Raw genomic sequence first — 71909 nt, forward strand, 5'->3', positions numbered from 1 at the left:
CTACCGAAACTATTGTTCACTGTTTTTATTTTCTTTGATGGTAGCCTTCCTGATGGGTGTGAATGTGGTGGTTCTTGCTTGGGGTCTCTCAGGGAGCTGCAGTCAGATGGGGACCAGGGCCAGGGGTCATCGGCAGCTCCCTCACGTGTCTGCTACAAGGTTGAGGTAGGGGCCACAGCTGGGGCAGTGAGCAGAGTTCCCTGCAAGCAGCTCCTCCGCATGGCTGGTTTGGGCTCTCTCATAGCATGATGGCCTCTGGCTTCCCCAGAAAGTGTCCCAGAAACAGGAAGTGGAAGCTGCCAGTGTCTGAACTCTGGGCCTGGATTCTGACATGTGGTCCCCTCCTCCGTGTTCTTTAGTCAAGCACTTAGCAGTCGGGCCGGTTTCAAAGGGCGGTAACATGGATTACCATGTATCATGGAGCCTCCCTCCAAGGTGGAGGAATGTCCAAAGGTGTGAGGCCATTGTCAGCCTGCCAGACCTGGCTGACCACAGGGGAGCGGTGGCCTCTCAGTCAGTCAAAGGCAGTCAAAGCCCTGAGGTGTCCCTGAAAGAGGGGCCCAGAGTCCCCAGAGGAGGTCCCTGTAATGCCTCACGTGTAAACTGCCGTCTCCTTCCAAGTCTCCCCTAAAGCAACAGGGACCGTCTGCTAAGGAGGCTGTGCTCTGGAGAAAGGAAGCTATTCTCCTTTCAGGGCTGGCTAGATGCTGGATTCTGAGTTAACACACACCTGGGGCTTCAAAGTGGCCTTGTATCTGCAGCTAAAGTGTGGGCTTCTGGGGGTCACAGGGCTAAAGGGGTTGTGACCTGAGTTCTCACAGGGGGCCCAGCGGGTCTGCAGACACACCGTGGTCCTGCCCTGTTCCTAAATGTGTGACTGAAAAGACACCCCCAGCAAACTGCTCCACTATGGCTGGGTAAACCCAAAGCCCCTTCCCACCCTGAAGGGAAGAAGGACTTGGAAGATGAGTGGGGATCCTGATCACATGCCCCCACATCCCCTAAACAACTTCGCCTGTTTAACCTGTGAAAGTGACTGGGCCTCAGAGGAATCACTGTGGATTCATGATAACCAGGCTGTGGTTCCAGGTGCAGTGGCCATTGTATTAATTGTGGCATCTTTACTGGGGCAACTGAATGCAGCTCCTGGCACCTGGGATTCAACTACTATCTAGAAAGTGCTTTTTGTCCGTGGCAGTTTGCAAAGAGCCGGCCCACGTCATCTCTTCAGCTCTGTGCACAGCCTTGCAGAGAAACTGGTCTTTTTTTTAATTTCAAATTGAAGTATAATTGATTTACAATGTTGTGTTAACTTCTGCTGTAGGGCAAAATGAGTCAGTTATATATTATACATATATATATACTTTTTCATATTCTTTTCCATGATGGTTTGTCACAGGATACTGAATATAGTTCCCTGTGCTGTACAGTAGGACCTTGTTGTTTATCCATTCTATATGTACTAGAGAAACGGGTCGCCTTGACCTCCCACAGAATGTCACCTGGTCCTTTGCAGAGGTGGCATGGTGCTCAGGGGGCCCGATGAGGGGGAAGGGGAAAGTACTGTAGCTACAGTTGAGTATTCGGGGGACTGTGACGAGACTTTTAAGCTAAAGCATGAGACTTGAGGGACTTCTGCCCCCCACGGGGCAGTCCTCTTGTCTTCACAGCAGTAGCTCCTGCCAGGGACGCACCCTCCCCCGGAGGCCCCTCCTTATTTTCCTCTACACATCAATTCTCCCTGTAGCGGCTATATATTGGGGTTTCCTAAGGCTTAGTCCTAAACCTTCTAGTCAGAGAACTGGTCTTTGTCACATGCAGTTCCAGCAGCGGCAGGACCCGTGACCCCAGCAGCACCGCCGGGCTCGGGAGGGCAGGGGAGAAAGGCCGCCTCCAGGCCCTGGGGAGCTTGTGGGGGTGGTGGTGTCCTCCTGGCCATCTCTGCTGTTTCAGGGTGTGTGGCTCCTTCCTCAGCCCTCTTGAGCTCCTGGTGATACCCCAAATCCTTGAAAAGAATTCCTTTCTGCTTAAATTAGCTAGATTTTCTTTCTGTTGCTTGGCTGTAAGAACTTGACTAATATGATTCCCAGAGGTATATCCACTCCTGGCTTCTTTGAGATTCAGACCTGCAGATGCAACCTATTTAGCACTTGAACTTAGAGGTCTGAATGGTACCCTGGATACCCAAGTCTGTGGCTGACGTCATGCTCTCCCTCAACTCTTCTCCCTTTGAGGGTAACTTGTGTCATCAAAGGCCATCTGTGTTATCACCCTGGACCCCCAGAGCCCCAAAGGGTGCCTGCCACCCGGCCGGAGCCTATCACACCCTGATGGCTGAGCAGATAGAAGTTTGTAAGCATCCTCACTTCTTCACACCCTCATCTCTTGCTGTTTGAATTTTAAAGCTTGCCAACCTGCTGAGTGCCAAAGTGATCTCATTTAACTCCTTTCCCTGATCATGGGTGAGGCCAATAACATGTTCATTGTTACAGGCCACTGTGATTTTTACTCCTCAATAATTCATTCCTTTGCCAGTTTTTCTAACTTGTTGTTGATCTTTTTCTTATCAATTCGATCAAGTTCTTAATATATTCTGGACACTATTTTTTTTAATAAACTTTGCAAATATTTTCTTGCTGTCTGTGATTTGGCTTTTTACATTGTTTGTGGTGTCACTTTTTTTAAATGCAAAGCTTTAAAATTTGATGCTGTCGAAACTCTCAGTTCTGTCCGTTCTGATTTATGCTTTCTGTATCTTAAGAAATATGTCCACACTTGTGAGCTCATAAACCTTCTTTTCTTCTAAAGGTTAAAGACTGTCTTTTCAATTTATATATATATATATATTTTTTTTCTTTCTTTTTTTTTTGCAGTACGCGGGCCTCTCCCATTGTGGAGCACAGGCTGCAGACGCGCAGGCTCAGCGGCCATGGCTCACGGGCCCAGCCACTCCGCGGCATGTGGGATCTTCCCGGACCGGGGAACGAACCCGTGTCCCCTGCATTGGCAGGCGGACTCTCAACCACTGCACCACCAGGTAATCCCTATATCTGGAATTTTTAAAGATGTTTTATGGAATGAGATAATAGAGAGAATGGGATGGGAACTTGACAAATTCTATTTCTGGAAGTTTTCCGTGACTGGTCCAGGAGGCTGTTGGTGAGCACGAGCCCCAGCACCATGTATGGCAAGTTCTTGCTCTAAGGTTTCTCTCCTTTCTTTGACACTCCCTGGCTCACCTTGTCCCTACAGACACTCCCCACAAAGAGAACAAGCATGCAGGTGTAGGAACAAGCATGCACACTCCCCACAAAGAGAACAAGCATTCCGTGCCACAAGGAAGGCACGGAAACAGGATTGTGGTCACGAGGAATAAACGTCCCGGGTGAAGTTGGTAGGCAAGGTCGTGCTGCTAACAGCTCCCATTGACAAGCAGACAGAGATATTTCCTCCAATTCAGCCCTGGCTTTTTGAGAACTTGAAACTCCAGCACAGCAGTCCTATCTCTGACCCCACTACCTTTGCAGTCTGGGTGATACCTAGTGTAGTCTGGCCTCCCTCCCAGGCTGGGGCTGAGCAAGGGGAGACGGTATTAAGGTCACTGAGAGCCAGGTGCACCAAGGTTATGTCCCCATGGTTCAGGTAAAGAGCAAATCTCACCCGACGCAAATTTTCTACAGACCTGGAGTCTGGGCGTAACCCATTAAGAAGAGAGAGAGCTGTTTTCTGCATTTGTTCTTTCCTTCTGGCTCCCGCACTGCAAGGTACAGGCCGGATGTGTAAACTACTTGGGACCCCAAAGCCAGATGGTAGACCACGTATATGTGGAAGAATCATTTCCTCCTTATTTTGTTTAAATAATAGGAAAAAAATAGTCTGATTAGAAATATTATCTTACAAGTAAGAACTGTGAAGTTCAGCTAGTTCTTGGGGGTAGGTTTTGTGGTCACATGAAAATTTGTTTCTGAGATGAGTAAACAGGGGGGCAGAGAGAGTCTGTTTAATACATTTCATGTTTTTCAAATTTTAAATGAGAAAATGTCATATGTATACAAGGATCTATAAAGGTAAATGAGTAGTTTAAAGAGCATAATAAACTGAGCATCTGTATCTAAGGATTCAGATTAAGATCACAAGCATCTCAGAAGTTCCTTACATGCTCCTGTTAAGGGTCTCCCCTTACCCCCCCCCCCCACAAGGGGTAACTGCATCCTGATCCTGTACTAATAATTTGCTTGTTTTTTCATAATGCTTTACCATTCATGTATGAGCCCTCAGTAATAAATGGTTTAGTTTTGAAAAACCAAATTGTGAGCTCAATCCTACCTATGCCAGGAGAGGGTGGCATTACCCCTATTATATGAAGGATCCTAGGAGACGAAAAGCTGAACAAGGTCTCTGAGTCATAATCAGGCTCTTCATTTTCTAGTTTCTTAAAGTGGAAGCTTAGATATGTTAGTTTTCTACCATAGGTGTTTAAATTTCTCTATAAAAATGCTATAGGGAACTCCCTGGCGGTCCAGTGGTTAGGACTTGGTGCTTTCACTGCAGGGGCCTGATTTCGATCCCTGGTCGGAAAACTAAGGTTTCTGCAAGCTGTGTGGCCAAAAACAAAAACAAACAAACAAAAAAAAGCTATAAATTTCTCTCAAAGTGTTGCTTTTTATGCATCCTACAGATTTTGATATGGTGTTTTCATTTTTAGTTCAAAATATTTTCTAATTTTTCATGAGACTTGGACTCATGGATTACTAAGAAGTGAGCTGTTTAATTTTCAAATAATTGGGGTATTTTCTAGATCTTTCTATTATTGACTTCTAATTTAATTCATTATGGTCAGAGAACGAACACACTGAATTGTGATTTCAATTCTTTTAAATTTGGTAGAGTTTATTTTATGGCCCAGAATATGGCCTATCCTGTTGAATATTTTATGTTCACTTGAAAAGAATGTATTCTGCTGGTGTTGAGTGGAATATTCCATAAATGTCAATTAGATCCAGTTGGTTGATGGGTGTCATTCATTTTTTTCTACATCTTTGCTGATTTTCTGTCTACTTGTTCTATCAATTACTGAGAGAAAAGAATTGAAATATCAATTATAATTGATATCAAGTGTATAATCAATATATTGTATAATATCAAGTACAATTGTGGAACTGTCCATGTTTTCCTTTCAGTTTTATTAGTTTTTTCCTCTTTTTCTTTCTATTAGTATTTTGGAATGCTTTAATTAGGTGCATTAATGTATCTTCTTGGTGAGACAATACTTTTATCATTATGTACTGTTCCTTTTTATCCATGGTAATTTTCCTTGTTCTGAAGTCGATTTTGATGTCTATTTAGCTGCTCTGGCTTTCTTTTGATTAGTGGTTTGATGAATGTTTACATGATATACCTTTTTCCACCCTTTTATGTGTCTCTCAGTATAGTTTTCAGTTTGCATTTCTCTTATGATTGGTGAGGTTAAACATCTTTTTGTATATTTAAGGACTATATTTACATCTTCGTGTGCATTGCTGAACTCATGTTGTTTGTCTATTTTTTTCAGGTTTTTCATCTTTTGTTCTTTCCATTTTTAAACAGTGTTTTGCATATGAGGAAGATTCGCTCTTTAGCTGTGATATATATTACAAATATTTTCTCCCAGTTTGCTAGTTGTATTTTAACTTTGTTTATGCTTTGGGGGTTTCATTTCCACGTTAAGATTTTTATTTATTTATTTTATATAGTTACATTTGTCATTCTTGTTTTGTTATTGCATCTGGGTTTTGAATCATAGTTAGAAAGCCTTTTTACATTAGCTTAAGGACATATATTCCAAATATTGTGTTCAAAAGTTACTTGGGTTAATACTCTCCTCTTTTATATATATATATATATATATATATATATATATATATATATATATATATATATATATATCCAGATTAAAAAGGACCATGTTTTCTTCTAGTATTTGTATGGTTTCCTAAATCTATGATTCAGTAGGAATTTATTCTTTTTTTTTTACATCTTTATTGGAGTAAAATTGCTTTACAATGGTGTGTTAGTTTCTGCTTTATAACAAAGTGAATCAGTTATACATATACATATGTTCCCATATCTGTTCCCTTTTGCATCTCTCTCCCTCCCACCGTCCCTATCCCACCCCTCTAGGTGGTCACAAAGCACCGAGTTGATCTCCCTGTGCTATGTGGCTGCTTCCCACTAGCTATCTATTTTACATTTGGTAGTGTATATATGTCCATGCCACTCTCTCACTTTGTCCCAGCTTACCCTCCCCCCTCTCCATATCCTCAAGTCCATTCTCTAGTAGGTCTGTGTCTTTATTCCTGTCTTACCCCTAGGTTCTTCATGACATGTTTTTTTTTTTTTCTTAGATTCCATATATATGTGTTAGCATACAGTATTTGTCTTTCTCTTTCTCTTTCTGACTTACTTCACTCTGTATGACAGACTCTAGGTCCATCCACCTCACTACAAATAACTCAATTTCATTGCTTTTTATGGCTGAGTAATATTCCATTGTATATATGTGCCACATCTTCTTTATCCATTCATCTGATGATGGACACTTAGGTTGTTTCCATCTTCTGGCTATTGTAAATAGAGCTGCAATGAACATTTTGGTACATGACTCTTTTTGAATTATGGTTTTCTCAGGGTATATGCCCAGTAGTGGGATTGCTGGGTCGTATGGTAGTTCTATTTGTAGTTTTTTAAGGAACCTCCATACTGCTCTCCATAGTGGCTGTATCAATTCACATTCCCACCAGCAGTGCAAGAGTGTTCCCTTTTCTCCACACCCTCTCCAGCATTTATTGTTTCTAGATTTTTTGATGATGGCCATTCTGAGCGGTGTGAGATGATATCTCATTGTCGTTTTGATTTGCATTTCTCTAATGATTAATGATGTTGAGAATTCTTTCACGTGTTTGTTGGCACTCTGTATATCTTCTTTGGAGAAATGTCTATTTAGGTCTTCTGCCCATTTTTGGATTGGGTTGTTTGTTTTTTTGTTATTGAGCTGCATGAGCTGCTTGTAAATTTTGGAGATGAATCCTTTGTCAGTTGCTTCATTGGCAAATATTTTCTCCCATTCTGAGGGTTGTCTTTTGGTCTTGTTTATGGATTCCTTTGCTGTGCAAAAGCTTTGAAGTTTCATTAGGTCCCATTTGCTTATTTTTGTTTTTATTTCCATTTCTCTAGGAGGTGGGTCAGAAAGGATCTTGCTGTGATTTATGTCATAGAGTGTTCTGCCTATGTTTTCCTCTAAGAGTTTGATAGTTTCTGGCCTTACATTTAGGTCTTTAATCCATTTTGAGCTTATTTTTGTGTATGGTGCTAGGGAGTGTTCTAATCTCATACTTTAACATGTAGCTGTCCAGTTTTCCCAGCACCACTTATTGAAGAGGCTGTCCTTTCTCCACTGTACATTCCTGCCTCCTTTATCAAAGATAAGGTGACCATATGTGCATGGGTTTATCTCTGGGCTTTCTATCCTGTTCCATTGATGTATATTTCTGTTTTTGTGCCAGTACCATACTGTCTTGATTACTGTAGTTTTGTAGTATGGTCTGAAGTCAGGGAGCCTGATTCCTCCAGCTCTGTTTTTCGTTCTCAAGATTGCTTTGGCTATTCGGGGTCTTTTGTGTTTCCATACAAATTGTGAATTTTTTTGTTCTAGTTCTGTGAAAAATGCCAGTGGTGGTTTGATAGGGATTGCACTGAATCTGTAGATTGCTTTGGGTAGTAGAGTCATTTTCACAATGTTGATTCTTCCTATCCAGGAACATGGTATATCTCTCCATCTATTTGTATCATCTTTAATTTCTTTCATCAGTGTCTTATAATTTTCTGCATACAGGTCTTTTGTCTCCTTAGGTAGGCTTATTCCTATATATTTTATTCTTTTTGTTGCAATGGTAAATGGGAGTGTTTTCTTGATTTCACTTTCAGATATTTCATCATTAGTGTATAGGAATGCCAGAGATTTTTGTGCATTAATTTTGTATCCTGCTACTTTACGAAATTCATTGATTAGCTCTAGTAGTTTTCTGGTAGCATCTTTAGGATTCTCTATGTATACTATCATGTCATCTGCAAACAGTGACAGCTTTATTTCTTCTTTTCCGATTTGGATTCCTTTTATTTCCTTTTCTTCTCTGACTGCTGTGGCTAAAACTTCCAAAACTATGTTGTGTAAGAGTGGTGAGAATGGGAACCTTGTCTTGTTCCTGATCTTAGTGGAAATGGTTTCAGTTTTTCACCATTGAGGACGATGTTGGCTGTGGGTTTGTCATATATGGCCTTTATTATGTTGAGGAAAGTTCCCTCTATGCCTACTTTCTGGAGTGTTTTTATCATAAAAGGGTGTTGAATTTTACTGAAAACTTTCTCTGCATTTACTGAGATGACCATATGTTTTTTCTCCTTCAATTTGTTAATATGGTGTATCACATTGATTGATTTGTGTATATTGAAGAATCCTTGCATTCCTGGAATAAACCCCACCTGATCGTGGTGTATGATCCTCTTAATGTGCTGTTGGATTCTGTTTGCTAGTATTTTGTTGAGGATTTTTGCATCTATGTTCATCAGTGATATTGGCCTGTAGTTTTCTTTCTTTGTGACATCCTTGTCTGGTTTTGGTATCAGAGTGATGGTGGCCTTGTAGAATGAGTACCTCCCTCTGCTATATTTTGGAAGAGTTTGAGAAGGATAGGTGTTAGCTCTTCTCTAAATGTTTGATAGAATTCGCCTGTGAAGCCATCTGGTCCTGAACTTTTGTTTGTTGGAAGATTTTTAATCACAGTTTCAATTTCAGTGCTTGTGATTGGTCTGTTCATATTTTCTATTTCTTCCTGATTCAGTCTTGGCAGGTTGTGCATTTCTAAGAATTTGTCCATTTTTTCCAGGTTGTCCATTTTATTGGCATAGAGTTGCTTGTAGTAATCTCTCATGATCTTTTGTATTTCTGCAGTGTCAGTTGTTACTTCTCCTTTTTCATTTCTAATTCTATTGATTTAAGTCTTCTCCCTTTTTTTCTTGGTGAGTCTGGCTAATGGTTTATCAATTTTGTTTATCTTCTCAAATAATCAGCTTTTAGTTTTATTGATCTTTGCTATCATTTCCTTTATTTCTTTTTCACTTATTTCTGAACTGATCTTTATGATTTCTTTCCTTCTGCTAACTTTGGGGCTTTTTGTTCTTCCTTCTCTAATTGCTTTAGGTGCAAGGTTAGGTTGTTTTTTCGAGATGTTTCCTGTTTCTTAAGGTAGGACTGTATTGCTATAAACTTCCCTTTTAGAACTGCTTTTGCTGCATCACATAGGTTTTGGGTTGTCGTGTCTCCATTGTCATTTATTTCTAGGTATTGTTTTGATTTCCTCTTTGATTTCTTCAGCGATCACTTCGTTATTAAGTAGTGTATTGTTTAGCCTACATGTGTTTGTATTTTTTACAGATCTTTTCCTGTAATTGATATCTAGTCTCATAGCATTGTGGTTGGAAAGATACTTGATACCATTTCAATTTTCTTAAATTTACCAAGCTTGATTTGTGACCCAAGGTATGATCTATCGTGGAGAATGTTCCGTGAGCACTTGAGAAAAATGTGTATTCTGTTGTTTTTGGATGGAATGTCCTATAAATATCAATTAAGTCCATCTTGTTTAATGTATCATTTAAAGCTTGTGTTTCCTTATTTATTTTCATTTTGGATGATCTGTCCATTGGTGAAAGTGGGATGTTAAAGTCCCCTACTATGAATGTGTTACTGTCGATTTCCCCTTTTATGGCTGTTAGTATTTGCCTTATGTATTAGGTGCTCCTATGTTGGGTGCATAAATATTTACAATTGTTATATCTTCTTCTTGGATTGACCCCTTGATCATTATGTAGTGTCATTCTTTTTCTCTTCTAATAGTCTTTATTTTAAAGTTTATTTTGTCTGATATGAGAATTGCTACTCCAGCTTTATTTTGGTTTCCCTTTGCATGGAATATCTTTTTCCATCCCCTCACTTTCAGTCTGTATGTGTCTCTAGGTCTGAAGTGGGTCTCTTGTAGACAGCATATATATGGGTCTTGTTTTTGTATCCATTCAGCCAGTCTGTGTCTTTTGGTGGGAGCATTTAATCCATTTACATTTATGGTAATTATCGATATGTATGTTCCTATTCCCATTTTCTTAATTGTTTTGGGTTTGTTATTGTAGGTCTTTTCCTTCTCTTGTGTTTCTTGCCTAGAGAAGGTCCTTTAGCATTTGTTGTAAAGCTGGTTTGGTGGTGCTGAATTCTCTTAGCTTTTGCTTGTCTGTAAAGGTTTTAATTTCTCCATCAAATCTGAATGAGATCCTTGCTGGGTAGAGTAATCTTGGTTGTAGATTTTTCTCCTTCATCACTTTATATTAGTCCTGCCACTCCCTTCTGGCTTGCAGAGTTTCTGCTGAAAGATCAGCTGTTAACCTTATGGGGATTCCCTTGTGTGTTATTTGTTGTTTTTCCCTTGCTGCTTTTAATATGTTTTCTTTGTATTTAATTTTTGACATTTTGATTAATATGTGTCTTGGCGTGTTTCTCCTTTGATTTACCCTGTATGGGACTCTCTGTGCTTCCTGGACTTGATTAACTATTTCCTTTCCCATATTAGGGAAGTTTTCAACTATAATCTCTTCAAATATTTTCTCAGTCCCTTTCTTTTTCTCTTCTTCTTCTGGAACCCCTATGATTCGATTGTTGGTGCATTTAATGTTGTCCCAGGTGTCTCTGAGACTGTCCTCAGTTCTTTTCATTCTTTTTTCTTTATTCTGCTCTGCAGTAGTTATTTCCACTATTTTATCTTCCAGGTCACTTATCGTTCTTCTGCTTCAGTTATTCTGCTATTCATTCCATCTAGAGTATTTTTAATTTCATTTATTGTATTGTTCATCGTTGTTTGTTTCATCTTTAGTTCTTCTAGGTCCTTGTTAAATGTTTCTTGCATTTTCTCTATTCTATTTCCAAGATTTGGGATCATCCTTACTATCATTATTCTGAATTCTTTTTCAGGTAGACTGCCTATTTGCTCTTCATTTGTTAGGTCTGGTGGGTTTTTATCTTGCTCCTTCATCTGCTGTGTGTTTTTCTTTCTTCTCATTTTGCTTATCTTACTGTGTTCGGGGTCTCCTTTTTGCAGGCTGCAGGTTCGTAGTTCCCGTTGTTTCTGGTGTCTGTCCCCAGTGGCTAAGGTTGGTTCAGTGGGTTGTGTTGGCTTCCTGGTGGAGGGGACTAGTGCCTGTGTTCTGGTGGATGAGGCTGGATCTTGCCTTTCTGGTGGGCAGATCCACGTCTGGTGGTGTGTTTTGGGGTGTCTGTGGACTTATTATGATTTTAGGCAGCCTCTCTGCTAATGGGTGGGGCTGTGTTCCTGTCTTGCTAGTTGTTTGGCATAGGGTGTCCAGCACTGTAGCTTGCTGGTCGTTGAGTGAAGCTGGGTGTTTGTGTTGAGATGGAGATCCCTGGGAGATTTTCACCGTTTGATATTATGTGGAGCTGGGAGGTCTCTTGTGGACCAGTGTCCTGAAGTTGGCTCTCCCACCTCAGAGGCACAGCACTGACTCCTGGCTGCAGCACCAAGAGCCTTTCATTCACACAGCTCAGAATAAAAGGGAGAAAAAGTAGAAAGAAAGAAAGAGGATAAAAGAAAATAAGATAAAGTAAGATAAAATAAAATCAAGTTATTAAAATAAAAAATAATTATTAAGAAAAATTTTTTAAAAAGTAAAAATAATAATAATAACGGACGGATAGAACCCTAGAACAAATGGTGAAAGCAAAGCTATACAGACAAAATCTCACACAGAAGCATACACATACACACTCACAAAAAATAGGAAAAAATCATAAATCTTGCTCTCAAAGTCCACCTCCTCAATTTGGGATGATTCGTTGTCTATTCAGGTATTCCACAGATGCAGGGAACATCAAGTTGATTGTGGAGCTTTAATCCGCTGCTCCTGAGGCTGCTGGGAGAGATATCCCTTTCTCTTCTTTGTTCGCACAGCTCCCGGGGTTCAGCTTTGGATTTGGCCCCACCTCTGCGTGTAGGTCGCCTGAGGGCGTCTGTTCTTCGCTCAGACAGGACGGGGTTAAAGGAGCCGCTGATTCGGGGGCTCTGGCTCACTCAGCCCAGGGGGGAGAGAGGGGCACGATGCGGGGCGGGCCTGCGGCGGCAGAGGCCAGCATGATGTTGCACCAGACTGGGGCACGCCGTGCGTTCTCCCGGGGAAGTTGTCCCTGGATCCCGGGACCCTGGCAGTGGCGGGCTGCACAGGCTCCCCGGAAGTGGGGTGTGGATAGTGACCCGTGCTCGCACACAGGCTTCTTGGTGGCGGCAGCAGCAGCCTTAGAGTCTCATGCCTGTCTCTGGGGTCCGCGCTGTTAGCCGCGGCTCGCGCCCGTCTCTGGAGCTCCTTTAAGCAGCACTCTTAATCCCCTCTCCTCGTGCCCCAGGAAACAAAGAGGGAAGAAAAAGTCTCTTGCCTCTTCGGCAGGTCCAGACTTTTCCCCGGACTCTCTCCCGGCCAGCCATGGCGCACTAACCCCCTGAAGGCTGTGTTCACGCCGCCAACCCCAGTCCTCTCCCTGCGCTCCGACCTAAGCCCAAGCCTCAACTCCCAGCCCCGCCCGCCCCGGCGGGTGAGCAGAGAAGCCTCTCGGGCTGGTGAGTGCCGGTCGGCCCTGATCCTCTGTGCGGGAATCTCTCCGCTTTGCCCCCCGCACCCCTGTTGCTGCGCTCTCTTCCGCGTCTCCGAAGCTGTCCCCCTCCACCACCCGCAGTCTCCGCCCGCGAAGGGGCTTCTAGTGTGTGGAAACCTTTCCTCCTTCACGGCTCCCTCCCACTGGTGCAGGTCCCGTCCCTATCCTTTTGTCTCTGTTTATTCTTTTTTCTTTTGCCCTACCCAGGTACGTGGGGAGTTTCTTGCCTTTTGGGAGGTCTGAGGTCTTCTTCCAGCGTTCAGTAGGTGTTCTGTAGGAGTTGTTCCACGTGTAGATGTATTTCTGATGTATCTGTGGGGAGGAAGGTGATCTCCGCATCTTACTCTTCCACCATCTTCCCCGCCGTCCTGCAAGATCAGGAATTTATTCTTGTGTATGGTATAAGATATGAACCTAATTTTATCTTTTTCCAAATGACTATCAAATCTTAGCACGGGGACTTCCCTGGTGGTGCAGTGGTTGAGAGTCCACCTGCCGATGCAGGGGACATGGGTTCGTGCCCCAGTCCGGGAAGATCCCACATGCCGCGGAGCAGCTGGGCCCATGAGCCATGGCTGCTGAGCCTGCGCATCCGGAGCCTGTGCTCCGCAGCGGGAGAGGCCACAACAGTGAGAGGCCCACGTACCGCCAGAAAAAAAAAAAAACTTGTTAGTATTTTTTTTTCATTGAGGCATAGTTGATTTACTATATTATATCAGTTTCAGGTGTACAACATAGTGATTCACAAATTTAAAGGTTATACTCCATTTATGGTTATTATAAAACATTGCTTATATTCCCGGTGCTGTACAATATATCCTTGTCACTTATTTATTTTATACATAGTAGTTTGTACCTCTAAAACCCCTACCCCATCTTGCCCCTCCCTTCCTCCTCTCCCCACTGGCAACCAATGGTTTGTTCTCTGTATCTGTGAGTCTGTTTCTTTTTTGTTACATTCCCTAGTTTTTCTTTTTTAGATTCCATGTATAAGTGATATCATACAGTATTTGTCTTTCTCCATCTGCCTTATTTCACTAAGCATAATACCCTCTGAGTCCATCCATATTGTACCTTGTTAGTATTTTTATTGGTATTGCCTTACCAAAAAATTGCTTTACAAAAATATTTTCTCTTTATCAATAGAGAGACTTGAGGGAATTCCCTGGTGGTCCAGTGGTGAGGACTCAGCCTTCTCACTGCCTGGGCCCGGGTTCAATCCCTGGTGGGGAAAGTAAGATACAGCAAGCCACACAGCGTGACCAAAGGGGGGAAAATTAAGAGACTTGGGAAGAAGTTTATGAAGTGGAATCATCTTACTGAAGAACAAGTAATGTCTTTTTATTTGTTCAAGTCAACTTTTGTGTTTTTAAGAAGTTTAAAAAGTCTTTCCCATATAGATTTTGTACATTTATTGGATTAATTCATTCCTAGGATATTTTACCTTCGTTGTTGCTATTGTAGATGAGATTTTTCCTTTCATTTCATCAGCTAACTTTTTAGGAAAGCTAATGATTTCTGCATGTTAGTGTTATAACTTGTTACTTTACTGAATTCTTTTGTTTTAGTTTTATCATTGATTATCTTGAGTTTTACAGTTATGTGATCAGATCCTCTGCAAATAGAAATGGTTTTGTTTCTTTTCAGTTCTTACCTGTCCAATCTGTCATTGTTTTCTCTTGCCTAATTGCATTGCTTAATACCTCCAGTACAGTGTGGCAAGTGGTGGTGATAATGGACACACTTGCCTTGTTCCTAATCCTAGCAGAAGTGCTGTTTGTGCACTGGTGCTTTCCCATTAGCAGGATGCTGGCTTTAGGGCTTTAGGACTAAGGTATATATAGTTTTAAGTATCTATCTATGATTAAGAAGGTGTCAATTAATTCCTATTTTAATTTGTTTTTACCAGGAATGAATGTTGCATTTTATAAAAGGTTTTGCAGCATCGATGCAGGCAGTCATATGATTTTTCTCATAGATCTATTACTAGGTTTTATTATATTAATGAATTTCTTAATAGTGACCACATCTTGAATTCCTTTAATAATTCCCACTCTTTTTAAAAGCCCATTTTACTTTTTTCCTGGAATGCTTTTCTGCATCCCACCCACTTCATGTGAATGATTCCTGTGCATCTTTCCTCTCGGGGTTTATATGTCCTGCCTTTCCCTGACTTCCCACACTTTGTCTCTTTGTTATAATATCTCATGATAAGTCTATAAATTCATCAAATCATTCTATACATGTTAGCTTCCTCCTACGTGCCAGGCAGGATTCTAGGTATTGGGGAAGGAGTTGTGAACAAGGAAGCAAAGAACTGCCCTCAGGCAGCTCACAGACACCATTTATTTATTTATTTTCCTAACATTCAACACAATTCATAGTTTAACACTGCCTGTCTGTTACTGTCTGTAAGCGTCATGAGAAAAAGACCGCGTTTGTCTTGTTCACTGTTGATACACCAGGTAGGTACAGTGGTAAGTATATATTAGATGAATCTATAGATCTATGTTTATTTTTATATTTTACATATTTTGTATTCCAGGCTAGGAGAAACTCGTCACAATTACACAGACATACTTCTTTTTTTTTTTTCAGTTCAACTATAAATTTTTCTCACCCGTATGTAGTTGAAACCTCTCATGAAGAAATGTCACTGAGGGACAGTCTGGGCTTCATTTTCTATTCAGCAGACATTCCTCTCACTTTTGCCTTTGAATAAATGAGTTCATTTAAATTTTATTAAGCAAGGACTAGACGCCTGGAACGAGCTGGCCCTCCTGTGGGCCTCCCAGAATGGATGGACTGTGGTCCACGAGGAGGATGTGCTGTTCTGGTGGGTAACAGAGCTGGAAGAAACTGAAGCCAGGAGTCAGCCTTTCAAGCCACCAAAACCAAAGCGTTGTCTTTCACAGGAGGGTTTTAGAAGAACAAAGAGTTTCAGATCTATAAAACCAAAATGATGCCTTTTGGACAGGTCTACATTGAAAGGATACCTGGTCTGTGATGACGCTGTGTGGCTGCCAGAAGCACAGAGCACCATATAGTAGACAGCCAGCAAGGCTCGGGACACAAACAATTCTTGAACAACAGTGTTCCCAGAACTGGAGTGACCTCCCTCCCATGATATGTTTGTATCACTTTAGAGCAGGGATTCTCAGATGTCAGGGAGGATACCCAAGTCACTGTGAACTGCAAACCCCCTTAGAATGTATTTAGTTCTACCGTGGAGGGTGGGTGAGACGGGGAGCAGACAGAGCTATCACCCACCACCCGGGACCATCAGTGTGGAAACCGCTGCTGGGGCGAGTGGCTGCTGCAGAGCTGGGTGGATGCATGCACAATGGCATCTTGGTGCGGAAAAAGTTGAGGACTAGCTTTAGTGAAATGATCTTGTCAGAGATGACACGTGATTGGTTAGTGAGAGTGGTGTTCTTGTCCTTCTCAATACATCCAATTCTGTGTTCTTGGACCAAACCCAGCCCCCTTGAATCTAGCCAGCCATTTAGAAGTTTATTCAGGATCAGAAGAAGATACAAATGAAAGGATCTGGGTGACTCCATTCCCCTCATTAGCACATGTGACTCACAAGATGTGTCATGTCTATATATAGTACAGGACACACATACAGATGGTTTCTTCATTTGGGAAAAGTATGTCTGTTCTTATTCTGTATATAGAACATAGAACATAGACTCTATACTATAGTAAAGATAATTTGAGATTAAGAAGTAGGATTCCAGAAGACCTTTCCTCGGGGGACACTGAAATGAGAAATCATCGGGAGGATCTGGGGAAGGATGACACCTGTATCCCTTCACCCTCCACAAAAACCACTTCTCTACCCATTGGTTCCTAGTGGATGTGCTGAGAGGGAAGAGGTCTTTTAAACAGGAAAGGCAGGAGTTGCTTCTAGACATGAGGGAAAGATGTTAGGATGATGCAAATAAGCTTCAAGGACAGAGAAATCCACTCTCAAGGTTCTGGGTGCTTACGAGGTTTATTAGCTATCTATGACCACCTAGCAGATGAACACAGGACGTAGTGGTCTAAAACAACATTGGTTATCTTCCAGTTTATGTGGGCAGGAATTAGGGAGCAGCTTAGCTGGGTGGTTCTGGCTTATGAAGTTGCGATCAAGGTATTGGCTGGACTGCAGTCTTCTGAGGGCTTGACTTCAAGAAGGCGTGCTTACAGGGCTTTTGTTGGGAGGACTCAGTTCTGTGCCAGGTGGGCTGCTCCAGAGGTCTGCTTGAGTGTTCTCGTGACACAGTGGCTGGCTTTGTAAGAGAGAGAAGTCACACTCGGTCATTTCTGCAATATCCTATGGGTGGGTGATATGCGTCACCCCTACTCAGTATGAGGGTGCAGATGCCTGGAGGTGGGGTCACTGGGGGACAGCCACCACACGAGATCATGCCTGATGCCAGCCTGAAAGGATGCCGAAAACTTGTAATTCATTAAAGGTAAGAACTGCCTCATCAACTGGTTAAAGAAATGGATTGGGACAAGTACTGAGCAAGCAGGGGCCCAGAATCTCAGGGAGCTTTGGGAAAGGAGGGAAAGGAAGAATATGCAAAGTAGTTACAAGGTGGTTTCGAGCTCAGATGTAGACTGCTTGGAAAGACGCTAGAAAACTGTCTTTCTCATCTAGAAACCTGGGGACTAAGGTGTGAACTGAGAAGATTGGGATGGTGATGGAGTGATGTGGACATCTGTACTCAGGACATGACCTGGGGAACTTCCGCTCTGCAGGTGGCCTGGGATGCTGACTGTGGGGGGATTTTGAGAGCCAGGGAAGATCCCACCAGTCCTGCTGGCAGCGCCAAACCAAACAGCCTCAGCTACATGCTTGATGGAGCAAGAGGCAGCATGGCTTTAAAGCAGAAATATAATCTATATTTAGATTATAATAATCTATAATCTATCTATCTATCTATATATTTGGGTGCCCCACTCAGCTTGTGGGATCTTAGTTCCCAGACCAGGAATGGAGCCCACACCCTCTGCAATGAAACCTCAGAGTCTTAACAACTGCAGCGCCCAGGAATTCCCAGAACTATAATATTTAATAGCAGCTACGCCACAACACCTACCTTGAGGGAGTAGCCAGCATACGAGTAGGAGTGAGATTTCCTGTCAGCTTTACCAGCCAAGTCAATATTTGGCTGGAGCTTAGACCAAGTGAGACTCAAAAATATGTCCTCATACGTTCCTGTATCATTTTGCTTTCCCATCCATCCGTCCATCCGTCCGTCCGTCCATCCATCCATCCATCCATCCCATGTTTATTGGTCATTTATTTTGTGCTTTGATTTGCTAGAGAAAAACACAATTGTTGAATTTTCAATTCATAAAATTGTGTTTTCCCCAGATCATGACCACAGTATTGTCTCTGGAGCATGTTACCACACTAATCATATTTGTTGAGGGTGAAAGTCACACAATTAACAAATGGCAAAACTGAAACTAGATTCAGGTTAGCCAGTCTGTCTATACCCTTTTGGATCACATCACCTAAAATGATTTATTTTTTCCTGGCTCAGGATCTCTCTCTCCTGACCCTCATTGGTTGTTGCTTCTTTTGAGAAGACTCCTTTCTCCCAAGCATACCTGATAACTCCAAAGAAAATTACATGACAATATCTCCATACCTTAAAAAATGTTAGACGTAAGTACCCTTTTGTAAACATCTATATTGGTCTCACCTTATAATCATAAGAATTCCTATTAGATTATGGGAAACCAAGCAAAATTTTTTTGTGTACAGAAATAAACATTTAGAAACAGAACTTTGATTAACAGATAATATGTATTATTATGTATACGTAATACTCAATATATAACATAAGCATAATATAATACTCTCTACAAGTAGTATTATCCACATTATTATGGGCTGAATTCTGTCCCCTAAATTCATGTACTGAAGCTCTGACCCTCATACCTCAGAATGGGTGAGAGTATTTGGAGATGGGACCCTTAAAGAAGTTGAAATGAGGTATTAGGGTGCGCCCACATCCAAAAGACTAGTGTCCGTCTAAGAGGAGATTAGGGTACAGACAAGCACAGAGGGAAGGTCGTGGGAGGATCACGTGAAGACACAGGGAGAAGGTGGCCATCGACAAGCCAAGGACAGAGAACTCGGAGGAACCACTCTGCCGACACCTTGACCTTGGACTTCCAGCCTCCAGAACTGTGAGAAATAAATGTTTGTTGTTTAAGCTGCCCACTCTGCTATTTTGTTATAGCAGCCTCAGCAAACTAATACACACATTTTACAGATAAGGGGATTCGAGGGGGTCAAGAAGTGAAATGATGCACAGGTAAGAGGCCCTCTCAGGCGCACACAGGGGCCTACCCCGCCCAGAAGCCATGACCTGGACCCCACCCCCAAGAGAGCACGCTCCAGGGAAGTAATAAATACTAGTCAGCGTTTTCCTCGAATGAAGTCACTTTTACACGGCTCCCTGGGCCCTCTCCCCAGCCCTTTTCACAGTCCTTTTCAGGTTTGCAGAGCAGACCACCGGGGCCTCCGTGTGTGTCTCTTCTGGCTGGACTCCCACCATGAACCTTGAGAATTCAACTGTCACCTTGACTTTCAAAACAGTAACTATAAGAGCTTCTCAAATAATTCAGAGGATCAGAGAGAACATTTTTCTTCCTAAGACGTGCTTGTCATAAACAAGATATTTTACTACTTTAAAGAGGAAATTGACGGCTGGACCTTCCTTATTAGTCACAGCAGAGCCTGAGGACCCCTGTGGCCGGCCTTCAGGCCTGGTGAGCTTGGAACACACTTGGGCTTTATCTGGCAAAACCAGCTTCAGGCAGGTCTGTTTACTGACCTGACAGGCTCAACGTCCAGACCCAGCGGGTGAGCTGCACAAAGAAAACCAGCCTGTTGGGTTCAGGGCTGTGCCGAGGACACACCTCCAGCCTCCCCTGATTTCTTTTGCTGCAACCTCCGTCACCCCCTCCTTCACTGAAATTCAACCCGGCACCAGAAACTAATGAAGCAACCCGTTTGCACACAGGGCGGCCACAGCGCCACGTCGGGTTGATTATTGGCCATCTTGTAAACAGAGGAGCAGAGGACTGTTTCCAGTTCCAAAGGGGCCCGGTGGCTAAGTGTGCAGCCGGGCAGCTGGCGGCTGTGCAGACAAGCTCTCACTCAGGCGCTGCCCTGGGCAGGCACATAGTCACTGCTCCCTTCCCAGCTTCTGATATTTGACCTTACTTAATATTTCTAGCTTTTAAAAAAATTTATTTTATTCAAGTATAGTTGATTTACAAGGTTGTGTTAGTTTCTGCTCTACAGCAAAGTGATTCAGTTATACATACATACATTCTTTTTCATATTCCTTTCCATTATGGTCTATCACAGGATATTGAATATAGTTCCCTGTAATATTTCCAGCTTTTTAATGTCTGTCCTTTTATTTGTCACTGGAGTCCTGGAGTTCAGCCCTTGGACTCTCCTCTTCCTGGGTGAGCTGACGCCCTGTTACCCTTCACCCTTCATGTGCCGAGGAAATGCCACCTCCATCTCCGGCCAGCACCTCTGTCTGAACTCCGGACATACATTCAACCGTCTACTCAATGTTTCCTCTTAGACAGCTCAGAGGCAGCTCAGACTTCACATGTATAGACTGAATTCCTAACCTTTCCCCCAGAACTTCCACTTGCTGGAATTTTCCTCCTCTCAGTCAATGACACCTTTGGTTTGTCAGGCTGTGATCCCTGGACGTTTCCTGCCTTCCGTGGACCCTCAAACCCGGGACCCGATGTGCCAGGTGGCTGGTGCTAGCTCCACCCTCAAGGCATGTCCAAAGCCAGCCTCCACTCATCCCCACCTCTGCCACTCCTGGTCAAGTCCCCACCCTCTCTGGCCCAGAACTTCCTCTTTAACTGGCCTCCAGGACCCCTGACCCCTGACAGGTGCTTTTCCTCTGCAGCCCAAGGGATCCTGGGAGCAGAGTCAGACGATGCTACCTACCACCCAACCCAATCCCAGCAGCTCCCGGCTCACCTAGAATGGATGCCTTCTCCACGGCTGCCTACACTCATGTTCTTTTCTTCATTTCTTCTATGACCTCATGCCCCTCTTGCTAACTTTTCCCAAGCCCCACGAGGCTCCTTGCTGCTTGTCTGACCTTCAGACACAGTCCCTGCCATCAGGGCTTCTGTCTTGCTGTCCGCTTGCCTGGAAGACTCCCTCCTGACACCCACAGCACTCAGGCCCCTCCCGCCTTCAAAGTCTTTGCTCCAGCGTAACCCGCGAGAGGCCCTCCCTGACCACCGATTAAAGCATACCCTGGCCCGTTCCCCTCCCTGCTTTACCTCCTCTGTGGAGCTTGGCATCCTCTGACAAGGTCCACATTCACTTATTCTGGTTACAGTCTGTCTCTGCCCCTGGAACGTTTGCTCCACAAGGAGTGCTTTCCACCCCTTGTGTTCATCGAGAGAGCCCAACCGTCGATGAGCTACAGGGCTCGATGCAGTGGATGCTTAATAAGTATTTGCTGAGTGAGTGAATTAATGGCATTTCTCCTACACAACTGCCTCTGTTTAGATGGAATAGTCCCACTGTCTGAGGAGGAAGGGCAAACGCATGGTGGCTCGAGCCGGTTACCTTTGAATTACTCCAAACCTGGTGGATATTGTTTTTGGAGTTCTCCCCCATGGCAAGGGCTGTTTTAACTTACATTAATTCTGTGTGACGCAGGGTCCTTCCTCTCTCATTATGTCCATCTCACCCTGGTCATTAAGTACCCGCCTTGATGCACAGAGGCGTTCAACAGATAAGGGCTGCAGCGTGTCAGCTCAAACCGGGCAGCTTCAACTCCTTTCCTGGAACAGAGCAGAGTCGCCCATGCTGCTAGGTTGTCCTTGAGTCCTTTCTTGTTGGACAGTCTTTTTTCTCTGCCTTTTCTTTTATTCTATTAAAAAAAAAACTCCGGACTCCTGTTACAGGGATTAAAAGAAAAGAAAACTAATATTGTTAGCATCACAAAACCCTTCTTGCTGCCCGTTTTCACCTTCTACAACGTTGGGTTATTTCAGATTAATGAATTTGAAGGAGTTCCTTTGGCGTATGCGGCAGGACTGCATTCTACACACTCAAGTCCCAAAGGGCAGAGCTCAAAATTTACGGGAACTAGATCCCAATGGCTACTAGGCTCAGTTTATATTGTTGGAGAGGAATAGTCCAGAAGAACTCAGCCCGTAGTTCAGACATCTGGTTCCCTGCCATGTTTGGGAAGTCCAGAGCCCAAGGGTCAGTCCCAGACCTGAGTGGTTGTAGTAACCTGGGGGTCATTGCTAAGAGGTCTGCCTAGAAACTGTGCACCTCTCTTCACCCCAGCAGAGCCCAGGGGAGCTGGGAGGAGGGGCAGTGTCCAAGGGTCTGAGCAGCGCAGGCAGGACTCCTCCCAGGGTGGAGAGCACAGAGGGCAAGTGATGGCAGTACCTTTAGCTGGACCAACAAAGACCCTTGTGATTTAGTTTGGTAAAGGCGATGGAAAGGACTCTCCAGACAGTGATTGCACTATGAAATGTTTTCTAATGCAACTTAAAACTTTCCAATTTTTGCTGATTAATGAACTTTTAGAATTATAGACAAAAATTTTAAACATAAAGATTGGATCATAAACGAGTCCTTATGTTGACAAAGGGACTCAGTCAGTTTATGGAATTGATTTAATGAACAGATAAACTGATTTTAGATTCGTGATGTGTAGGAATGAGGATGATATTTCAGTGGGACATATATGGATTCTGTTTCTAACTACATAAGCCTTCTCTCTACAATCCTCTTAATATCTTAATAAACATAAAAAATAGCTACTAAGAGGATAATTTTACCTCAGCCTTTAAAAAAACCTGCCAGATTGTTGTGAATTGTCTCTCTCTTTTTTTCTTCCTAAATTCTCAGGTTTTATTATTTATGCACATCTGTATTCTTCTCCCCTTGATACCACAAGACGTCGAGGCCTGTTTCTCCTGTCTTTCCTGCATGATCAGGGCCTGGGTAGTCTGTGTACCTCAGACGGAATCAGGGATCAAGGGAGTTGCCCCATCGCTCTGTTCTGTGACACGCTGCTAAAGGTTTGCTTCTTTTTTGTTTTTCTAAAAAAGAAAGCATTGTTATTAAAATAACCCCATTGCTTTGTCATCTTTTGATGGTGAGGTTATAGGCTACAGTGAAAACCTCTCCCTCTTGAGAGTCACCAGTGGGGTGACCTTGGGTCCCTCTGAGCTGCTGTTTCCTAATCTGTAAAGTTGGGGGGCAATAATGGTACATGTTTCGATTTTGTGTGTATTAAATATGACAATGCATACAAAATGCTCAGGACATCATGAGCCTCACCCGTGTGGCTGTAATTGGTTGGAGCTTTGTGATGGGGGAATGGGGAGAGTCTCTCTGGTCTCAGAGGACGGGTGTTTGCATTTCCCCATCCAGAAGCTCGTCCTCAGGCACCCCTGACTTTCTGTTGCACTTTGCACATCCCATTACCCCCACTACACCCCGCCTTGCACTCTAGTTATTTCACAGATATTTTCTCTCTTACTGGGATTGTAAACTCCTTGAGGTCCAGACGCTCTACGCGCATCTGTACAGACTGCCACTGTTCTCTTTGGTCATACTAAGTTCACGAGTGGAATCCCTCCATGCAATGACGTAGCTAACAACCGTACCCCTTTCCCTCCAAAAATCAAACCAATGGCACAATCCCGTGTGCAGAGGCAGTATCCGCCTTCTAATACATTCTCGATGCGCATGACAGAGAAAGCGGACTGCCTGCTACAGTCTCTCTTCTCAAATACAGACTTGGGCAGCTTTGTAGGGTGTTTGGATGCGCACACATTCATTCAAAGCATTACACAGGGGCTTCCCTGGTGGCGCAGTGGTTGAGAGTACGCCTGCCGATGCAGGCGACACGGGTTCGTGCCCCGGTCCAGGAAGATCCCACATGCCGCGGGGTGGCTGGGCCCGTGAGCCATGGCCGCTGAGCCTGCGTGTCCAGAGTCTGTGCTCCACAACGGGAGAGGCCACAACAGAGAGAGGCCCGCGTACCGCAAACAAACAAAACACAAAGCATTACACAGCCGTTGCAAACCCAGAAGTGGATTGTGAGCCCTATTTGAATGTATGAAAATTCCTTTCTCTTCCCTGTTGTAGGATTGTGGGAGTTTCCTTGCCCTCAACCGGGAAGATCTAGAAAAGACAGATGGTTGCAGTTTCTGGAAGTGAGGAAGATAATTCTACCACTTCAGAATCACCAGCCCAAGTGATTACAGTTGTTGGGAAATGATTGCATGGCGAGTCCTTATCTTCAATGGTGGCTGAAAAATTAGAGGACATCAAGGTTTTGCAATAGCTAAGAGGGGTTTCTGAAGAGTTCTTATCATCTGCGAGGATTCGGGCAGCTGGGAAATGTCTGGCCTGAGGAGTTTCTGTGATGTGTGTTCGGGGAGGGAATTTGGAAACATATCATTTGCCGCAAGGGTCCGGGGAAGAAGCTTTTTTATGGGAAGGGTCAGAACAGCTGGGAGGGCAATTCAGAGGCTGCAGCAGGTTTAAGGGAATGGAAATGGGGGCATTTCCCTGCAGGGGAGATCAGCAACAGCTGGGAAGACCAGAGCAGGGTGGGAGGGGGGTGGTTCAGGGGGAAAATAAACAAAGACTGAGGGCAGAAAGGGGCCTGCAGTGTCGCTCAGCCTTGCGTGGTACCTGCCCTCGGCATTTGCAGTGGTTCCAACCTTTCTGCCCCGGCGAGCTCCCAGTGCAAATTTACCTGCCATCCTTCCAACAGCCCTCCCGGGGGCTTTCATTTTTCTCCAGGAACTTATGTATGTAAATCATCATTCACCTCTATTGTAATAATCTTGCAGGATCAGTTCAGCTTGTTAAAAATATTAAAATACCTATCAATAACACTTGGGCAGGATGATACCCTTATTAAAAATAAATATTAGAGATGTAAAAAATGCAGTCATACTTCATGACATGTGTTCCTGAGAAAGTTCTGTAGAAATAGGATTTGGGCCAATAAAGTCACATTTAAGTTTTACTCTAAAGTTTGTTACTTAACTTGAAAGGTGCACCCAGGTCATCAGCACCGTGCTATGTTTTAGCAAATAGCTCTTTAAGATGCAAATAACCACGAGTCCCATGTGATACAACTTATAGGTTTGACAGTTTTTAATCATTATAATTTTGAAATATAATGCAATTCATAAAAATGAATAAAACAAATACATGGTAAAATGAATTAGTACAAAACAAACGCCTATGTAACCACCATTCAGATCAAGAAACAGAACATCTCAACATGAGAAGCCCTGTATGGCCCCTCTCCTTTCCAATGTATAAATTATCCTCAATTACTTTGGCATCTAACACTGTTTAGTTCTGTCCATTTCTTTAGAAATGCTTTCACTATATATACGTCAAATTTGATAGTTTACACCTTTTTTTGTGTCTGGCTTCTTTCACTCCTCATTTCTGTTCATGAGATTCATTACTGTCGTGGTATTTATCTGTAGCTCACTCATTTTCTTTACTAAATAGTATAACATAAATTCCCAAATTTACTCATGCATTTTACTGTTTTTGACGTTTAGACTGTTTCCAGTTTTGAGCTCTTATAAGACTGCTCTTGCACGCATGATGCGTGCACAGAAGCACGTGGGCACACATACAGAAATGCATGGCATGTATACAGAGCTGTGAGCAGAAGTCATTTCAAAGATGAAGCATTTCATAGTTGGTGGATGACCCTCCACACTCTCTTTCCTGGAAACCATGTGTCCTGGGCTGCATGGTTACCAGATGCAAGCAGCCTGGATCCCCGAGTCACCACTTGGAAGGGCGCTGCCTCAGACAGTCATTTGACCTGCAGTGGATTTTGCATGACCAAAGAATCACTCCTATGTTTCTAGACATTAAGATTTTGAGTTTATTTATCACTGTAGTGCAGCCTAGCCTAATCTGACCAGTAAAAACAATATAAACATTTTCTTTTCAGAAGTATTTTTTACAATCAATATTAATGATTGATTTTTCACATCTGAAAGTTTCATCATGTCAATGGGAGCTCTTTTTGAGTAAAAAAAAAAAAAATATTCATTCTAGTTACCAACAGGCAAGAGACAAAAGGACATCTATAGACAGGGCCCCAATTTCAACATGTTGGATAATGTCCATATGACCCCTCACCATAATGCTAACTGATGGGAGAGTCTGGGGTCTGCAATTACTGACAAGGACCCACTGGTGGGCCAGCTGGTGGCCTGGTGACATTTATATGATCCTCCCATCTTCTCTAGTGAAAAATGCCGACATTATTTTCCTTGTCAATTTTTTTTTTCCTAGGCTGGCATCCCTGGTGGTAAAAAAGGACAAAGGAAGGGTATGGTCAGGGCTCAGTTAGGAAAACAGCCTCTCCAAGGCACAGGGGCAAGGAAGGGAAGCTTTCACGAGGTTGGGAGTTGCAGGGAAGAGGGACACAGTCACTAAGCCTGTCCAGCTGAATCTGGTACAGGGCTCCAGTTGAAGCTTTTGAGAAAACCCAGTAGCCCTGCGGACATGGCCACCAGCCAGGCCATGAAAGGGAGCGCAAGGTGTGCTTTGTGGGGGGCTGCAGCCTCTGTGGGTCCAGTGAACTCAGGCTGCTGTGAAGACGATGAGGTGGGCACAGAGCAGGAGGAGAGTAAAGGTGTGTCGGGCCCTGTGAGTCTGTCCGCCATCACGTGTAGCCATATGACAGTCCTCTACTTCCCAATCCCCAGGGAGCTCCTCTCAGTGGACACCCATAACCTGGAACACACAGAGAAGGATGCTTTGGGGAACAGCAGCCCAGCCTCAGATCCTAGTTCCCTGACCAGGGATCGAACCCAGGCCCTTGGCAGTGAAAGTGAATAGTCTCAACCACTGGACCACCAGGGAATTCCTGAGAAGTAATTTTCTAACTGGTGGTCTCTCACAGGACATTTAAAAACCAAGGCACCGCTAAAGAAAAGAAGTTTCCTTCAGAGATGAATGTGTCCAAGATAAAGGGTGATGGCTTGAAGAAAGAACAAACACTCGTAGCTACACGACCCGTTAACACGAAAGATCCAGAAACCAACCACTTCTGATTTGGTTCCCTGCTGTTACTTATTTATGGAAGATGGGTAAATAGTGAAATGTTATAAATAGTAAAAAAGAAAAAAAAAAGCTTTGTATTGAATTTGATGATGGAAATTACACCCTGGCAAAGAATGTATTAATCAGAAAATTATTTTAGCGTCTTTCTTGAATATGTCAAAAGATAGAAAAGTGAAAGGTACACAGTATAAAGTCTATTGTCATGGTTTTTACTATATTAGTTCCAAAGTATAAATTCATGATAATTAGTGCATTTGAAAATTAGATACTCTTTGCTAGTAGAACAGGTAAAAGAGCTTTACGGAAAAAATATACTAGAAAACGTGCTGGGGATAGAGAGTTTGGTGAAGCAAGGGTCATGCTTTTTTTTAGGAGATTAAGAGCAAGTGTCAGTAGGTTATTTTAACAAAGTGCTATGATAGTGATTAGGCATACGTTCATCAGTGTAAGGGCTCGGGTCTGGTGGGGGAACGTTCACAGCTGGGCTGGAGAGCCACGGAGGCACCAGAACTTAAGAGTGGAAGATTGCTTTTTGCCCACGTAAATGCCAGCATTTCCCAAATTTACCAAACCCAAGACACAAAGGAGACATTGCACCAACTATGCCATCCTGGTGGATATAGATGGGGAGTACAGGAGGGGTAAGGCATTCTCAGAGAACAAAGGAATGGTCTTTCTTGTTAATTGCTGCAGGACTCATGTGCTCTAAAAATACTTTATAAAAGCAGAAAACAGAAAACAGCAACCTACTACTTTCCCCACATGATGTAAAGTGTCGGGTATGAGAATGAACAAAATAAAGTCCCTGACCTCATGGGGCTTGAACGGGGAGACAGACAGCAAACAAACAAGAGAACGCATCATATGATTTACTGATCTATTGTAAGATTTACCGATTGACCTTACAGTTGGAGGGGCGTCCACAGCCCCGGCCTTGGTCAGCACTGAGTTCCAGGCCATCTCCCTGCCTCTGGACTTGTGTATCACGGGCTGTAGAAAAGTCTTCTCGCAGTGGGCAGTTAGTTCTGTGGCTTTTAAATAAGGCTGCAGGGGGTTGATTAAATTGGATCTAGAAAGATGGGCCAAAACGAGTGGAGTGGGACAATATTCGACATAAAAAAGGGAGCAAAGCAAAGCCGGGGGCTCCAGGATACAGAAACTACTATATGGCTAGAGGTCGGGGGAGACCCACATTTTGTAGGGCCTGAAGCTGATCACATTTGGAGGCCTTCTGTAAGAGAAAGGATAAAAATTTAAGGATAGGAAATTAGGTACAAAAATATTGATTTAAAATGAGACATGCATCACAATAAGCTATGCAATTTAAAAGGCCGACAAACACCATAAACTTCAAAAATAGCCACAAGAAAACATTTAATAAACCACCTGACACACCTCATACTATTTTCCCCACATCTTTTCGCTGCATACCCTCCCCCCAGCTCTACTGAGGTCTAGTTGACAATGAAAAATTGTGCACATTTAAGGTGTACAACTTGATGATTTGATATATGGATATATTGTGAAATATTCAAGTGTGTGTGTGTGTGTGTTTTGCGAACACTCAAGATCCAGCTTAGCAGATACAAGCATACAATGTTGTTAACTCTAGTCACGTGGGTGTGCATTAGCTCTCCAGAATGTATTTATCTTGCATAACTGAAACTTTGTGTCTCTTGAACACAACCTCCCCCATACCCCTAGCTGCATGCCCTTTGACTACTTTTTCAATTTTGTAACGTGTTTTCTAGAGAAGAATGGAAATGTACTTCACATACAGGTGAACTTGCTGTTTGTGGTACTGCGACCGGTTTGTGTCCTCAAAAACGCAAGAATTCACATCAATTCTATTTCCCGTAAAAATGTATAGTGCATTTATAATCGTATATGCTGCAGTTAGAGTATATTCCTGAGGGGAGAGAACTTCCATTTTGACCAGGTGTAGGTGAGAGAGCCGACCCCCATCTAACAATACTATGTGTTTTATGATGGAAAGAATAGCCACGAACTACCGTCTGGCTTCAGGAAGCTATATCTAAACTCTGTGACTGCTTTCCTACTGGAACCTTCCGGTGCTGGGGAGAGTGGGAAAGTTCAGATGGATACCAGCAGTATACTGCAGAGTAGGCACGTGACTGGCGGCCATTCCTACACCTGGGTGGCTAGAAATAAGGTAACTATATGTGGGAACTGAAAACCACACAGATACATCCCATCAGGGTCAAGGCTCATTCTTTGGGTCAGGCAAGTGCAAGTTTGGCCCCTTAAACTTTGCTCCCTTGTCTCCTTCCTTCCCTCACCTTGGTCCTGGCTCTGTATCCATTAAACGCAAACGAAATGTCTCCCCAACTTTACTTTACTTTGGCTTGATCCTCAGAATGTCCACTGCCACATCACAGCTTCTCCGTATGAGAAGTTAGAGTTGAAAGAGATAGTGGGATTAATTGGTGGTGGTTAAAATATATGATTTTGAAAAATTTACAAAAACATAACCATGTGTTCACACTGCTAGGGGCCCCAGAGCCTTGGAGAGGTTCTCTGCAAATGAGGGGCCATGGATTCAAGGCTCCAGCCTCTTGGTAAATCCACCTCTGCATTCCAACTACAGCCACACTTCCAAGGCTGAGTTTATCACTCTGTCTTATTTTTGCTTTCAAGGACACTGGGTAAGAACTCAGGCTCTGGAGCCAGACTACTTGAATCCTGGCACTGCCAATTCCTCGCTTGTGGGACCTCAGCATTTTATCTAATATCTCTGTGCCTCGGATTTTCTCATCCTATACCCGTAAGATGGGTATAAGTAATGATAAGATGACAGGAACTAGCTCATGCTGAGTGCTTACCAGTGTCTGGCACGTAAGAAAGGATCGATGTTTATTAGCTACTGTAACTTTTATTATTAGTATCACCATTCGTGTTCACAGTATGTGCCTCTTCTCACACCACAGTGCAAACCCCGAGGAGCCTTTGTGTCCGGACTAGGCCCAGAAAGGCTTCCCTGTCTTTCCGGATGGACTGCTGACTAGATGTAGAGGAAGGAGTCACAGATAAACGGATTCCCCACCACCACCATAATACTAACGTCACCACATTACATTTAAGCAAATGTAGGAATTGGGGCTATAAAGACATTTGCTGGTTCAGGGCACGCCAAAGAGAAAGTCACACGAGCATTAACAAAGGACCTGACGTTCTTTTGCTCTCAAACGACAGAATACATTACTTTGGAAGAAGAAAAATCACACGACGGGCAGCGGCTAGACATTAAACGAAAAGTTGGCTGTTAATTCAGCCTCCTTCCGACGACTGTCCCCCAGGCATTTCACTGCCCCCCTCGGGTGCAGCGCTGTGGCCGAGGAGGCCGGGACCGCGTGGAGAAGGGGGCGAGGGGCGCAGGGCCCGGAGGAGCCTGGCCGCCGGCCGCGTGGACGCAGGCGGCGGGACCGCGGGCCTCTAGGCGGTGGCGTCAGTGTCGGCGCCGGGAGGAGCTGCCCTCTGCCGGCCCGGCTCCTCGGCGCCGCCCCAATCGGGCGTCCGGCGGCCCCCCGGCGGCTGTCTGGGTCCCCCGCCCGCGGCCGCGGTCCCGCCCCCCGCGCGCCCGGCTCCGGCTCCGGCTCGAGCGCAGAGCGCGGCGCGCAGGCGGGGGCGCTGTGGGCCCGGCGCGGTGAACGAACGGCCGCCCCGCCTCCTCCCCGCGCCCGCCCCCAGCGCGCCTGGCCGCCGGGAAGCGGGAGGAGACAGCGCGGGGCTCCGCGCCGCTCGGCCCGCAGTCCTCGGCCGCGGAACGGAGCCGGCGCCGCGCGAGCCCGAGTCCAGCCCGAGCCGCCCGGCCGCCTTTGTCTGCACCTCGCGCCTGGGTCGGGGACAGCTCCCCCCGCGGCGGGCGCGGGCCGATGCCCCCGCAGCAGGGGGACCCCGCGTTCCCGGGCCGCTGCGAGGCGCCGCCCGTGCCGCCCCGCCGGGAGCGTGGGGGTCGCGGGCCCGGGGCGCCGGGGGGCCGGGGGCGCGCGGGCGGCGCGGAGGGGCGCGGCGTCAAGTGCGTGCTGGTCGGCGACGGCGCGGTGGGCAAGACCAGCCTGGTGGTGAGCTACACCACCAACGGCTACCCCACCGAGTACATCCCCACCGCCTTCGACAACTTCTCAGGTGAGCGGGGCCGGGGCCGGGGGCCTGCGGGGGGCGTGGGGCCGCGGGGACCGGGAGCCTTAACCCTGGCGCGGGGAGCGGCGGTCGCCTCGCCATTCAGGGGCAGACGGTGGGGTCTAACAGGTCGCGCCCAGGTGGCCTGGTCAGTTTCCTGGGTAGAGAAGTTGCGTCAGGTCGACGTTGCTGGCGCTGCTGCCGGGTTTCGATCGGAAGGTGACGCGCAGGTGCCATTACCTGTGGCCCGAGGGTCCGTCCTTTCCTGTTGGTGGCTCCCCTCCCGAGGGCGTCTCCACTTTTAAAGAGCCGCGGAGACGGGGGAAGAGAGTGGATTTAGTGGAAATGGCACTAGAAGCACTAGGGAGGACCGAGGTTTGGATTAAACCTGGAGGGTAAACACAGCTTCTTCCCTCCGAGCACCAACGCTTCCCCTGCCCCCGCTTCCACCGCCCCCATGGGCTCTGTTTCTGAGTCTTAGTATCTTTTCAGTATCTCTTTAAGCTACTGAAAGCTCTGATGTGTACAGTGCTATATCATTTGGTTTGGTAGCTATCAAGATAAAGGAGTCCTTATTCTTGATTTTTCAAGTTTTTTTGAAATTTAAGAAAAAGTTAAAATCCATGGAAGCTAGGGTGAAACACTTTCTCTGTTTTTTTTTTTTTTTTTAAAGCACACACACACACACACACACACACACACACACACACACACACACACACAGTCACACACAAGCTTCTCGATCTTTTGGAAAGTCATGGTGGCAAGGACTTGCTTTCTTCCACCTGGAAGGCACCCTAGGTAAAACAGTGCTGTGCTACTGGGTTTCCCACCTAAACGATATTGTTTTTTTCCTTTTTTTCCCTCCTCCCAACTGAGTAGTGTAAACATGTATAAACAATTTAGAAAGTTGTATTGAGACAAAACGGAGTACTTCATTCAAATAGAAACCTCAGAGCAGCGCCCTGATGCAGGCCCCTCCCCAGATACCCCTTCCCAGTGGAAAGGTGGGAATGGTTTTCTTTCCTTTCCTTTTCTCTTTTAATCCGCTCTTTGAGCTGACATGGAGAGATAAGCTGTGCCCTCTTTTATAAGCAGGACAATGCGGGCAGCCTGTGTTTGCACGTGTTCTCAAAACAAGCCACACTTTTATGATAAACCCCAAAGTCACCGAACGTTTCCCAAGGGAAAGCAGAATTATTTGTGAGATTTTTCCACTGACTTAAAGCTGCAAGGTTGGTTCCCACTTACCCCCCAGTGTTGTTTTTGGGTTTTTTGAAACAAGTGTGACAGGAAAATAAACCTTCTGGGGCTGGGAGAAGAGCGCAGGCCCTTCTGGGTGCCGTCAAAGCTTCTGGCCTCCTGCTTTCTCTGGGGCATGGAGCGAATTGCCCGCCCTGCAGGTTTGGGTGCAGAAATGCCTCACGGGCCTCTTTGTTTTAGGCAAGTCTTGAATTCACTGGGGACCCAGAATAGGAGCTGCAGGGTTTGGAGTGAGAATGGTCATACAAATTAAAACTATCATTCTTCTGGAAAAGGTTAAAAGAGACCCCCCTGACAGTCCTTTTGGTCTTATTTTTAAGCTGTGGTTTCCGTGGATGGGCGGCCCGTGAGACTCCAGCTCTGTGACACTGCAGGACAGGTCAGTATCACATCGCTGCTCAGTGCTGCGCGAGGACAGGGCCTTTTAAAGCCCTTCACCCCCGCCCCAGCTGGGCCATTCTAGAGCCCCACCCCCACGTATGGCCCCTCACAGAGGGTGGTGGTGGGGACACAGAGCTCCGTGCCAATAAAACAGGGTTTGGCCCGGCTCTGTGTGGGCAGGACAGGGGAAACAGGGTCAAGAGACGTTTTTATCTTCTGGGAATTTCGGATCTTATTTACTTTCTGGTTTTTATTAAAAATTATCGATGTTGCTTTGTGCTCATTTCTCAAAGTAAGTTGGCCGTAGCTTACGATCATTTTATTAAAGGTCAGCAAGCCAAATAATAAACTTACTCAAGAAGAAGATGGAGTTCACGTCAGTAAGTGTTAATGTTTCCCTTCCTGAGCATGGTTGGACTTGCTGGGGTTGCTCCCATCCCTTGAAGCAGAGATACAGCGGCCCAGGCTGTCCTGAGCTGGAGGAATGAATGAGCCGGGACCTGATCCTTCCGAATCGCGAACATTTATTCCTGTCTTGGCCAGGCACTTGGACAAGACAGCCAGGGAGCTGGTGGGAAGACCCGGTGTGAGGTCCCCTTTGGGGTGTCCCTGAAGAGCTCCAGGGACCCCGGTCCCCCCGAATGGTGTTCATGTCACTGAGTTCTCACCGTGCTCTGTGAGGGCCCAGGGTGCCGTCTCTTGAGTTAGCCAAAGTGACAAGTTACTAAGCATGTAGTCTCCCCAGCACTTGAGAAAGTGCTGGGGTACTTTGTCGGCAGGTAAAAGTGCCCACTTCACTTCTGAGGTGTCACACGACCATATACATTGAAGAAGAAGCTGGCTTTCCAGTGTCCCCAAGAACCTCCTCCACACCAGGGCTTCTCAGTTACTCACCCACTTGGGACAGCAAATCCAGTCAGGGCTTTGTTTTTCAAACCTCGATGTGACACAAAGACTGGGCAGCCTTGATCCCCAGCAGAACGCTGGTTTGGCGGTGGCCACGGTGGCACACGTCATAGCCAAACCTCTTCTGTTCTGTCCTTACCCTTCCACTGGGGCTTCCCAGTTCCCCCTTTATGGGGAGCAGAAAAAACCAACCGGTCTGCATTTTCTTGCCTGTGGAAAAGAAAAATCAAAGAACACAGGCTCTTCTAATATTTAATCTTTCTGGACGCCCTACTGCTATTTATAATGAAAGCTTAATTGCTTTGTATAAAGATGTTTTTCCTACCTTGGGTCAGATTTTCTGATGTTTAAAATGAAGGCCGGGACTTCCCTGGAGGTCCAGTGGTTGAGACTCTGGGCTTCCAACGTGGGGAGCGTGGGTTCGATCCCTGGTCGGGGAACTAGGATCCCGCATGCCGTACAGCACAGCCAAAAAATAAAATAAAATGAGGGTCGAGTAGTGCCTCCGTAAACAGAGGCCTCCCTTTTGTAGCAAGATGTGGCGGCTGAACAGCCCGAGAATAAGACAGAAGGCGGGAGAACTCAAGACACCAAAGGGTGTGCTTATCTGGGACCCTTTAGGGAGGAGCAGGCAGCCCGGTGCAGGCAGCTGCCCACCACTGGCTCGCCTGTCAGGTGTTGGTTCTGCTGGCAGACATGGCTTCCCGGGCTGGGGTTCCCTGCCTCATGCCTTCTCGGTGCCTGGTACAGAGTGGGGCTTCTTCACGGTTTGTAGAGTGGATCAATCAATAAATGGAGTGCTGGGTCCTGGGGGAGGCAAACTTTAAGTCATGGGCTTGCCGCTCAACAGACTTACAGTCTACCTGTTAGTAGAACTTGTGAAAGAAACCAGTGAGGTTACAGGAGGAGGACAGCAAAGTCAGCTCAAGGGGCAGGATGGGTAGACCCAGGAGGAAAATCTCTGAGCAATTTTGAAAGAGGAATAGGTCTTTTACCAGGAACACTATGTAGAAATGATCCTGAATTATCAAGAAAGAATTTAATTTTTTCCTTAATAGGGTCTGTTTCAAAGTCAGGGCATCAAGAGAATCATTTTAGACGTATTTTCATGGAAAAGTTCATAATTCGGGAAATGAAAAGGTTTTGGTGCAAGTTGGTAAGCTTTGGTTTATTTGGAAATTATCCTTCTGCTCTCCCAGCAGTTATTCTTGTTTGTTTGTTTGTTTTTTGAATAGATCCATTGTTTTATTTATTTACTTATTTTTGGCTGCGTTGGGTCTTCATTGCTGGGCGCAGGCTTTCTCCAGTTGCGGCCAGCGGGGGCTGCTCTCCGTTGCGCTGCGCGAGCTTCTCATGGCAGTGGCTTCTCTTGTTGCGGAGCACGGGCTCTAGGCACGCGGGCTTCAGTAGCTGTGGCACGTGAGCTCAGTAGTTGTGGCTCACGGGCTCTAGAGCGCAGGCTCAGTAGTTGTGGTTCACGGGCTCAGTAGTTGTGGCTCGTGGGCTCTAGAGCGCAGGCTCAGTAGCTGTGGCGCACGGGCCTAGTTGCTCCGTGGCATAGCTGGATCTTCCCGGACCAGGGCTCGAACCTGGGACCCCTGCATTGGCAGGCGGATTCTTAACCACTGTGCCACCAGGGAAGCCCTCCCAGCAGTTTTTTTGGTTGAGATTCACAGTATTTCTTACCTGATTAGTAAGTATGTCTAATTGTGTAAGGAATGAGGCCAACCGTCTACAGATTTGTAGAAAACCAGCTTCAAAAACTATTTGTGAAAAATACACAGCTGGTGAGATAAAGTCAGTTTTTTCCCTCTCCCCAAGTATCAGTATTTGCTTTGACCATAAGCAAAGCTGGGTAAGGTGGTAGTCCTTTCCTACCCTCCCTACTCCAGATCTGATAAACTACCTTTTAAGGGACTTGATTTGACACGTGCCATATTCCCTTCGTGTTGTCCCAGCCCGTGGCACTGCACCCACCCCCACAGGCAGTTGTCATGGTAGCTTCCTGAGGACACAGCGACTCCAGCGACCTCCTTTGCAAAGTCCCAGAGAATGTGAGCACCGGTGGCCGTCGCCTAGGGACCAAATGCAGGTTTCACATAGCAGCTGAGAGCTGGGTAAATAACTAGAAATCGCTTCTTGTGCCTTGGAGTTTTCTTGTTGGGGGCTCAGTGAGCATGTAAGATGTTAAAAGGAGTTTTTAATGCTGTGGAAATTTCACTGTGATCAATTTCACACCACGTGAAATTGATCAGACTGAAAGAGCGTGACCAATAGCAGGTGAAAACTCTTCAGCCTTCTGAACCATGAGGCACTTGGGGAAATCTTTATACTTAAAAAAAAGAAGAAATCCGACTGCAGCTTGACTAGCACTGCTGTCCAGCGGCCTGTCAATCCCACCCAGCCCTGCCCTGCCCTGAATCCCAGGCACATCTCTGGGCCTCAGAACATGTTTCCTTGAGGGTCCATTACAGTTGGCCTTATCACACGTATGTGTGCTGCATTTATTTCAGCAGATAGCTAAGATTTCTGGTCAGCAGGATTTAATTTCTGCCTTGCTTCCCGAGTCCCTCAGCCAGAACCTCAGAGGTCTGGGAGCCAGATTGCCAAAGCCCGGTCACGAGGCCTGGGCCTGTGCTCACCTTTCTTTTTATTGGTAACGCAACCCCAGATCCAGGGCCCAGCAGGTGCAGTGACTGCCAGCAGCGCGGGCAACGCCTCCGTCCTGTGCTTCTTCCTTGCAGGCCTCCGAGAACAGAGGGAATGTTTCATTAAAAGATCCTCGTGGCTGGGCCGTGGGCCACCTGGATGGGTTTCTGTGTTTCTTCTTTCAGCACAGAGTTGGCACTAAGAAATCCAAGGCTTTTTTTCTTCTTTCTTTCTCTTTAACTTTTGCATGTAGAAGTCGGAGAAGTGGCAGTGACACGGAGAGAGGCCGTATTCCTTCCTGAGGAAGGACTTTAATACTGGTTGACTTTAATATTGTTACTTGGGTGTTGCCCCACAAACTGAAATACGGAGCCTCAGATGAGGAAAGTGAACTCAAATAAAAAGATCCAGGCTTCCCTTATCCCTAGAAAAAGGCCACAGATGCAGCATAACATGCACGTAAATAATAGCTCGTAAACAATCATATGTGTCAACTGAGCGGCAGAAACCTGGGTGACGTTTACCTTTTCCTTGCTGCTGGGAATCTGTTTGTCACCTTATGCCGGAGGATGGTTGGCACCCACATATAGAAATTTCAAATAGAAATGAGATGATGTAAATGTTTTCCTAGAAGAGAGATGAGTGAAAGCTTTCAGTTAGCTAAATATGGTGCTGCAGGGAACTCTAGGGTGTTTGATATAAAGAAACACTGATTTGGAGACAGATGTCCCTACAAGGGCTGAGGCCATGTCTGTCTGTCCCCAGCCAAATCCCCTGGAGTCTGGTGTCTGATGCGTGGTGCCTGGAGTCCCACATGCATCTCTGTTAGTGAGTGAGTGCGGCACGGCCTTCAGCAGCGTGGTGGGTGGTTGGTTTATATAATCAGCTCTAACTTGTTCCATCCAGTTCTCTATCCCTCAGAAGTTGGGTGGGTACACCCTTTCTCTGGTTCTTTATCCTCCCAAAGCTTCGTGCGTGGGGGCCTCTGGGATTCATGGAGAGAAAAGAAGGGAGGGAAAGTAAAAGAAAAGGAGGGAGGGAGAAAAAGATAAATCGAGAAGTGTTATATCCAGCAAGTGTGAGACTGTATTCACCAGTGTTGTATGTGACATTGAGAGGCACACATTCTCTGGGTCCCTAATGAGAGTGGCCAAGTCTGGGTCCTCAACTCCAGACCTGTGTCTGATTCCCATGATTCTGCACCGCGTGTGCCCTGAATGTGCCCTGGGTGTGCCCAGCGCAGATGGGATGGAACAGGCATGGCTCATCGCTGCTGTGAGGATGGGCAGGGATGGGTCCTTACAGAGGCGCTGGGTTCACAGACTGGGGTTCCCTGGAGTCAGGGTGGAGCCCCGAGGATCAGCGTGGGTACTGTGTTCGTTTTAAGAGCCTGACTAAGTACCAGAGTTGAAGGAGTGGGTCTGAGTTACTCTGTGCTGAAGCCTAGAGAAAGTAAATTTTATTTTGAAAATCCATCTAATTTAAGGACCTTTCCTATGGTAAATTGCAAGTAGGTCTAGAGCATCAAGGAAAACGTTGAGCACGTCGGGCAGGTTTCCAGGGGCTGGGAGCATTGCCCCACTTGGCAACAGGGGCCTTTTGAGGACTCTCGCTCTTCCTTCCATCCCTCGTGGGCTTTCTGTTACCTGCCAGACCCTCTCCAGAAAAACGGTCTTTGTGCTGATGAGAACTGATGTAAAAGATAACGTGTGGGTGCTTGGCTCGCTTGCAGGATGAGTTCGACAAGCTCCGGCCTCTGTGCTACACCAGCGCCGACATCTTCCTCCTGTGCTTCAGTGTCGTGGGCCCCTCCTCCTTCCAGAACGTCAGTGAGAAATGGGTGCCGGAGATTCGCTGCCACTGTCCCAAAGCCCCCATCATCCTCGTGGGGACGCAGTCGGATCTCAGAGAAGACGTCAAAGTCCTCATCGAGCTGGACAAATGCAAAGAGAAACCCGTGCCCGAGGAGGCGGCCAGGTTGTGTGCTGAGGAGATCAAAGCTGCCTCCTACATCGAGTGCTCGGCCTTGACTCAGAAGAACCTCAAAGAGGTCTTTGATGCAGCCATCGTCGCCGGAATCCAGTACTCGGACTCTCAGCAGCAGCCCAGGAAGTCCAAGAGCAGGACTCCGGACAAGATGAAGACCCTGTCCAAGTCCTGGTGGAAGAAGTACTGCTGTTTCGTATGATGCTGGTGGGGCCCCGACGGGCTGTGTTCCGACGAACTCCGCAATAGAGGCTATATTAGCTGAAACAACTCCTTTGACCATGTAGAACCTGTATAGAGAATGCGCGTGTATATGGATTATAGGAGATGCTCCAATGTATGTATCCTTTCTTGCCTTTGACCTTCTTGTTTGTTTGAGCCGAGGGATGAGATACTTATGCAAGAGATTTTTGAAGTAAGTTAAGCGTTTGTCATGACTCTGGGAATTTAGAGCTCTAGACCTTTGGATTAATTTATATCTAATATGAAAAGGCACCTCAGATCTGGGCGTCCAGAGTGAAATTTTGCCACGAGATAATGCACAGAAGAACAAAGAGGAAATGGCATGGTTAGCTGTCCCTTGATTGAGGGCCAGCTATGGTCAGAGTAACTCTTAGCTTTGAAACCTCATACTTTTCCCCCTTTTTTTTAAGGAGCAAAAATCTGAGAAAAAAAAAGAGAGAGACCTTTGCCTATAAAACCTCAAATCAGTCACTTTGGTTGTATTCTTATACCTGGTTGCTTAAGATTTAAAAGCAACCAACAAAAAAACATGCCACTAACTATGGTGCTGTGTAGACCAAAAAGGAAAAGTTGTTGATGGGAGTTTTTCATCCTGAGACCGTATCAACAGCCAAAATGCCATGAGGAGTGTAGCAAGTGATAGCTCTGTTTTCTTTAGGGAGTGATTCACGTTGAGCTCACAGCATGGTATTTGCTGTCATACACATGAGCCAAACTGCCTGAACCTCTGGGATGACAGCGCTCAGGAGACCTGTCGGGGTTGTTTCTTACCTTCTAGGCTTCCCTTGCCCCATCTACAGGGGGCGTGAACCCTCTTGCAAGGCCTGTAGCAGGCGGATGTTTGGGGGACACAAAATGTCCTTATTTTCCTGAAGTCAGCGTAAAGGTACTTCTTTGTGTACGCATGCAAACACGGATATAGAGGTGGCCATTCTTGCTTCTGATTCAGACTTTTAAACAGTTAATGGGAAAAAATGTGGCCCCAGAAACAGCTGTGAGGGAAGCCTGGCTTCCTCTTTTAACACTTTCTGGAACAGATCTCTTTTTGATGATGCCTTGAGATGTGATTCTAGGTGTATCTTCACACATTTTGGAGCCCATGTTAAAACATGAGCGTCTCTTAGAACCTATTTTAATATGAATGTCTCTTGAAACCTATTAAAACAGCCAGTGAAATCCACACATGCCTTTCAGGGAGCTGGTGATAGAGACAGCGCCTCGTGTGGGATCGGTGGTGGCAGGGACCGCAGCACCCTTGCTCAGCTGTCTCCTCACTGTGGAACAGTCAGAAAACCACAGATTGGTGACATGTTTGTGTTCTTCCAGGTGGCGGTTTTTAGGGCTTCATGTTCTGGAGGGGAAAAGTGCCCAAAGTGCCAGAGAGCAGTTTTACTCTGGGATGGGGCTGCTTCTGAGATGCCGAGAAGTAGCTGAATGCATCAGATTGTGACGTCAGGCTTGCAGTGGTGATGCAGATCTACCAAAATCAGTCAGTAACTGGGGAAATCTCTGTAATGCCAGCAGGTAGAGGAGTTTATCTTTCTGTGGGTCTTGTCCTTTTTATGTTAAAAAAAAAAATCCAATTTGTGTTTCTTTTTACAGAAAGTAAATGATCAGACTATACTTTAGGTTAGAGGCTTCTTTTATTTCTATTAGTAAATAAAATTAACTAATATCCTTGTTTAAAAACTGAAAACATGCTGTTTATTATTTATTTTTCAATACATTGAAATTGATATCATTGCTTCCTGAAGCGTTTAGTTTACATCCTGAGTGAATAAAATTACTTCATTTGTGGAAATGCCCCAAATGGACCTAATGAAATGTGTTCGAAGCTTGGTGCCTGGCTCACCTACCCGTGAGCTTCCCAGACGGGGCTCTGCCTGCCCTGGTGTGGAGCGGGTGAGGAAGGGTTATTTGACTGGCAAGTGATTTCAAACAGTATTTTTATAGTAAAGCAAATGTCATGGAGTAAAATGCAAGTTAATTTTTAAGACTGAACACGAAACTTGAAAGAAATTTTATGCCTGTGACAGCATATGGGGCTCTTCTTGGTCCCCCGGTGGAGGGGGGAACCTTTGCCACCCTCTGCCTTTAGGGCCAGCGGTTGGTGAGGAACACCTCTGTGGTCCAGTTCCAGAGCTTCACTCGTGTTTCATTTTCAGCCCCGCTTGATGCAGCCTGTACTATTAGTGCGAAAAACCCAGAAGGTTGACACTGAGATGCAACAGGTTTTAATATGTTGCCAAATTTATAGAAGAGTAAATGCACAATTGTACTCGAGGTTTTCCTCCATTTTTACTTCTTGGGGAAAATAAAGATTTGGGCAGAAAAGTCTTTAAAAGTATGTGCTCGAGTTAAATATAAATTTGATTCACTTCAGAGCTCAGACGTTGTTAAACTTACAGCTTGGTATCGAGGAGGACGTTTTATCAGAGTTGTGCTTTGGGAAATACCCTAGCATAAGTCCTGCGGTGTAGGCCCGTCATAATTTAACAATACAGGGTCCTCTACAACTGTCATCTCTTTTCACCATGTGTGTAGAAATGAACCTTTTGTAATGTTGATCTCTGTGCTTGACACACTTATGAGAAACCACCCACCTCTTACACAAGCCCAGAGGAGGGCAGGTCTTCTCCCCAGTTTTCTAAAAGGAACAGCAGGTGCAAAGGCCCTGAGGCAGGTTACCTGGTGCCTTACCAAGTCATACTTTTCTGTTTTTCCATCATGTGGCACGCGGGATCTTAGTTCCCCAACCAGGGATCAAACCCACACCCCCTCCAGTGGAAGCGCAGAGTCTTAACCACTGGACCACTGGTGAAGTTCCCATACTTTTCTGTTTTTAAGCGTAAATGACGTTGAGCAGAACGCTCTCCTTGAAGATGCTCTCCAGGAGGTGGTAGGAGATAAATTCTGACCTGTGGCTCTAACGGCACCTGTGTTTTCTACCAAAGAATTTCTTTGGGAGTGAAGAGAAGTTCAGGGGTGTGGAGAGGCAGGCCCCTGAGGTGTGGTGGGAATGCGTCTGTTCAGGGTGGGGTTTGAGAATTCCGAGATCCATCTGAGATGAGCACCCTGTGGGTCTGTGTCTGTGATGGGCTGTGTGCTGACCTCCCTGTCTGTTCTAGGAGCCCAAGTCCAGGCCCAGAGCAGCAGTGAGCATGGGGTGACGCTGAGGTCACAGATACGCCTGGGCTTCCTCCTGTGGGGACAGGGCTGCCCTTCTCACAGGCCGTTGGTGTCCTGGGTGAGAGCACAGGTGCGCACATGGGGTAAACGTCTGCAGTGGCCCTGGGAGGAACCTGGGCTCCACCAGCTTCACAGTGAAGGCCAGCAGGGTTCCCCATCTGCAGGGGGTGGACAGCCTTCCTGGTCCTCTAGTGAAGGACAGGCCTGTCTCCTTCCTTCCCCACATCACCTTCCATGTCAAGGCTACGACTCTTTTGTATCCACTGACCAGTCAACCACAGTGGACTAGAAAACTGGGCAGAGAGCCACTAGAACCACTGCCCACCCACATGTGTCCTGGAGTGCCGAAAGCCAGCCAGCCAGCCAGCCTCCTGGCCTCCACTGGCCTCCGAGAGCAGCCTGACCCTTGCCCAGAGGCACCTGGAAGTTCCTCCTCACCCGGCCCCAGTCCGACCTCCCTTATCTGGGTCAGGCCTTCCCAGGGTACAAGGACAGAGCTCCCAGTCCCTTTAGAGGAGTTCGGGGCATCTTCACAGAGATGTTCACATGACCTGAAAGGAGATGAGGGGAGAAAAGTTTTCTAAAAGGAACAGCAGGTGCAAAGACCCTGAGGCAGAGGAATGTCTGGCATGTTCTTGAGGCCGGTGTGGGTGTGGACAGGACAGAAGGAGTGCAGGGAGGGGAGGGGGAGGGGGAGGGGGAGAGGGGAGGGGAGGGGGAGAGGGGAGGGGAGGGGAAGAGGGGAGGGGAGGGGGAGAGGGGAGGGGAGAGGGGAGGGGAGGGGGAGAGGAGGGGGAGGGGAGGGGAGGGGAGGGGAGGGAAGGGGAGGGGGAGGGGGAGAGGTTGGGAGGGGGAGGGGGAGAGGTTGGGAGGGGGAGGGGGAGAGGTTAGGAGGAAGCCATGACATCAGGGAGAGGCAATGGGCTGGGCCCAGCAGGCAGGCTGTTTGGGCTTGAATCCTGGCTCTGCCGCTTACTGGTTGTGGTTCCTTAAGCAGCGTAACCTCTTAATGTCTCTGTGCCTAAACTTTGGAATCTGTAAAGGGGATAAGCATGGCACCTGCCCCAATGGGCCCATGGAGTTATGAGTATGAAGGGCTGGTGCCCTGTAAGCCTCAGGAAATGTCCACTCTGACCGGACTTTTTGGTAACGTCTTCCTGGCAGGACGCCCAGTTGATCAACTTACACCTGGCCCCTGAAGGCTTTCTTCTTCATCTTTGTTAAATTTTATGAGGCTTACGCCTTTTATGCCTAATAGCACATTCATTTTTCAGTTTCCACTCGTTTTTATAGAAGAGAGAAATCCTTCAATTATGCCAGGCCTGGCACGGGCCGAGGGGGTGAGGGGTGCGCGTGCCAACTCTCCACCCCCGGCTGGAAAATGGGAAGACCGAGACAGAGCCCTGAGGCGGCCTGGAGCGTTGGGCGTTGGGCGAGGCTGCAGGTGAATGGGGGGCCCGGGGCCCTGCATTCCTGCCAGGGCTGGGCCTGCCTCCACCCCCTTCACACGGGGAGGCCTTGCTCTCGTTTTTGTGAACTGGAGCCATTTTTAGAGCCCCTGTTTATCAGAGTCACCAACTGCAATGTCCCCTGTCACCCCAGGCAGCACCCACCCCTAACAGTAAAACCAGGATCTGCACATGACAGAGTCCTGTGGGTGGGGTCGATGCTCATCCCTAAAAGGAGACACATTTCTGGGCAACATCTCTGCTCAGTCCCTCCTAATGTCCCACGTGCACTTCAGAGCTAACTTGCTGTGTTAGCTTCCTGTCACTGCTATAGCGAAAGACTGTAAACTTAGTGCCTTAGGACAACACAGATTTCTCACTACGGTCCTGGAGGTGGAATTCTGAAACGGGTCTCCCAGGCTGAAGTTGAGGTGTGGCCGGGGCCGAGTTCCTCTGTGGAGGCCCTGGGGACCCATCCTCTCGCCTCTCGCAGCTCTGGGCGCTCCATGGCTCGGGGGCTTCCTCCACCTTCAGAGCAGTGGTGGTCTATTAAGTCTTCCTCAAGTGGAATCCCGCTGACACTGACCCTCCTACCTCCTCTTCTACATCTCAGGGCCCTTATTTTGGTGTCGGGCTGACCCAGAGGGTCCAGGGTGATCTCATCTCAGGGTCAGGGGGTGGGAGATCCTAATTCCATCTGCATCCTTAATCCGCCTTTGCTGTGTAATCCACGTGTTCACAGGATCCAAGGCTAAGGGGGTGGACATCTCTGGCGGCCATTCTGCTGACCACACTCATCTCCCGGAGGTCGGCTCACGGCTCCCCGACACCCTCCTTTGTGTGCCCCTGTGCTCACAATCTACTGCCATGGATGCCACTGTCCAGACTAGAAATCGGTCATCAGCCCAGACTCCCTTTCCTGCACATCCACATCTGATTGGCCACCAGGTCCTGTCTGTTGGGTGTCATCGTCATCGTCCTCCCCTTTCTGCCACAAGGGTTCTGTCCCCTCCTCCAGTCTGGCCTGTCCGGCCTCTCTCCATGGCACCCGCAGGCCAGCAGGATTCCCCCCTCCCTTTTTAAAAAAATTAATTAATTAATTTTATTTTTATTTTTGGCTGCGTTGGGTCTTCATTGCTGCACGCGACAAAAGCTTTCTCTAGTTGCAGCGAGTGGGGGCTACGCTTCGTTGTGGTGCACGGGCTTCTCATTGCGGTGGCTTCTCTTGTGGAGCATGGGCTCGAGGCACCGTGGGCTTCAGTAGCTGTGGCACACGGGCTCAGTAGTTGTGGCTTGCAGGTTCTAGAGCACATGCTCAGTAGTTGTGGTGCACGGGCTTCAGTAGTTGTGGCACACAGGCTTAGTAGTTGTGGCTCGCGTGCTCTAGAGCACAGGCTCAGTAGTTGTGGTGCACGGGCTTAGTTGCTCTGTGGCATGTGGGATCTTCCCAGACCAGGTCTCAAACCCGTGTCCCCTGCATTGGCAGGCAGATTCTTAACCACTGTGCCACCAGGGAAGTCCTTTTTCCCCCTTTTTAAAATAAGCAAATCTTTTCATGGCGCTTCACTTCTAAGAAATGTTCGGTGGTTCTCCATTGCCTATAGCACTGATCTCCAAACATTTTATTATGCCTCCAAATTTTGCAGACCGCACATGATAATAGTTGTACTTTTACTATTTCTACCAAAATGATAAATGATAAAAAGCCCATGTCATTATACTTTCCAAAGCCTTTGTGAATTCAAAAATGATTTTCATTTGATTTTATGTCTGGTAATACTTTCAGCTGATACTAAGTTAATCACAAAAGCATCGATATGTAATTGCAAAGCAGTTCATATGTGTGCAACGTTATGCTGCATGCAAGGCTCCATATACCTGTGGATCCTTCCATCCCGTCATTAACGCCGTAGCTTCTCCGGGCTTTGTGGCCCTCAGGTGGGGAACCACAGGTCTGCAAAGATTCTCCTGCTCTGGATCTCACCTCCTGTCCACTTCGTGTGCCCTGCCCCTGCCCCACCTGGTTCACACCCCGGGGCCCCTGGATGAGCCCTGCACTCTCCTGTGCCTGGACTCTGGTGCACTTCACTCCCAGTGCGTGGAAGCCCCCTGTGCACGTGTCTGCATAACCAGCCCCTCCTTGGTCTCAGGATTAATGCCACGTTCTCTGATGAGTATTCTGATGCCCCCTGCAAGCTTGCTTCTACTCTCTCTTGGCAAAGAGAGCATACTTTTTCTAAAAAACAGCAATTACAGCTTGTTCCAGCCTTCTCTGACCCCTAACTCCGGAGAGGGTGCCCTCCACCTGCTTTTACTACTCAGGAGAGGGCCCAGGACACCGGCCACATGGCTCTTCTTCTTCCTTTGCCTTCTTCTCTCTGCTAATTTGCACATGGACAGCATCTGCTTTCTTTCTGCTGAACGTAGTCACAAGAATAAGACAAAACCAGGGCTTCCCTGGTGGCGCAGTGGTTGAGAGTCCGCCTGCCGATGCAGGGGACGCGGGTTCGTGCCCCGGTCCGGGAAGATCCCACATGCCGCGGAGCGGCTGGGCCCGTGAGCCATGGCCACTGAGCCTGCGCGTCCGGAGCCTGTGCTCCGCAACGGGAGAGGCCACAACAGTGAGAGGCCCGCGTACCGCAAAAAGAGTAAGACAAAACCAAAACCCGATAAAGGACAGTTGTGTGTGTGTGCGTGTGTGTGTGTGTTCAGGTGTTAGGGATGCTATGATCTCCTGTCACTGATAGTTGAAGGCCAAGGTGAAGATGGTCCCCAAGGATGTGATGGGCAGGGCCTTCAGGGTGTCACCTTCACACAAAAGTGAATTATTACATGAACACAAAGTGGAACTAAGCAGAGAGACCAGCTCCATGGCCAGCAGAGCTTGGAGACCACCTGCCTACCTCAGCCACGTGGAGAGGGTCCCAGGCAGGTTCGGTTGCAGTCTTGGTCAGAGATGGGCAATGTGGGCCGCACCCTCCTTGGCTTCACTGGCTGACCAGGGATAGACATGCCAGGTCCTCCCCAGTGGGGTGAGAGCTGCTGGGGGGAGCAGTCACTGACTGTGAGTATTTCTGGCCCCATTGACAAAAGCATCTCTACTGGGAAATGGATGAAATCTTGTCCTTTCTTGATATCATTAAGCGTCTCCCCTTATTCTTCAGGACACCATAAGCAGCTTTACTGTGACCTGGCATCTCAGGGAGGTCTCCAAAGTGGGGGACTGCACCCATCATGCCAACTGCCAAGTTTCTCTTCCCAAGACCCTAGTAGAGTGACTTCTGACCTGAACTGGGGAGAAAAAACGTACTAAAAATGCTGATGTAAATATTTTACATCTTTGCCTGGTTTTACAGAAGGTGCAGGAACATTCTCTACAGGACCGTTTCTAGCATTTCCTCTCAACCAAACAGCTGGACATGTAACACTCATTTAGCAGCTGGTGGTGTTGCTACGGAAAGCATCCCCGAGGGCACGTATTCTTCTTGTCCTGCTGCTTTGGAGCCTTTAAACTTCTGGCAAAAAGAGAACTTAGACGCTCGCGTGGACCCCTCAGCACACGAGTGTCCTAGTAGCATGTGCATCAGTCACACTTTGCCGTGTGCTGGGTAACGGTAGGTTCAGGTTTTTTTTTTTTTGTGGTACGCAGGGCTCTCACTGCTGTGGCCTCTCCCGTTGCGGAGCACAGGCTCCAGACGCGCAGGCCCAACGGCCATGGCTCATGGGCCCAGCCGCTCTGCAGCACATGGGATCTTCCCGGACCGGGGCACGAACCCGTGTCCCCTGCATCGGCCATCTCAACCACTGCACCACCAGGGAAGCCCTGGTTCAGGTTTTAACTTTAAGGCGAGAACCAATATTGTACCTGGCTGTCGGAAGGAGACTGTGCTGCTTTGGGAGCTAACGTCACACCTGATGTCCTACCACGGAAATCAGGAAGCCTGATGCTATTTGATTTAGACTTCACCAGCCTCTGCTGGCTGGGCCCGGGTTCCAGTTCGAGTTGACTCAAATATCCAGAGAGGCACTTGTTAGGAATTTAGAACTCTGCTGTCTAAAACGTCACCAACCATAGCAATGACAACGGAAACAGTTTGGCTTACGTTTATTCATCAAAGGTTTAATTGGTGAAAATCACACACACACAATCACTCAGAACCCCCAGACTGCCCCCTCCACTCTGATCCTCTCTCCACCCCCCATCCCTTCCCTCTCCCCGTCTTCCTGGTTTCCTGCTTTTCATTCTGGACGAAATCTCAGGCCAGACCACAGAGGCAGGAGGGCTGTACACGGGCTTGTATTACTCATTAGTGATGGAAACCAGACCCGGCCACTGATAAGTGGGTTTTCAAAGCATTTATTTGATCAACACAGTTTACCTCCTTTGTCACTTTATTTCAGGATCTGAGGGAAGAAGATGGGTGAGGCGGGACTGCCTTTGGGACAACCTCCCGTGATCGGTCCTCACCCAGGTTAGATAGTCTCCATGTCAGCAGGAGCCAGGCCCTCGTCTGCAGCACCTCACCTTAGCCCCCCAAATTCATCAGTGCTGCTACACGTCAAGTGTGTCTATTTCAAAATGGAAAGAGTAGAAGGGGGTCAATTATTGATTAGCTGAACAACCATTTAGGTAAAACAATTGAATTTTTTCTTGTAAAATGTAGGTAGAGGAGACCAGGGAACAGAGAGGTTTGATAAGAGGAGAAAATGTTTCGGATCATAATATCTGAAATTTATGAAGCACATTCATTTCCTGAGCATGAAGAATGTTTTACTTATTTCTGTAACCTGTCTAAATCTTCTCTTGATCAAGCTATGATATAAATGAATACAGACATACAATGTCTCTCCTAACTTCACTCCACCCATGATGGGCACGCATTAGATTGGTTGCTATTATTTTTATATTATTTTATTTTTTTATTAAAAAAAAATTATTGGGGCTTCCCTGGTGGCACAGTGGTTGAGAGTCCGCCTGCCGATGCAGGGGACACGGGTTCATGCCCCGGTCCGGGAAGATCCCACATGCCGCAGAGCGGCTGGGCCCGTGAGCCATGGCCGCTGGGCCTGCGCGTCCGGAGCCTGTGCTCCGCAACGGGAGAGGCCACAACAGTGAGAGGCCCGCGTACCACCAAAAAAAAAAAAAAAATTATTGGAGTATAGTTGATTTAAAATGTTGTGTTAGTTTCTGCTGTACAGCAAAGTGAATCAGTTATACATATATATGTATCCACTCTTTTTTAAGTTCTTTTCCCATATAGGTCATTACAGGGTATTGAGTAGAGTTCCCTATGCTGTACAGTAGGTCCTTATTTGTTATCCATTTTATATACAGTAGTGTGTATGTGTCAATCCCAATCTCCCAATTTATCCCTCCCCCCATTCTCCCTTGGTAACCATAAGTTTGTTTTCTACATCTGTGACTCTATTTCTGTTTTGTAAATAGGTTCATTTGTACCATTTTTTTAGATTCCACATATAAGCGACATCATAATATTTGTCTTTCTCTGTCTGACTTACTTCACTCAGTATGACAATCTCTAGGTCCATCCATGTTGCTGCAAATGGCAGTATTCCACTGTATATATGCACCACATCTTCTTTACCCATTCCTCTGTTGATGGACATTTAGGTGGCGTCCATGTCCTGGCTATTATTGTAAATAGTGCTGCAATTAACATTGGGGTGCATGTATTTTTTCAAATTATGGTTTTCTCTGGATATATGCCCAGGAGTGGGATTGCTGGATCATATGGGAGCTCTATTTTTAGTTTTTTAAGGAACCTCCATACTGTTCTCCATAGTGGCTGCACCAGTTTACACTGCCACCAACAGTAGAGTGTTCTGGTTGCTACTATTTTTAGAGAAAGAAACAAAAAGACTAATTTTCTAAGGAAGGGACTGCATGAGTTAGTGGTAGAACACTTACTCAGCAAGGGTATTTTAAGCCTGAGTTTCCTTTTTCCCTTTCTGCCCTTGTATAGAAGATACAGAGGGGCCTTTAAAAACCCCCGTAGGGATGTACTGATTCAAGGATCTATTTCTGTATAACAAGCTGCCCCCTCACTTGGCTTAGGGGCTTCAAACAATAGCTGCTTATTTGTTCTTGGGATCCAGTGGGTTGACTGGGCACAGCTGGGCAGTTCTGCTGGGGTCACGTGCAGTTGTGAGCTCCCCCGGGGAGACGGTCTCTCTGTGCCCTCCCATCTTCCATCCCGAGTTACTTTGCAGTGTGGAGACTGACTTCCACAAATGAGTGTGCAAGGGTTTATCAAGCCTGTTTGCACGGTGCTTGTTAACGTCCATGGGTCCAAGCAAGTCCCAAGGCCAAGTCCAGAGGCAATGCGGGTGGGAGGGGCAGGGGTTGCACAAGTACAGGACCACTGGAAGGGGGTTTCCTTGGGGCCCACCAAGTGGACTGATGTGGGAAAAGGAGGCTCTGAGGCTGCCAGGCCTGGTGCAGCCCATCGCTCACGTCTATCCTGGGTGAAGTGTGGTGGAGAATCCAGCTGGTCCGCCAGCTAGGACTTCTGCTGATAAAAGGTGTACTTGTCACCCATGTTGTTTTCATTGGGGTCAATTCAAATGGGTGACACAGTATGTTGCCTTAACTCTATACTGAATCTTCTTCCTCTGAGGGGAGAACACCTGCTTAAAATGGGTGAAAATTGGCCCCTGGCCCAGTGTGTGGACAGCTGGATGAGAGAGAGTGTGGATGTTTCCACTGTTTCCATCTGCCCCCTTTTGCAGCCAAAGTGACAGATTTCAGCTGCATTGGGACAAGTAGAATAATGTAGAGCACAGGGTAAATGAAGCCCTTTAAAAAACCTTATATTAAGACTATCTCCATGGGGGGACTTCCCTGGTGGCACAGTGGATAAGATTCTCCGCTCCCAATGCAGGGGACCCAGGTTCGATCCCTGGTCAGGGAACTAGATCCCACATGCACGCCGCAAGTAAGAGTTCACCTGCCACAACTAAGGAGCCTGCCTGCCGCAACTAAGACCCCGGGCAATAACAACAACAAGAAGAACCTATCACCATGATGAGCATGATTGACAGTAGTAGATTCCAGACAGAACTGAGACCACCCTGTCCCCTGTCCCAGGGCAGCAGGGCCGGGTTCTGGGTGAGCTGCTCCGCTACCTCCCTTCCCACAGTGCCGTCATTGGTGGTCGTGCCTGCGGTCCTGTGTGGGACTCTCTGATCTGTCTATCGTTATTCTCCTGCCATGCCCTGTCCACACTTCTGAGACATTAGTTTGCTTTTCCCTCGTAAGCAGTTCATAATATGCCCCCATTTGGGGTTAAAAGGAGAGCAAAGCCCTGGGGGAGGGGCTGTGGCAGTGCCATCGGAGGGGCTGCAGGGCACAGAGCCAGGGCCGGGGCCGGGGGTTGGAGCAATGCCCAGTGTGACCAGGCTTCCTGGGGCCTCGTCCTGCCTTGGCTGCTGACCAGCTCTTGATGTTTAATTTCTCTGAGCTTTAATTTCTTCAACTTCACCGGGAACTGAAGCTACGGAATCTCCATTGTCCCTTTTCTGTATAATTTTAAGATAATCACACTCCTTTTCAGCCTTGATCTCCATAGGCTTAAGAGTTGCCATCTTAAGCAAAATCAGTGTCAAGAAATCATTGATTGTCACCAAACTCCAAGTACAGAAAATGATGTCTTAAGACTGTTGGGGTCAGCAGGCCAGGTGCTGGTGGGCAGAGGCCTTCTGCACAGAGACTTGGAGGGAAGAGGCAGCTGTGCTTCTTACGAGCACAGCAGGCTGAGTCCTGGGGAAATACAAGTTTTCCCAGGAAGACAGAAAATCTCTCACTTTCTGATGCATGAACTGATCAGTGAGTTAATCTTCACTAATCAAAACTTGTGAAAAGTTAAAGGAAAAGAAGGGAAAAAAAAAGAGGAAAAGGGAGAAGATTCAACTAGTACAAAATAGAGAAAATGATGAAGTTAACTAAAGTGAGCTTATGCCATGGGGGTTTGTTGGTTGTTCTCTCCAGCAAGAAAAGAATTTCTCAGGCACCCGTCTGTGCCACCCACGTGATGTCGAGCGCACAAAATCCTTGCCCTTTAAGAACTCACTCTGCTGGACTCGGAAAGTCATGTAGAGAGAAATATGCTCCCTCTTTGATCTGTTCTCGCTGAGATTTCCCAAGTTAATTAGTCTCTTTTGGGAAGACGGAGTTATCTCTTATTGACTCAATAACAATTAACTTTTAACAGTTAACCATGGCTTTCAACCACAAATATGCTATAATTTAAACAATATCATCATGTCCTTAACGGACAAAGATGGGAAAGTCCTTAAGGACTTATTAATCGTGGACCTTTATCCCCAAAGGCCGCGTTGAGCGTAGGTCTGCCAGGCCTCCAAGAGTGTCAGGATTTAATGCATAACGAGGGCTGGCGGTCAGTCGTCCTGCACTGTGGCTGTGACCACTGTGCCCCAGGGGGTAGGGAACAGGTGACGGGAACTGTGTGCTGAGGGAGAACTTACCTTTGGAAACTACTGTTAACAACTGTTTATTTTAATACTTTTTGAATCATAAAATTAAAATATTCTCTGTGCTCTACAGTAGGACCTTGTTGTTTATCTATTCTCTGTATAATAGCTTACGTCTGCCAACCCTAACCTCCCACTCCATCCCTCCCCCACCTCAGCCCCTTTGCAATCTCCAACCATAATGGAAAAGAATATAGCAAAAAGAATATATATATATATATATATATACACATAACTGAGTCACTTTTGCTGTACAGCAGAAATTAACACAACATAGTAAATCAACTATACTTCAAATAAAAAAAAATTAAAGAAGATGCTTATTGTAAGAATATTGGAAAAACTAGAAAGGAGAAGCACAGTCACAGTTCCACCCCCCAGTATTTTGGCACTTTCGTTCCAGCCTTTTCTCTCAGGCACTGCACTTTCTCCTCACTGTGTGTCCTCGTCCCCGACGCATCATCAGGCGTTTCTGTCCGTCTTACCAGAGACAGCCGGTCGGCCTGCGCTTATGGCTTTGAACCGACCAGCTTAAACTCCATTCCTACATTGATAGGAGGTGGGAAAACTCCTCGGGGCCTCTGCCTCAGATGGCTCACTTCTGCTGAAATGTCAGTTTTGAGTTTTGTCTTGTGAATGTTCTTTAATCTTTCACACTAGTTTGATCCAGGCGAGGGACACACACAGCCCCCTCAGTTTCCTCTGTATGTGAACATCCTGCCGGCTGCCAAGCCCATCCGTGCTGGGGCCCCGGGATTTCTCACCTAAGCTGCGCCCCCTGATAGGAGGGGTTCTCCACACCTGCCTGAACCCCCGCTCCCTTGTTCATGACAGGTGTCGATCGTACTGTACAAACCATTGGCAAGCATCCGATGTTTTATCTCCATTCTCAGGCACCATGACAAGGAAGTTCACGTCCAGGCTGGCTCAGCACAGAAGCTGGGAGCTTACATTGCCCCGAGGGTGGCTGGCTTTCCGGAGACTCCTCTCCAGGCTAAGCTTCCTCTGGGCGCCTGTCACAGAGAGGACAAGAGGGCCCCCCCAGATGCAGACAGAACACACATTTGGGAAGAGCTGTTGTTACCCTCTCCTGCCCCACCCCCAAGGCTCTGTGACTTCTTAGATGTGGTCCTGCTGAGAACAAAACACAGCCTTGATTCTGTGTGGACCTGGCAGGATATTCAGGAAGTACAGATTTTCCAAGAACCAAGAAAATTTTGTGACTGCCACGGGGCCTGGCTGCCTGGGGGCAGCAGCAGTCAGTGCTCCAGTCCTGGAGATCTGGATGGCTGGATGCAGAACGTCCTGTAACAGCTGAGGGTGGGCAGCTGGCGGGCACACCACAGTCCGCCGGGCAGCGGTGGCAGCACAGGCATTGGCAAAGAGCATCTCCATTGGTCTGTCAAGTCATGGGATGATTCGGGCCCAACTTTTTCTGCAGATCCGTTGAAGAGGGATGTGCCAGTCAGGAGGTGGGTGTCTCTGCAGGTTTACAAGATCAGAAGGCGATACGGCCGTGTGATGCCCACAGAGGCCACACGTGACGCAGCCCATGGCGGCCCCGCTAGGGACGTGCAGTCTTTGAAGTGACAGGTTCAAGTCTGTGACTCGATCAATGTACAATAGTTTTGTACGGAAATTGCTCACTTCCAAATTGGTTTTGAGAAGGTGGTAGGGAGAGGGATAAATTAAGAGTTTGGGATTAGTATACACACATGACTATATATAAAATAGATAAGCAACAAGGGCCTGCTGTACAGCACGGGGAGCTCTAGTCAATACTCTGTAATAACCTGTATGGGAAAAGAATCTGAAAAAGAAAAGATATATATATATATATATATATATATATATATATATATATATATAACTGAATCACTTTGCTGTACACCTGAAACTAACACAACATTGTAACTCAACGATACTCCGATATAAAACAACAATTTAAAAAACAAACAAACAACAAACAAAAATTGGTTTTGGTTTAACTGAAGGAGAAGGCCTTGTTCCCACTGTTCTGAGACTTGATTAAGCGTCTGAAGAGCCACAGTGTAGCGGGCTTAGAGGTCGGACAGACCAGCTCTGAAGTCCGGGGCTCTGCCCTCCGTAACTGCAGAACTGTAAGTGCTACCTTTCTCTGCCTTAGTTTCTTCAGTTAAGAAAAAATGTCCTCTGGACTTCCCTGGTAGCGCAGTGGTTAAGAATCCGCCTGCCACTGCGGGGGACATGGGTTCGAGCCCTGGGCTGGGAAGATCCCACATGCCGTGGAGCAACTAAGCCCGTGAGCCACAACTACCGAAGCCCATGCACCTAGAGCCCGTGCTCCGCAGCAAGAGAAACCACCACAATGAGAAGCCCGTGCACCTCAACGAAGAGCAGGCTCCTGCGTGTCGTTCAGGTCCTCCGGGAAGCAGACCATGAGATGGGGTTGAGGGTGTGAGAAGTTTATCGGGGGAGTGACGTCTGTGGCAGATGGAGGAGAGGAAGCAGGCTGGACTGGGTGCCCACAGACAGAGATGTAGGTGGGACAGTTAGTCAATCCAAGGGGAAGCCCTGGGCCCCTGGTGCCCTTCACAGTAGCCCCACCTTGGGCAGGCGTAGCCGGGCCCTGGGACCCTCCCTGCTTGGTCAGCTGGGGCTGCCTGGGTCTTCCTGGGCTGCAGGCTCCTTCCGGTGGGGACAGGAGCCATGGCCTGTGGCTGCCGCCCCGACCGAGTGGACTCAGACCTCAGCGGTCCGTGTGCTCGTAGCTTGGTGGTGCTGACAGTGACCGTGTTGGCCTCTAGTACGTGCTTGACAGCGTTTTAAATGATTGTATGTAAACTTCAAAACAACCATGAGTTCATTTGTATTTTCTGCATTTGAAAGTTGAGAATTGATCTCAGAAAGCTTAAGCAACTTGTCCAAGGTCAATAGCTAGAAAATACCAGAGCCAAGGGATCTGAGTGCAAAAAATGATATTATCAGTGCAGGGTAGAAACCTGGCTTATGTTCTTACAAATATAGAAGATGTGCCTTCAGCTCATCTGGAGAGTATAGGGATTTCGTCCAGGTCGTAGAAGGACTGCCTCCTGCCTCCAGAATACTGGGCTGAAAAACCCAGGAACTCAGCATTCGGAAAGTGAGCACAGAGGAACAGCATGTAATTGGGAGGAGGTGGGGGAGGGAGTAGAGGATTGCCTTTTAGAAAAATGGACCACATTTAGAAAGAAAACTGGCAAAATTAGTTGCACCTGTAGAGTCAACAGTGATAAATACATTGCTCAGAATTAGAGCCCAAACTTTGAACAATATTGGGTGGCAGAAACTAGCTTCCCTAGGTGCCTTATGTAATTTGGATTTGCTGATACACTCAGTGACTTCTACCCTGTTTGTTGGGGCAGATCTCCACGGATGACGAAGAGGGAAGCACTGACTCCCCGCAGGTCATCGGAACACCTGCCTCCGTTCTCCGTCCTGGTGGACAAGCCCCATTCTGCCTCTGAGGTGTCGTTGTACTCGGGCTTTCAGAAAACGATAAGAAATTTATCATCTACTTTGAGTCTGATAACATTCCAGGGAGCATCTTCCGAATTCCATCTCACTAACCTGGACGAGGCCTTTCCGAGGCCCGACTGTCCTTATCAAACCAGGAACTGGCTTCATTCATCCATTCACAGAGCAAATGGAGCCCACTGAATTTCATCCAAATTCCGCTGACAAGCAATGGGAGAGGAAGCCTCCCTCTCCTGACATCCAAGGAGGAATTGTGATGGACCCTCAGAGAGCAAATGGGGGCCGTGAGCATGTGAATCCCTTCCCTCTGTTTCACACAGCTCACCCTCCTCTTCCCACATGTCCAACACTGAGGATAGACACCAGGATTCCTATGCTGAGGGTTCTAGTGAAGGCAAAATGGCTGCTTTACTCCCAGTGTGGGGATCTGTCCAAACATCCCTTCTGGGGGAGCAGAGCTGCTGTACCTGGGCTCAGGTCCGGGGCCTGCACCGGGGAAGGGGAGGCCGTGGTGGCAGATGGGCCGGCCTGGATGTGACGCTAACTCGAGACGTGGCCTCCAAACAAGGGTTGCCATGCAATAGTCGGGACATACTTCTACTAAAAATTCTTTGTTGTCTGTCTGAAATTCAATTGTTTTTCTTTTTTTGGTCATGCTTTATGGCTTGCAGGATCTTAGTTTCCTGACCAGGGATTGAATCTGCGCCCTCGGCAGTGAAAGCTCGGAGTCTTAACCCCCGGACGGCCAAGCAATTCCCTGAAATTCAAAATTTTTGACTTTTTTTTTTGGTATTTTATCTGAATATTATCTGTATTTATGTGTTTTAAAGTCCTGTGTTTTATCTGGCAGCCCGACTCTAATCACAATCTGTGAAACTGAGGAACAGACCCAAAGTGTCGGCCCAAAGGGATGGACAGGAAGGTGGATTCTGGTAACCGGGCAGTGGGGTCAATTAGAGGTTGCAGCTCGAAGCAAGAGCTTGTGAGTTGTTGGAATCAATAGAAGTTATTGGCTGATGGAAAATGCCAAGTGGGAGGTCACAGTATTTGATGAAGCCAGGGCAGTCGCTACAAAGGCATGTCTAAGGGGCAGGTCCTATCATTGCCCTTGAGTTACAGCCGAGGAAACCGAGGGTCCTGGAGTACAGGTGACCTTCCCTGGGAAACAACAAGTGATGGCATTGGGACTGGAACCAAAGGAGTCTGTCTCCTGAGGCCACGCCTTACACACCTTGGTACTCTGTTGAGAGAGCTTTGCTCTGTCATTTATTTATAAAAAGAGGTGCTTGAAGACATCAGAAACTCCCCCCTGAAGACAACTCTTCTCTGAGTGGGTTAGGGACGGGTTAGTGGAGGGAAAATTGCTTATCCGATCCTCTTTAATACTCACTGATTAATAAAAGAAAGACATTGTTTTAAGAGTTTGAAATAACGTTAATATGTGATGCATTGCTTGTTTTTAAAAAAACCAAGATCGCGAGTATTTTCCTGGGAGTTACAACCAGAACATTTCCGGAACACCTCACTTCTAACCTATTCAAGGATTCAGTAAGTAGGATGGTGCGACTCATGGTGTGTCAAGCTCCACCTGAGACACGGTCTGAAAAGATGAGCGAGCGCGTCCCTGCCCTCGGGGGCCTAGCTTCCCTTACTGCCTTCCGCGAGGGGCTGAGTTTTCTCCCGACCACCCATCTGGACCATTGTCACCTGGATCTCTTCGTCCCCTCACCTTCGGCTGATGGTGGGCACTGGGTGGGTGGGAGTGGGAGAGGTTGAGGGTTTCCTGCCTGGCTCCCTCCCCAGGAGACCGTCCCCACAGACACGCTGAGTTCTGACCAGGGCTCCCCGCTGGACTCTCCGGGAGTGTTAGTGCTAGGGTCAGGGTTGGGGTTAGGATTAGGGTTAGGGCTCTGCTGGTCACTGATCTCTGGGCTTTACCGTGGCTGGTTGGTCTCCTTCATCCTGTTCTGCTTTTTCTAGACAGCCTGCCACTGAGGTCTCCTCCACCTTTTGAAGGTGTCATCTCTGTCCTGCTGGGACACTGATTGACACAAGCTTCATAATCTCTCCTGAGATGACTGCTTTTCAGGTTGTCCATAACATCTGATGAAAAAAATGCGAACCCAAGACAAAAACGTTGAAGGGAAGGAATACACTGGGAGAAAGTAATACTACAGCGGCCGGCATGCTGACGATGCCCCGGGGGTGCAGAGGGCCTAGGGAGGCTGGTGTGTTGTTTGCCTGGTACCGACCAACCAAGGTCCACTGTAAAAGAACTTGTCATGTACATATCATCCATGTCAGTATCGTGTACTTGGACAGCCACATGCAGAATATCCATCCCAAACTACGCAGTGACAAACTTCCGTAAACATAGATTTTATATAATATACATATATACGTCTCATCTAAAGAAGCCCTTACATAATTGATTAGATTTTACAAGGAAGAAAGGAAACCACCCAGGGCAAACGACTGCTACCTTTCCTTAAACATATTTTGAGCTGCCCTAAGACATATCAGAAAAAACCAAGGAGGTTTTTCCAGGGAAGAAAACCTTACTTCTGTATGAGGGAAAACTTTGTAACAGTGTAAGATCCAAAAAGAATGTACCGTTTAGCTCTTTATAGTTTGTAAGACTCACTTGGCTTTGGTTTTTGGTCATGTAACCTATTTTGGCCCTTAAAAGAAAATCTCATGAGTTCAATGACATAAACAGATTAAAAAAAAAAAAAGTTTACTAGGCCGTGCCTGGTAGCCTCTCTTAACGTAGGGCTTGCTCTTTTTTTTTTTTTCTCCTTGTATGCAAGGAGCTGAATTTTCTTTTTTTCTTTTTCTTTTTTTTTTTTTGTCGGTGATACAGATACGATTTTAATACAGTTGACAATATGACCACATCTCTCTTTGAGCTTTGAGGAATGAAGAAGACAAAAACAATCAAGCCAATATCCATTATTATTTTCCTATATCCCTGTGCATCCCTTTAACATCAAAATCCCTTGCTAATGTCATGTCTCTCTTCCTGGTCCCTTTTCAAGGTCTGCAGTTTAACCCCACTGTAGTCCCAGACCATCACAATGACACCTGGCCCTCCTTTGTTCTAAGGAACTTCTCCACCAGATTAAGTGGTTTGTGGGCTCTTGGTAAATGTTGTTGAATAAAAACATCCCTTTTCTTACCATTTCTCTCACAGCCAATCTTACCTACCAATCTTGCTCTTCTCTGCCCGTTACTGGCATCTCCAACCATCCTAGTGTCTTGGTTTCATCCAGGCTGTTTGGTAGAATTCTATGATTATCCATTGCCAGAGTGCCCTTTCCAGTACCTTTGGTCTATTACAGGTACTTGACCATTTGCAGTTTATCAGGCTTTCTTCTCTCTATTCTCCACTCCCTTCTGCAGACATACAGACACCAACACTTTGTCTCCTAATTCCGTAGCGTGCAGTCAACAGTAGTATACAACAGCCCTGGCTTTGAATTTTAAAGAGCCTTAAGGAAAAATGGATTCTTGCCAGAAATAATTAGGAGTTAGTAGTCGTTTGCATTTTGGAGTGTGTGATATCAGAGAAAAAAAACCTCACCATGTGTTAATACATGCTAAGCGGTTAGAACGTTGCCGGGCTCATAGTAAGTGCTGGATGAGGGCCCACCAACATCACTGTTAATATTTGACTTTGGCAACGTCTTTTCACGCCGCGCTTCCAGGTCCTGCAGAACTCTGCTCCAACAGCGGGCGCTGCTTCATGTCCCACCTGCATAACCACCCCCTCCCCGCAGCTGGCCCCCCTGCCACCTGCACACCCGTGGGAAGTTACACCAGGTCTCTGCTTGTGCACATGCCCCACAGGGGTTGAAGAGGAAGACCAGGGCCTTGCTGTGCAGGCTGCAGCCCAGGAGGTGCTCCTGGGCTTGCTTCCTTCTCACAAACTGGGCTCGCCCACTGGTTTCCAGCAGGCTCCACCACCCTGGCCATGATATAACACCAGCAGCCACAGGGTGGTCACACACTGTCTTCCCATAGACTCCAGGACAGGAGATGGAAATGAGACTGAGGGAAAATGAACACAGTTTCTACATTAAAAAGTGTGACTCTTTGCAATTGTAGTCTATGCTTGCACTCGCCCAACAGCCAGTTACAAATAGTCACCAATTACCAGAAACTAGTCCTGGATGTTCATGCTATAGATTAGCTATTTAAACTTAATTATGCAATAATTAAATGGAACCCTTCTCTTTTGCACTTTTTATGTCCTCAAAATAGTTCAAGTCTTCGTAAGATTCTAGTTAACTTGCCATTTTCACAGAGTATGAGGCTTAGTTTTATTTCTGGTTCCCGTAAAAAGGTAACTAGTATTAATTCATCCTTGCAGTTAGAATTTTTAAATACACAACTCATTGCAATGGAGAAGACCCATGAAACGTCTTAATAGAAGAAAACTCAGAAGCAGCCATTTCTTCCAACACTGTACAAACATTGCCTCTTTTTAGATATGAATCTGGATTTTTATTGGTTTAACAGCAAAATAAAATGTAATTGCTCACCCATGAGCTGACTTTAACAAGGAAACTGTTCCTTATTGAAGTCTGATGAAAGGTCACCAGCAGCAAGAACCTCTGCAAGAGGGGACATACAATATCAAGTTATTTGAGCTCAATTCAGTGAGTGTTTTTTGATCAATCATCATATTGTAGACACTATTCCAGGCATTGTAAATTCAGAGTTGATGAAGGTGCTGTGTCCTTAAGAAGCTCACAATTTATTCCTGGGACAGGAAGCTAGCACACTGTGAGTAGTTCTGTAGATGGACCCCAATGGGGTGCCCAAGGCTGGCAGTTCCTTCCTGGGTAGTGTGTCTGTCCCCTCTTGTAGGCCAGCTACTGCTGGAGGACAAGGAGGATGTCTTCTTTCTGCTCTATCCCTACCAAAAGTTCAGGGCTCAGCTTATTTTTTTAAAGAAAAATATAAAGAAAAGTGAGGAAGGGATGGAGGAAAGTAGGGAAGAAGTTAGAAAAGGAGAGAGAAGTGTTAATAAAAGAGGGGATTCTTTTTTTTTTTTTTTTTTTTGCGGTACGCAGGCCTCTCACTGCTGTGGCCTCTCCCGTTGTGGAGCACAGGCTCTGGATGCGCAGGCTCAGCGGCCATGGCTCACGGGCCCAGCCGCTCCACAGCATGTGGGACCTTCCCGGACCAGGGCACGAACCCATGTTCCCTGCATCAGCAGGTGGACTCTCAACCACTGTCCCACCAGGGAAGCCCAAGAGGGGATTCTTGAATCAAACATCAAAGGATGAGTATGATTTTTCTAAATTGGAAGAGGAAGAGGAAACGATTAGTTCTGCCTGGAATAGGAAGAGTCAGAAAACATTTTGTAGAAGAGAAGACGTTTGAGCCAAGACTTAAAGGGCACCAGAATTTGCCCCGTGGAGAGGGAACAAAAGTGTAAGTCATGACAGGCGGAGTGACACATCTATAAAGAAACATAAGTCCTTGGAAATTGGATCCATCAGGCGTGTTGGACGTGTAGGCTGGTAGGGGAGAACTAAGGAGAGATGAGGTGACTGCCGATGGTGAGACCAAGAAGCAGTTCACACGGTAGAAATAATTGATCTGGTCTTTGATGTAGAGACATACCTGGACCGGAAGGAGGGAGGAGTGAAGAGAGACCAGGCAATTAATGGGGGCCCTTCACAGTGGTCCAGAGAGGAGGTGATGAGGGTCTGAGTCAGAGAAGGCTGAGGGTCAGTGTAACACTGTGGGGTATAACCTCTAGAAATGATTGACCATGGAAGAAGCTGCATTCAACAACAGTAAGGTTTCAAAACGGAAGTCTTGAAGGGAAGATGACTACACCACACACAGAAATACCAAGTCAGGAGGAGGAGTCGGTGATGGGTTGGGGGCAGATAATGATTTGATTACGTTGCAGGATTAGGAGAGATCCAGAAGGGAAGACTGCACCTGCTGGCCAGCAGGGTTTTAGCACCATGCCCCAAGCAGCGTCATCCACATGATGTCAGAGCCGACCCCCAGTGTCCTGGCCTGTTTGCACCTCAGACTTACACCGCTAAGGGTGCAGCCTCTGCACAGCCCAAGCTTCCTGACTCCTGCCCTGTTGAATACGACCTTGCTTTACCCTTCCCTGAAGAAGGATCGGCTTGGTGGTGGTGCCGTAACACACCCCCCCAAACCTCAACGCCTCACAGCAATAAAGGCTCATCTCCTGTTCACATTACATGTTGCTGCAGGTCAGCTGGGCTCCTGGCTCCGTGTCATCACTGTCCTCCCTCTGGGTCCAGGCTGATGGAACCACCGTTGAATAGTCCTCATGGCAGTGGGAAGAGAGAACATGACAAAACCTGCACCGGCTCCTAAAACTTCCATGACAGCTGCAAAGGGACAAGGGACCAACCTCTTGCCTCCTGGGGAAGAATTCCAAATAATGTATATAAATGCTCCTCCCCAGCCCCCAGTGTGTGCTGGGCTCCGTGCTCCTTCCCAAGGGCACGGAATAGGGGGAAAAAGTAACTTGACGGTGCAGGGGCCTGGCAAACACCCCGCTGGCCAGATGATCAGGGAGAAGTCACACTGGTAGCCCATGGCCTTGATACAATGTCATGAGAAGGCACTAGGCTCTGGGTCTCCCTCCTGAAAACCTACAATTCCAGGCTAATCATGAGAAAAGCACCAGACAAACCCAAATTGAAGCACATTCTACAAAATCCCTGACTGGACTCCTCAATACCGTCAAGGTCGCCAAAACAAGGAAAGTCTGCGAAACCGTCACAGCCCGGAAGAGGCAAACGAGACGTGACAACCAGATGTGATGTGGTATTTTTTTAAATTTTAATTAATTAATTAATCATTAATTAATTTTTGGCTGCGTTGGGTCTTCATGGCTCCACGCGGGCTTTCTCTAGTTGCGGCAAGCGGGGGCTACTCTTTGTTGTGATGTATGGGCTTCTCATTGCTGTGACTTCCCTTGTTGCGCAGCACAGGTTCTAGGCACGCCAGCTCAGTAGTTGTGGCGCATGGGCTTAGTTGCTCCTCGGCATGTGGGATCTTCCTGGACCAGGACTCAAACCTGTGTCTCCTGCATTGACAGGCAGATTCTTAACCACTGCGCCACCAGGAAAGTCTGTGATATGGTATTTTGGATGGGACCCTGGAACAGAAAAAGGATATTAGGGGAAAACTAGTGAAATCCCAAGAATGTGTGGATTTAGTTAATAGCAATGCACAAGGTTGTCTCCTTAGTTACGGCAGATGTGGCATCTTCATGTGAGATGTTAATGATAGAAGGAAGCAGGGCAGATTTATGTGGAAAATCTGTGTATCATCTCTGCACCTTTTCCATAAATCAAAAAATATTCTAGGGCTTCCCTGGTGGCGCAGTGGTTGAGAGTCCACCTGCCGATGCAGGGGACACGGGTTCATGCCCCTGTCCGGGAAGATCCCACATGACGCAGAGCGGCTGGGCCCGTGAGCCATGGCCGCTGAGCCTGTGCTCCACAACGGGAGAGGCCACAACAGTGAGAGGCCCGTGTACTGCAAAAAAAAAAAAAAAAAAGTATTCTAAAGTAAAAATTTTATTTCTATTAAACAAAAAGAGGCACATGCCATTTCCAACCACAAAACTGACCCAAGAACTCAGAGCTACCTGCTCACACTGGACTCTGCCTCTCCGATCCTGTCACTCAATATCATTATAAGATTATGAAAATAAATAAAGTCTGCATTTCCCTGGTAAATAGCTTGTGTCCAGGAGTGACCAAATACCAAATAAATTTATCTGCAGCTGCAGTCAGTGGGGGAGAGGAAATCAAGTCAAGTGGCATTTGCTCATGTTCTGTAAAACAAAGCAAAACAGCAAAGGGAAATACAGTGTTCAGAATCGTCACTTCACTCATATTTCATTGGCCGATGCTGGTCTGCTGGCCACACCTAACCCACAGCGTGTCTGGGGTATTTACCTCCTTCTACCCTTTGAAGCTGAAGCTTAGTGCTACTTCCAGGGCTCCTGTGGCTCCGGGCTCCCGGGTAGCAAGGATTTGGGGTTTTTCCCTGCCCACCCTGGATGGACACCTCCCTTGCTCCCAGCCGGTTCCCACAACATAAAGTCTCTCCTTGTGCAGAATGTTCCTGCCGAGCCGGCCCTGCCCCAGCAGTGCACTGAGCAGAGGTAATGATATCTGGGTTGCAGGGTGAAAGGGCATCTGAATTCCACAGAATCGAGTGGGAGGGAGAGCAGACGTGACCACACCCAGGACCAGGTGGCGGCCCGGGCGGGTTGTGCCGGCAGGCTCTGCTGCGGGGAGTGGGGTACAGTGGCAGGGCGGTGGTGCGGGGCTTGCCCTTCTGGGTAGAGAGAACCACAGAAGGAGAGTGGGGCGGAGGTCGTTCTGGGAGATGAGTCTGAGGATAGTGCCCAGAAAAGATGGTGGCAGACGTTCCATCAGAAACCGTAATCGCAGAGAGGCTACGCATCTTTCATTCAAATTACCAGGAGCGTTCTGGAACAGAAAACAATAAAAAGAAGTTCAAAGGTGTAAGCGAGATGGAAGTTGTCTGTTTTAGCTCCAAAATGTTTGTGTGTATTCTATACTGTCTGCTCTTGGCATTTGCGAAAAAGCCATTTCCCAGAGGCTCACACGGAGATGACTTGTTTGTACCAAACTGCTCCAGGAAAGCTCTTTTCTCTCTTTGTCATCTGATTTTTCTGTAGCCCTCTCTAGCCCTTGTTTCCACTTCTGCTCCTCTCAAAGTAACCTGCGTCTTTGAGTGGCTCACAGGGTCACTGCTGCCTCCGATGAATCAGCCTCTGGGCTGGGAGCCAAGTTCGTGCAATTTCGTGTTTACAAATGGCCTTGTTGCATCTGCCGGCCTCCGTCACGGTTGGTGGGCCGGTGGCCACACTGGCTCTGGCCGTGCCCTCGGGAGAGTGTCTTATGTTTTCTACTGTCCCTTCTCTAATCAGGGTCATTATGTTCTCATTTCCTCGAAGGCTGCCACTGATTGAGACTTCTGTCTCATGAAAGAAAGTAATTGAGTTGGTGTCTTTACCATGAGTGTGCATCGACTTCTAGAGCAGCTGCTATGAAAGGAGAGTGGAGCTGGGGTGCAGTGAGCAGGCTTGGGGGTGGGGGCGGGGGGTGCCCTGAGCCTTCTTCCCGCTGCATCCTCGCGGTGCCTGGAAAGTGTGTTCAGCAGGCTGCCTCTGCTCTGCTGAAAAACTGCCTGCTTGTTTCAAGATCTGCTGTTTAGTTGATAATTTCATTGCTGTCCTGGGCACTTGACTCCTTCACAGAGATTTTTACGGTGTCTGTGGGGTCCCTTCTCTAACGGAGAGCAGGACTGCGTACAGCAGTCAGCACGATGCGTCATACCCAGGTGGAGAGAAAGGATGCTGGCCGCTTGCTGTTAAGTTTCCAAATCTCCTGTTTCTTTTCGCCCTGGTTTGATTTTTCTTTGTTTCAGGAAACATTAGTATATAAAATTCAATTTGACTTTCCTCCTTCCTCGATTAGAAGTTAATGAATTTTATTGGTATTTGATCTGACCACAGGCTACTTCGTTAGCTGCATAAAAGTTTCATTAATTTTAGTGATCTCATAATTACAGCAGATGGTAGACTCTGGTGTGAGCAGATAGTAACACTGTCCTCATGCAGTTTCATCTTCTGGATTTCCCCTCGAGATGGGCAGTGTGGTCCTGACGATTTACATAACTGCTTAAATATGGGTTGCAAAGCAGCATCGAAAATCGGATGCTGTCATTGTTCTCTGGTTAATCAAAGGCTGCTTCTTCGTGGGGAGGGTCTGCCTCCAGAAGGGGGGCCCCCTGGGGCCTTGTGGGAATGGGACAGGTGAGAAGACACTCAGACAAATACCACTGGGCACCTGGAGAACTTGACAGGCTCTGATGACACAGGCAAATCATGGTTCCCTTGGCATTTCTTTTTCATAAAAGAAAGAATTTTAGATCCATTATATGAATATGTTTAAAATACAAATAATGCTTTGCTCCTGCTGGTAGCTTTTAAGATAAGTAGAAGAAATGATTATACTAAATGGCATTTGAATTGTACAGCTAAAACCTAAGTCCATCTATTGCTTTACAGTTTAAAAACATTCAGAGTGACAACGATACACACAGTGTTGGTGGGTCTCACAAATGTTATGTTGAGCGAAAGAAGCCACATCCAGAAATTCTATCCTGTAGGATTCTGTTCACATAACGATTACTTATATAAAAGGAGGCAAAAATAATCTGTGGTGTTAGGAGACCAGAGTGGTTATCACTGGGGTTGTGATGGGGGTGGGGCATGAAGGAGGCACCTGGGGGGCAGGTCATGCTCTGCTTCTGATCCTGGTCACGTGACTCTATTCACTCTGAATTAGGTCATTGCAGGTTGTGTACGTTTTTGTAAATAGGCTGCGTTTCAATTAAAAAAAATCAATAAAAGGCACCTATGTGGGAAAAAAATTTTAAAAAGAACGGATATATGTATAACTGAGTCACTTTGCTGGACACCTGAAACTGACACAACACTGCAAATCAATTATACTCCAATATAAAATAAAAATTAAATTTAAAAAGTCAATAAAAGGAAATAACTTCCCACCGAGAGAGAGAGGATTCACATAAATTATGTCATTACTTCCTATGAAGGAAGGGTGTTGGGCCCTTGCCCTAGGGGTGATTTGGGCCTTGCAGGACCACTCTCTTGAAGGAGGGCCTGGCCCTCCATCCTCTGAGGGGGTCCAGCATGTTCCCTCCCCTGGTCCCCTCACTGGTGGGCTCATCAGTTGGGAATGTGCCAGTGGAAGCACGGTGGATGGGAGGAAGGCGGGGAGCCCTCCTGACACTATGATACAGAGGAGAAGCAGAAGGCATGCAGGTCTCCCACACTTCGATGCGTAAGAAGAAAACTGAGACGTGAAACGCAGTTTCAAAGCCAGCTGGACCCTGGCTGTGAGTCTGCTCTGCAGGTGGCAATGGCCTTTGTCTCTCTTCCCACCCCTGCACTTGGGCGCTGTCACAGCTGGAAGTGTCCGCGTGTGTGGGGAAGGAGATCGGAGAGGGCAGGTCATCCAGGAGGTTGTTTCCTCTCCAGGGCTGAGTGACCGTGTCTTTCTCTTTGGGAGAAGCCCGTCACCTCTTCTATCATAACCTGCCAATGAGGGTCTCCTCTGACTGTCTGTGTGCGGGTGAGCCTTCTTCTCACCAGCACAGGCATTGTAGGCCTGTCATCGTTTTCTCCTCTACTCAGAGCTGGCCAGCACCAAACAAGGACATCTCAGCATATCTGCTCTGGGGACTGACTCTCAGCAGCCTCCAAAATAAAAGGGCAGGTTAAGGTGGGAAGGTCTTTCTTTTTTATTTGCAGTGCCTTCCAATGAAGGGATTGAACTAGGTCACTTCCACTTGAATGTTCTATGTTTTTGACTCAAACTTCTCTAAGACTTCCAGTTACACATAGAGGCTTGAACCCATGCTCCCTTCCAAACCCCAAAAAATGACAGTGAATGAGTGAATGAGTGAATGGGATAAACCCATGAGGACAAGGAAAGAAGTAGTGCTGAGTCTGGAAGACAGGGGGCATCAGCAAAGTTTGGGCAGATGAGAGTGGGTCAGCGATTGGTAACTGAGCAACAGGACAGAAAGAACGCACACAAGAGGCAAGGCGATACTGCTGCAGGGCCCCAGGGGGGCCGGAGACCCCCAGGACCTGGCTGAAATGTGTCCACTGAGCAACTGGGTGCGTCCCTCTCCACTCCCTAGTCTTCCTCCTCCAATAACACACAGCTGGGAGAAGGAGAGTTTATTCTGCAGAGGAACCAAATCAAACTTGGGACTTAGTGATGCAAGCAAAGATAGGGATGAGGCACCCTACTAAAAAGAGGGAGAATAAGTGAAATCCTGCCTTCTAAGGGGGTGCCACACAAGAGAAAGATGTAGAGGTAAGAACATGTGAGGATTTCCTGAGGAAACAATGGGGCAAGACAGCCCACCATCGTGTATGGTAGAGTCCATCAGATGCCAGGTTCTATCTGATTTTTAGCGCCTCACTTCTAGCAGACAGAGGATGCCACCAGACACCTCAGGAGAGGTTTTACCATGAGAGGCAAGAACCAAAACTGTTTAAAACAGGAACATTGAAGGAAACAAGAGAACATTGAAGGAAACCAGAGACAATGCCAGAAGAAAAGAAAACTGTAGTGCATATCATCAAGAGATGAGATAGGGTTTTGTATTCATGAAACAAGATGAGTATGCTATTAAAAAACCTTTGGAGAACAAGAAAGAAAGAGCTCTTGAAAATTAAAAATATAATAGCAGAAATACAAGTTCAAAAGAACGGTGTTGCTTTTTATCACAATAAAAGTGTGAAGATCACCACTAAAACTAAACCCAAGGCCAAAAGAACTCACATCAGTAACCAAATTGTTAGACAGATTGAGGCATGTCAATTTCTCCTGGCTGCCTGATTTCAGATGGAGTGGAGTCAGCAAGAGAACTTGTGGGTGGTCCACTGCTCTGTAAAGAGACTCTTCAAACACAACTGGGTCATGAATAAACTAAAGATTAAGTAGGAACATGGATCCCACTATTGTCTCCTTGTAGGTGTCTGAAAGCAGCAAGTTCAAGGTGACCACCACTGATGACTACTGTGTGAGTTTCTTCTTGCTGCTATAACAAATAACCACAAACTTAATGGCTTAAAACAACACAAATGTATTATTTTAAATGTGTTGGGACATGGGCATGGATCTCACTGGGCTAAAATCAAGGTGTCAGCAAGGCTGCTCTCCTTTCTGGAGGCTCAAGGGAAAAATCTATTCTCCTGAGCATTCAGGTTGTTGGTAGACTTCAGTTCCCTGTGACTGTAGCTCCGAAGTCCCCATTTCCGTGCTGGCTGTCAGTCAAGGACCAACCCCAGCATCTAGAAGCTGCCACCTTCCTCCACCTTCAAGCCAGCAATGGTGGGCTGAGCCCCACTCATGCTTCAAGCCTCTCGACCTCCTCTCCATCCTCTCCTCTCTCTGCCATCAGCTGGGTTCTCTGCTGTTACGAGCACAGGCGGTTAGATTGTGCCTCCCAGATAACCTGGGATAATCTCTCCATCTTGAGAATCCCCCTTTGCCACGTGATGTATTGTAGTCACGGGTCCCAGGGGTGAGGACGTGACATCTTTGGGGTCCATTACTCGTCCTACCACACCTGAGAACGTCTACCAAAAATGCGATCAGACTCACATCTCAAAGCTGACTACCCTGACTGCTGGCGTGCTGTAGGTGAATTCGTGGCTGACGACTCAAAGAATAAGTGCGGGAGATAGAAGGAAGTCACTAAAGACATCAGATGTACATTTCAAAGGCTGTACAATAGGCACTTAATACATGTTGGGATGAATGAGTAGCTTATTTATGGGGAAATCATTCTTTCTCAGCAGCAGAAAATCACCTACTTATGCCAGCAAGCAGCTTGTGTTTGGAAGCCAGAAACTGTGGAGAGCAGGGTCCTAGGGCACAAAGGGCCCAGAGCTCCTCTTATCAAAACTGCTGAGGACACACTGCGGATGACTTTGAACTGCACTTTTGTCTGCTTTTCACTTCTGTACTGTTGCAAGCTTCCTGAAACCTGGCCTGCTCTGCACATCTAGCCCTGTGTGTTCTCGAACTTCAGTAGATATAAGACACACCTGGGGAGATTGTAAAAGTGCAGGTTCCTCGGCTGCATCCCCAAGGGATCCTGACTCAGGAAGTCTGGGATGTGACCCAGGAATCTGCATTTCCACAATTAAGAACCTGCAGAACCACAAGAACATTCAAGAACCTGGTGCTTTGTTCTATGATACTCACTATGGAATGAACATTCTACTCTGGGTGAGTTCTGGAAAATTCGCTTGCTAGATTGAATCATGTGTTTCCAGAGACCACCTTGCACCTCTGTAGGTGGAGGGTCAGAAGCGGCTGGTGTGCAATGATGTGCCGAGTCCCCAAGGGCTCCAGTCCAGGGAGGCCCGCTTTAAGGAGTAAGACAGAAAGTAGGAGCCACCAGGACACGGCAGTAGGTGAGTTGCACGGTGAACAGATAATGACCAGAAAGGAAGCAAGTCAATTTATGCAGTTGCAGAGCCACATCCTGCACGTGGAAGGACCAAGGCAGAGCCAGTAACACAGGGGACCAAGCATGAATGTCTGCTGCCCACAGCTCAGGATGTCTTAGAAAGAAGGGCAGGACACAGGGCCACCGGACACCGGTGCAGGCTGTGCCTGCATGATGCTGGACCTTGATCCTGGGCCCCATGTCCGCATCATGTGGCACAGGGCCCTGCCCTTGGTGGAGCTCACAAAAAGCGTCTTCTTCTTTTTTTATTTTTATTTATTTATTTATATGTTTTTGGCTGCGTTGTGTCTTCGTTGCTGCGCGCGGGCGTTCACCAGCTGCGGCGAGCGGGGGCTACTCTTCGTTGTGGTGCGTGGGTTTCTCATGGCGGTGGCTTCTCTTGTTGCGGATCATGGGTTCTAGGCACGTGGGCTCAGTAGTTGTGTCTCACAGGCTCTAGAGCGCAGGCTCAGTAGTTGTGGCGCACCGGCTTAGTTGTTCTGGGGCATGTGGGATCTTCCTGGACCAGGGCTCGAACCGATGTCCCCTGCATTGGCAGGTGGATTCTTAACCACTGTGCCACCGGAGAAGTCCCAAGCGTCTTCTTAACTGGAAAGGGTGGTAGGCAGCAGCCAGGCGGTTATGAGCCCTGAATCTGATGCTGTAATTCACAACAGGAGGATTTTCCACGGCAAATAAATAAGGGAGTTGTCAACATTGACAACATTGACAAAATAGTCCGGGCAAAAGTCAGCTGCTCTCTGAGGCCATGTGCAGAATTAAACAAAAACAAAAACCAAATTAGAGTCAAATCACACAGAACAAAAAGGCTCTTTGTCTCAGTCGAAAGCCTATTGCATCTCAGAAGTAAAATAACCTGGATGTCAGCTCACTGGGGAGGCAGCCACCAAGGGCAGGGCAGGGCAGGGCACAGCCCGGCTGAGTAAGACTCTAGCTGCTCCTGAGACCCCAGCAACTGCAGGGTAAGAATGCGCTTAAACAGACGCGGTGAAATAGACGAGAATCCTCATGAGAACGGCTGTCTCTCAGTGTGCTTCTCTGTTGTGATTTAAGCAGCACAGATGGGAAGGAAAGGAGATTTAGGTCCATTGCATTGTTTTTTCATCATCTTTTGTTCTGATAGGGACGCGCGTCACTTGCTCCACCCGCCCCCCCACCACAACACACACACACACCGTGCTGCTTATTCCCTGTACTTTTGGAGAATTTAGCTCCATCGGAATGTTACGTGTTAGTGCCAGTGGCCAGGGACATCCGTTTCAGGGGTGGGCGCAGCTCATCTGACAGTTGCCTGAAGACCAGAGCTTTTGTTTCAGAGACAGACGCCAGGCCCTCCCAGGGACTAGAAGTCTTCTTATCCCATTTATGATTTTTCCCAGAATTCTTTAGGGGAGTGTGTGTGTGTGTGTGTGTGTGTGTGTGTGTGTGTGTGTGTGTGCGTGTGTGTGTTTAGAGAGACCGACAGAGACAGAGAGAGACGTTTTGGAAGGTCACCTCCACAGGAATGATGGATGTACTGTCATTCATTTCAGAGCTCAAAAGTTCAACAAATTAGCCTTCAGCCAGCACCTTAGACTATGACTGTCCTACAGCCCAGATGAGTCATCCAGGATAGAGCTCCGTAAGAAGCCCTGTAAGCACCTAATTCCTAAGAGGTGAGGTAGCCTGCTCTGTCCTGTCCCAGGGATGAGGGTGGGGATGGAGGCGAGGATAAGATGACAGTTTCTCCCACTCCTTTTACCCCTAGGCGGGAGGGAAGGTGCATGGCCTTTGGCTCCTGTGTCTGTTTTCTTGCCTGTCCCGGTGGCTGAGGTCTCCCCTCCTCTCTCGTGACTCACAACTCCGCACTGATCGCCTGGCCCACATGGAACGGGGCCACCGCAGGCAGGAGCACAGTCTCTGGCAGCAGAGTGCACGGGTCCAAGGTCTGATTCTGCTGCAGGGGCTGAAGAGGTCATCGAACTCCTCCTCTGTCAGGTGGGCTGGATCACACCCATCCCGATGCCCAGCATGGGGATGAGGCTTTGCGCCTGGACAGGTGGTGTGGTGGCTGGTACCACAGCCACGGCCACCTCCCCAGCTGCTGTTGGACGGTCGACCAGTTAGACACGGACAAGACCATCACACGTGGATGAGTAATGGGCACGTGGGACCTGACAGCCCGTCCGAGGGTCTGGATCTCGGTCGGCGTCCAGTCTAGTGGGGGAAGAGACCGCCTTTGGGTCTCGTTCTGATCCAGCCCTACTGGAAGTCACACCCTCCGCCGCGAGCTCAGCATGTCCCGTGCTGAGGCTGGGGTGACCTCACCTCTGGAGCCTGCTTTTCTAGGGCCTTCTGTCTGCCCCCAGCACCTCCACTTTCCCGACCACTCTGCCCCAGTGACCCTTCCTCCCCTTCGCACCCTCCCTCTGTCAGGAGGCCCTGGGATTCCCCTCCGGCCTGTCCCTGCCGTCCTGCAGCCACCGCCCTGCGCCAACCTGAGGCCCCAGCCGTGGAAGGCCAGAGGCGCCCAGAGGTCTTGCAGCCCCTCACATGCCAGGTGGTCCTGGCTGAGACATTGCTTTTAATAAACCCCTTGCTGCTCCAGACCCCTCCAAGCGGCCTCTGGTTCTCCCCCAGGCTCCCCTCCTCCGGTCCCCGCCTGCTGTCCCAACCTCATCTCCCGCTC

The 71909-nt window shown here is 47.1% G+C and overlaps 1 protein-coding gene across 1 annotated transcript; it reads left to right on the top strand.

The window, feature by feature from the left end:
• Positions 1 to 30790: 30790 nt before the first annotated feature.
• Positions 30791 to 40708, top strand: RHOU (ras homolog family member U; the record flags this gene model as incomplete). The annotated part of the gene is made up of 3 exons (XM_082674276.1): positions 30791 to 31043; positions 32621 to 32679; positions 37969 to 40708. The coding sequence occupies 3 exons, from the start codon at positions 30791 to 30793 to the stop codon at positions 38422 to 38424; spliced, it is 768 nt and encodes a 255-aa protein (XP_082530402.1). The 3' UTR covers positions 38425 to 40708.
• Positions 40709 to 71909: the final 31201 nt, after the last annotated feature.

The sequence above is a fragment of the Grampus griseus genome (genome assembly GCF_964374135.1).
Source record: "Grampus griseus genome assembly, chromosome: 16".
Lineage (NCBI taxonomy): Eukaryota > Metazoa > Chordata > Mammalia > Artiodactyla > Delphinidae > Grampus > Grampus griseus.